The sequence below is a fragment of the Leucoraja erinacea genome, chromosome 40, assembly GCF_028641065.1.
Source record: "Leucoraja erinacea ecotype New England chromosome 40, Leri_hhj_1, whole genome shotgun sequence".
Lineage (NCBI taxonomy): Eukaryota > Metazoa > Chordata > Chondrichthyes > Rajiformes > Rajidae > Leucoraja > Leucoraja erinaceus.
Genome location: NC_073416.1, coordinates 782,060 through 852,500, shown reverse-complemented (window position 1 = coordinate 852,500; position 70,441 = coordinate 782,060). Strand labels below are relative to the sequence as shown.

At 47.9% G+C, this 70,441-nt stretch overlaps 1 protein-coding gene and 1 long non-coding RNA gene across 3 annotated transcripts; both read right to left on the bottom strand.

Annotated features, from left to right (window-relative positions):
- Positions 1 to 10,828: 10,828 nt before the first annotated feature.
- On the bottom strand, positions 10,829 to 24,796 carry LOC129714644 (fidgetin-like). Its single transcript, XM_055664363.1, has 2 exons — positions 24,772 to 24,796; positions 10,829 to 18,415 (listed from the first exon to the last, which is right to left on the bottom strand). The coding sequence occupies exons 1-2, from the start codon at positions 24,794 to 24,796 to the stop codon at positions 16,284 to 16,286; spliced, it is 2,157 nt and encodes a 718-aa protein (XP_055520338.1). The 3' UTR covers positions 10,829 to 16,283.
- Positions 24,797 to 26,901: 2,105 nt separating this feature from the next.
- On the bottom strand, positions 26,902 to 49,795 carry LOC129714729 (uncharacterized). Of its 2 annotated transcripts, none has more exons than XR_008726387.1 (4): positions 48,703 to 49,795; positions 30,129 to 30,232; positions 28,315 to 28,475; positions 26,902 to 27,337 (listed from the first exon to the last, which is right to left on the bottom strand). It is a non-coding gene; the product is annotated as an uncharacterized LOC129714729 (long non-coding RNA). The 2 variants fall into 2 exon arrangements; XR_008726386.1 differs by having other exon boundaries at positions 28,315 to 28,478; positions 48,703 to 49,793.
- Between the last annotated feature and the right edge of the window lie 20,646 nt (positions 49,796 to 70,441).

Below are 70,441 nucleotides of genomic sequence, written 5' to 3'. Positions count from 1 at the left end.
GCCGTGTCAAGCCGGGCAAAACTACAAGGCTTTTTGGTGTCCCGGGGGGGCTTTCTGGGGCTCTGCCCCCTCCCCCCCCCCCCCCCCCCCTGAGTCACCCTGTTCATTTCCCCTCCATTGTACACTCATCTCCCATCACCCTTTTCATTTTAACCCCCTCTTTCCCCTCCCACCTATTTTTCTCCCTCTGACTTTACATTTCATTCCTCCTCTCGTCCACTTAACTGACGCTCCTTTTCACCTCCAGCCTTTGTTACTTGCTTCCTCCCGCCGTATGACTGTCAATCCCCTCCCCTCACCTGTATCCACCCATCACATGCCTGGCTTTGGGTATACTGGAAAATGACCCCCACCCTCCCGTCTCCACTGGCCAGTGATGTGATGGACGCGTGGGGTCTGGACCGATCGCTGATGTAGATGGCAAACAGTAACGGGGCCCAGCATCGAACCCTGAGGCACGCCACTAGTCACAGGGTAATACTTAATGTGTATAAGCATTTATTCTCTGAAAGGCAATGCAATGGAGGGAATCTGCAAACTGAATGCAATGTAGTGAATGAAGTACAACTAGAGAGCAGTGCTGAACCACCATACCTCTTTGGTGACCCTTGGACTATCCTTGATCGGCTTTACCTTGCACTAAACATTACTCCCTTATCATGTATCTGTACACTGTAAACGGCTCGATTGTAATCATGTCTTTCCGCTGACTGGTTAGCACGCAACAAAAGCTCTTCACACGTGACACTAAACCAATCCGCCAAACCAATCGGTAACATGAATCTTTATACTTATTAATAAATGTTGGATTTTATATTTGATTATTTTAATAAATACTTACCCAATAACCTCCGAGCCTCTGTGGGTCAGATTATTTTGCCTATTCACAAAATATTATTCTTTGATTTGAATTTATGTATTGCAGAATTATTATTTTTGTTTGACTGCATTTGAATAAACATTGCACACTTATTAGACAGACCAACGGATCAGATCAAATGTGCCGGAAGGAACTGCAGAGACTGGTTTACACTGAAGATGGACACAAAGTGCTGGAGTAACTCAACGGGACAGGCAGCGTCTCTGGAGAGAAGGAATGGGTGACGTTTCGGGTCGAGACTCTTTTAGTTTAGAGATACAGCACGGAAACAGGCCGCACCGACCAGCGATCCCTGCACACTAACATTATCCCACACACACTAGGGACAATTTACACTTACACCAAGCCAATTAACCTACAGTCAACCGACCACCCTGCCAACTAGCACCGTCCCACACACACACTGGGGACAATTTACATTTTACAGAAGCCAATTAGCCTACAAACCTGTACGTCATTGGAGTGCGGGAGGAAACTGGAACACCCGGTGAAAACCCACGCAGGTCATAGATAGAAACATAGAAAATAGGTGCAGGAGGAGGCCATTTGGCCCTTCGAGCATGCACCGCCATTCAATATGATCATGGCTGATCAGATTCAATTTTAATTTTAATTGTCATTGTCTGTGTACAGTACAGAGACAACGAAATGCATCGATCATCCAACTCAGTATCCCGTACCTGCCTTCTCTCCATACCCCCCTGATCCCTTTAGCCACAAGGGCCACATCTAACTCCCTCTTAAATATAGCCACTGAACTGGCCTCAACTACCCTCTGTGGCAGAGAGTTCCAGAGATTCACCACTCTCTGTGTGAAAAATGTTTTTCTCATCTCGGTTCTAAAGGATTTCCCCTTTATCCTTGAACTGTGACCCCTAGTTCTGGACTTCCCCAACATCAGGAACAATCTTCCTGCATCTAGCCTGTCCAACCCCTTAAGAATTTTGTAAGTTTCTATAAGATCCCCCCCCCTCAATCTTCTAAATTCTAGCGTGTACAAGCCGAGTCTATCCAGTCTTTCTTCATATGAAAGTCCTGACATCCCAGGAATCAGTCTGGTGAACCGTCTCTGTACTCCCTCTATGGCAAGAATGTCTTTCCTCAGATTAGGAGACCAAAACTGTACACAATACTCCAGGAGAATGTACAAACTTCGTACATACAGCACCGTGGTCAGGATGGAACCCGGGTCTCTGGTGCTGTGAGGCAGCGACTCTACTGCCGTGCCTCCGTGCTGACTAAAATCAGAAAGGGCAGCATCTTTTCATTCAACATTCTGAAGGACTCGGTCGAAGGACGGATGAAGTGTCTTGCTTTTATTTGTAGGTTGATAGAAGTTAATGGGAAAGTGCTTGGGTTTAATGGCTGTCCAGTTCCTGCTACCACATTGGCAATTGATCCATGAGAATATAACCCAGTGAACACAGTGGGCCATGTATTGTCCACCTTTCCTTCAACTCCTGAGGGAAATGATTACATGAGGCTTGAGTAACACTAAACCCAGGCCCAATGTCACCTCTCCAAAGGACAGCAATACTCACCTGGCGATAAACACAGGGTTAAAATCAACCGATTTGCATAATCATTAGGTCACTGATTCCTGGAATAAGCATAAAATTCAATTATTCATGAAAAAATACGAGGAAGCCATGAGCCATAAACCTGCCAACAAAAAGTAATTACATAATCGACCAAATCATCATAATCATATTTTATTAGCCAAGTATGTTTTGCACCATACGAGGAATTTGATTTGCCATACGGTCCAACAACAATAAGCAACAAGACACACAAAATGCATTTTAACATAAACATCCACCACAGTGACTCCTCCACATTCCTCACTGTGACGGAAGGTGGAAAAAAGTTCAATCTCTTCCCTTCTTTCCTCTCCCGCGGTCGGGGGTCTTGAGCCTGCCGTTGCCGGGACGATCTTGGCTACTGTAGCTGGTGGTCGGGCCCTCCGCGTCGAGACGATCAAGCTCCCGCATCAGGGGGGATCTCAGATCGCCCGGCACGGGGGAGCTGAGATCGCCCCGATGCCCAATCTCCTGCGGCTTGGAGCTTCCCGTCATCGGTCTCTACCCGAGACTGCGAGCTCCTCGATGTTCGAATCCGCAGGCCGCGGTTAGAGTCGATCCCAGGCAAGGGATCGCAGGCTCCGATGGTAAGTCCACACCCCGCGGTGGGGCTCCAAATCAGTCCCGAGCGAGGCCTCCAGCTCCATGATGTTAGGCCGCAGAGCAACCGGAGATACGATCCGGAAAACAATCGCATCTCCGGCAAGGTAAGAAAGAGATTGAAACAAAGTTTTGGGTCGAGACCCTTCTTCAGACTGAAAATCTGAAGGGTGTCGACCCGAAACGTCACCCATCCCTTCTCTCCAGAATTGCTGCCAGTCCCGCTGAGTTACTCCAGCAGTTTGGGTCTAAATGTGAACTGATGATCACTTGATTTATTGACCTAGATTGGAGATAGCACAAGTGCTTAGCACATCACTCGTCTCTTTGCAAACTTCTGGGTAGTTACGAGGGGATAAAAACACTACCGCGGGCATGCATTTTTGGCGAGAGGCATCAGAACTGACCACACTTGGGAAGTAGCATTTTGACTCGTCCCAACAGTAACTCCCAACAGGATGTGAAACTCGTTCTGCTAACAGCAAGGTTCGGTTTGTCAGATGTCATTGCGTTGGTGTCAACTCCAAATGAGCAGCTCAATCCAACACATCACATCCCAAGGAGACATACAAGGCTCGGGAGCCCAGACCCGAAACATTGTCTGTCCGTTCCCATCCACAGAAGCTGCCTGGTCCATCAAGCTCCTCCAGAACTTTCATCATTGAGAAACATTTGATTAGTACGGGTCAGCTCGACATAGACTACAAGACCTACACCAAACCCAAACCAATTAGGAGCAGACGAGGGCATTCGATCCAATTTGTGATCCCAGCTACACAAGACAGATGTGTACAGCAATTCGTTCTTCCCCCGCACATACAATTAAAGCACGGAATAATCGCCACCCTACTATAGTTACCCAACCAGATGCAACTAAATTTAAAGTAGCTCTTTCTTCCCAATAACCCTTTCTGGCTTAAGCCCTCCCTTCACCACCTCCAGTTTAGATTCCATTTGGAATATTTTGGAGGACCAAGAAACCAAGAACCAAGAACGGGTGTCAGGGGTTACGGGGAGAAGGCAGGAGAATGGGGTGAGGGGGGAGAGATAGATCAGCCATGATTAAATGGCGGGCGGAGTAGACTCGATGGGCCGAATGGCCTAATTCTGCTCCTATCACCTTATGAAACACACCCGCAAACCTACTGCAAGGACACCAATTGATTCTTTAAGGGGACTGTCCCACTTTCACAACCTTTTTTACTCGTGGACATTTTTCATCATGCTGGGAAAAACGCCCCGACCTACTTGATGCCACGAGTACCTACGACTAGGTACTCTTCCCCATAGTTCTTCAGGAGTTCTTCCCCACATCCATCAGGCTGTTGAACTAAACTCAAACAAAACTGAACATTAATAGCCCATTATCTGTTTATTTGCACTTTATCAGTTTATTTATTGATGTGTGTGTATATATTTATACAATGGTATATGGACACACTGATCTGTTCTGTATTCATGCCGTCTATATTCTTGTGCTGAAGCAAAGCAAGAATTTCATTGTCCCATCTGGGCCACGTTTTGGTGAGGTCGGCTGTATGATTTTACCAGGTTGCATGCAACGCAAAGCATTTGGATCTATGGAAGAAATGGACAGACAATGTCCATTTGGCAGGGCAGGGTAGGGTGATCATTTTATCTTTCACCTGATTATCTTGCCAGCTATTGGGAACAGCTCCATCCAAGACCACAAGAAATCGCAGCGAATTGTGGACAGTTGCAGCCCAGACCATCACACACACACACACACACAAACTAACCCCTCTTCCATCAACTCCATCTACACCTCACGCTGCCTCGGCAAGGCCAGCAGCATGATCAAGGACCAGTCTCACCCCCCCGGCCACTCCCTCTTCTCCCCTCTCCCATCAGGCAAGAGGTACAGAAGTGCAAAAACAAACGCACACACACACCTCCAGATTCAGGGACAGTTTCTTCCCAGGCAACTGAACCGTCCTCTCACCAACTAGAGAGCGGTCCTGACCTCCCATCTACCTCAGTGGAGACCCTCGGACTGAATCGGACTTTATCGGACTTCAATATTATATCTTTGCACTAAATGTTGTGCCCTTTATCCTCTTATCTGTGCCCTGCGGACATCTTGTTTGTATTTCAACCCTATTTTCTCTGACGCAGACGGAAGCTTCTGTTTGCACTTCAGCACATGTGACAATATTAAACAAATAGCCAGACTAAGAGTGATTGAAGATAAGAGAGTCGGATTTCCAGCCGATCGCTTGCCTTTCATAACTGGAGCACCACAGGATAAAATGAACTGACACAGCACACAGCTCAGAGAGTGAGTTTCATCTGTGCAGCATAATGTTAACACACAGCGCACTTTGCCGAATGAACAATCACAAATAATTGATTTATTAAACAGAATGGGTAATAGAAAATGTAACAACACAAATGACTGGATTTTGAGAAGAATTTAAAATGGTGGCAACGCCTCTCGTTCAACTGCAAGAATCATTTTGCATTATTTCTATTGTTTCTAATTTAGAGGGAGAGTCTAACAAAAACGTAACACCTATGCTAGATAGAGTCACAGAGTGATACAGTGTGGAAACAGGCCCTTCGGCCCAACTTGCCCACACACCGGCCAACCATACCCAGTTACGCCAGTCCCACCTGCCCATGTTTGGTCCACATCCTTCCAAACCTGTCCTATCCATGTACCTGTCTAACTGTTTCTTGAGATAGTCCCAGCCTCAACTACCTCCTCTGGCAGCTCATTCCATACACCCACCACCCTCTGTGTGAAAAAGTTACCCCTCAGATTCCTATTAAATCGTGACCCTATGTCAGATATACTAGAAGAGACAGATGCTTCAATTAAACAAAAACACTTACATAGAAACATAGAAATTAGGTGCAGGAGTAGGCCATTCGGCCCTTCGAGCCTGCACCGCCATTCAATATGATCATGGCTGATCATCCAACTCAGTATCCCGTACCTGCCTTCTCTCCATACCCCCTGATCCCCTTAGCCACAAGGGCCACATCTAACTCCCTCTTAAATATAGCCAATGAACTGGCCTCGACTACCCTCTGTGGCAGAGAGTTCCACAGATTCACCACTCTCTGTGTGAAAAAAGTTCTTCTCATCTCGGTTTTAAAGGATTTCCCCCTTATCCTTAAACTGTGACCCCTTGTCCTGGACTTCCCCAACATCGGGAGCAATCTTCCTGCATCTAGCCTGTCCAACCCCTTAAGAATTTTGTAAGTTTCTATAAGATCCCCTCTCAATCTCCTAAATTCTAGAGAGTATAAACCAAGTCTATCCAGTCTTTCTTCATAAGACAGTCCTGACATCCCAGGAATCAGTCTGGTGAACCTTCTCTGCACTCCCTCTATGGCAATAATGTCCTTCCTCAGATTTGGAGACCAAAACTGTACGCAATACTCCAGGTGTGATCTCACCAAGACCCTGTACAACTGCAGTAGAACCTCCCTGCTCCTATACTCAAATCCTTTTGCTATGAACTTATTGAAGTTTAGATGGGGCGTCACGGTGGAGTTGCTGCCTCACAGCGCCAGAGACCCAGGTTCGATCCTGACTATGGGTGCTGTCTGTACGGAGTTTGCACGTCCTCCCGTGACCATGTGAGTTTACTCGAACATTCCAAAGACGTGTTAGTTTGTAGGTTAATTTGGCTTCTGTAAAAATTGTCCCTAGTGTGTAGGATGGAACTACTGTACATGTGAACATTGGTAGGCGTGGACCCGGTATGCTGAAGGGCCTGTTTCAACACTGTATCTCTAAAACTAAACTAAACTAAAATCCCTCTGCTGACTAACCTTCAGAGAAGCAGTGGCATTGGGAATTCATACCTTAGTTTAGTTTAGAGATACAGCGCGGAAACAGGCCCTGTGGCCCGCCGAATTGCAGAGGGTGGTGAAAATTGCCCAACGCATCACATAGAAACATAGAAATTAGGTGCAGGAGTAGGCCATTCAGCCCTTGGAGCCTGCACCGCCATTCAATATGATCATGGCTGATCATCCAACTCAGTATCCCGTACCTGCCTTCTCTCCATACCCCCTGATCCCCTTAGCCACAAGGGCCACATCTAACTCCCTCTTAAATATAGCCAATGAACTGGCCTCAACTACCCTCTGTGGCAGAGAGTTCCAGAGATTCACCACTCTCTGTGTGAAAAAAGTTCTTCTCATCTCACCGGTTCCACGCTCCCCTCCATTGAGTCTGTCCAAAGCAAGCGCTGTCTGCGGAGGGCGCTCAGCATCGCCAAGGACTGCTCTCACCCCAACCATGGACTGTTTACCCTCCTACCATCCGGGAGGCGCTACAGGTCTCTCCGTTGCCGAACCAGCAGGTCGAGGAACAGCTTCTTTCCGGCGGCTGTCACTCTACTCAACAACGTACCTCGGTGACTGCCAATCACCACCCCCCCCCCCCTGGACACTTATTATTATTTATTCAAATCGTTTGCTATGTCGCTCTTCCAGGGAGATGCTAAATGCATTTTGTTGTCTCTGTACTGTACACTGACAATGACAATTAAAATTGAATCTGAATCTGAATCTATATCTATGCCAACTCACACACCAACACTATCCCACACACTGGGGACTGTTTACCAACAAATGCACATGTACGTCTTTGGAATGTGGGTGGAAACCAGAGCAACCGGAGAAAACCCACGCGGGTCACGGGGAGAACGTGCAAACTCCACACAGACAGCAACTCCACCGTGTCCTGTCATTGGCGTTGCAGCTTCGTGAACAAAAATAGTCACACTACAATTTGTATGCACCAACAATTTTATGCAACTTTAACAGTTAAACGTTAGCTTCAAGGGCTTATTTGGTGGAGTAAAATCCCATGTTTTTCTTAATGTTCTTTGAACGCTTTGGTGGGCCAGCCATGAATATTGGAAGCAGCGTCTCACGTTAGTGAAGTTCTCTCCTTAAAACTGAACAATGCTACCATCTGGTGGCACGAAATGTGAACTGCTGCTTGTGAACGGGCCATTTCACAACCCAGTGAAGTTATAACTGATCTAAATTATTCTACAGAAAAAGAATTGATGTGTGTTGGTCATCATATCAGCTAACAGATTGTCAAAAAATGCAATAAAAAGGGACACAGAGTGCTGGAGTAACTCAGCGGGTCAGGCAGCATCTGTGGAGAACATGGATAGGTGACGTTTCACAGAGTGCTGGAGTAACTCAGCGGGTCAGGCAGCATCTATGGAGCTAAGGAAATAGGCAACATTTCGGGCCGAAACCCGTAAGGGTTTCGACCCGAAACGTTGCCTATTTCCAGAAGGATTTCGGCCCGAAACGTTGCCTATTTCCTTAGCTCCATAGATGCTGCTGCACCATAACTGAGTGGGTCAGGCAGCATCTGTGGAGAACATGGATAGGTGACGTTTCACAGAGTGCTGGAGTAACTCAGCGGGTCAGGCAGCATCTGTGGAGAACATGGATAGGTGACGTTTCACAGAGTGCTGGAGTAACTCAGCGGGTCAGGCAGCATCTGTGGAGAACATGGATAGGTGACGTTTCACAGAGTGCTGGAGTAACTCAGCGGGTCAGGCGGCATCTGTGGAGAACATGGATAGGTGACGTTTCACAGAGTGCTGGAGTAACTCAGCGGGTCAGGCAGCATCTGTGGAGAACATGGATAGGTGACGTTTCACAGAGTGCTGGAGTAACTCAGCGGGTCAGGCAGCATCTGTGGAGAACATGGATAGGTGACGTTTCACACAGTGCTGGAGTAACTCAGCGGGTCAGGCAGCATCTGTGGAGAACATGGATAGGTGACGTTTCACAGAGTGCTGGAGTAACTCAGCGGGTCAGGCAGCATCTCTGGAGAACTTGGATAGGTGATGTTTTGGGTCGGGACCTTTCTTTGATTGAAGGGGGGGGGAATAAAGCTGGAAGAGGGGAGGTGCAGGACAAAACCGAGCAGGTTGATACAAGTGAGGAGCTTTTTTCTCATTCAGATGGTTGGACAAAAGTCAGAGATGAAATGACAGAGGGTGTGAGAGGATCTCTTGTGATTCCCACATCACACCACCATTTTGTGCCTTGCTGTCTGTCATTAGGTCACCCACTATGTCCTAGAGTGATACAGTGTGGAAACAGGCCCTTCGGCCCATCTTGCCCACACCGGCCAACAATGTCCCATCTACACTAGTCCCACCTGCCGTGACCATGTGAGTTAACTCCAACATTCCAAAAACATATGGGCGCGTTTGGCCCATATCCCTCCAAACCCGTCCTATCCATGCACCAAAGATAGACACAACATGCTGGAGTAACTCAGCGGGGACAGGCAGCATCTCTGGAGAGAAGGAAGGAATGGGTGACGTTTTGGGTCGAGACCCTTCTTCAGACTGGTTAGGGATAAGGGAAACGAGAGATATGGAAGGTGATGTAGAGAGATAAAGAACAATGAATGAAAGATATGCAAAAAAGTAACTGTGATAAAGAGGCCATTGTTAGGTGTTTGCTGGGTGAGAACTAGAAGCTGGTGCCCAAGCGAAATATGAGATGCTGTTCCTCCAATTTGTGTTTAGCCTCACTCTGACAATGGAGGAGGCCTAGGACAGAAAGGTCAGTGTGGGAATGGGAAGGAGAATTAAAATGTTTGGCAACCGGGAGATCAGGTTGGTTCAGGTGGGCTGAGCGAAGGTGTTCAGCGAAACGATCGCCCAGTCTACGTTTGGTCTCGCCGATGTATAAGAGTCCACATCTTGAACAAGGGATACAGTAGATGAGGTTGGAGGAGTACAAGTGAACCTCTGCCTAACCTGAAAGGACTGTCGGGGTCCCTGGACAGAGTCGAGGGAGGAGGTATAGAGACAGGTGTCGCAGCTTCTGCGGTTGCCGGGGAAGATACCTGGGGAAGGGGTGGTTGGGGTGGGAAGGGACGAGTTAACCAGGGAAGTTGCGGAGGGAACGGTCTCTGCGTTGGAGGTGGCGGAGATTTTGGAAGATTATGTGTTGTATCAATGTTGATCAATAGTTTATGCAACGTCAGTCAATAATCTATTTCCTGTGATGGAGACTGTGAGATCGAGAAAGGGGAAGGATGTGTCGGGCACGGTGGCGCAGCGGTAGAGTTGCTGCCTTACAGCGAATGCAGCGCCGGAGACCCGGGTTCGATCCCGACTACGGGCGCTGTCTGTACGGAGTTTGCACGTTCTCCCCGTGACCTGCGTGGGTTTTCTCCGGGTGCTCCGGTTTCCTCCCACACTCCAAAGAATGACAGATTTGGAGGTTAATTGGCTTGCTAAATGTAAAAAATTGTCCCTAGTGGGTGTAGGATAGTGTTAATATCCGGGGATCGCTGGTCGGTATGGACCCAGTGGGCCGAATGGCCTGTTTCCACGTTGTATCTCTAAACTAAACTTGAGTGCAAGATGAAAATTAGTTGTGAAGTTAATGAAGTCCATGAGTTCTGCATGGGCGCAGGATGTAGCACGGATGCAGTCTTCAATGTAGCAGAGATAGAGTTCGGGGATAGGGCCAGTGTACGCCTGGAACAGGGATCGTTCGACGTACCCTACAAAGCGACAGGCATAGCTGGGGCCCATGCGGGTGCCCATAGCTACGCCTTGGACTTGGAGGGAGTGGGAGGAGTCAAATTATTGAGAGGGAGGACCAGCTCCGCTAAGCGGAGTAGAGTGTTAGTAGAAGGAAATTGGATGGTTGGGCGGTCGAGGAAGAATGTGGAGTTTCCCCTCATCATTTGGCCCGTGACCCACACTGTCTAATTAAAGAAAGACACACATTCAATTTAACATCTTTTTTTAATATCGTGTAACAATGCTTTGAAATACATCCATGTTCTTTCAAGTTGACCATGACAGGTTGAGAACTTCAAAAAAGTTAATAAGGCAAACATTCAAAAGACATGACATAAATATTTCATATAGAAAGCATTGCATTGAGGTAGAAATTGTTATGAGTAATGATAAAGCATAGAACAAAAAGACGGCTTTTGGAAGTCGTACCATTTGGACAACTAGTCCTTTATCCTCATGTATACATTCAGTTCACCAATGAAGACCTAACATGTTGCTAATTGTCTCCTTGCAGCTAATACCATCTAATCCAGGCAACATTCTGGCAAGCCTCTTCTGCACCCTATCCAAGGCCTCCACACCGTTCCTGTAATGGAGGCGACCAGAGCTGCAGGTATTGCCTAAACCGTTTCAAGGTTTCAAGTTTATTGTCACATGTATCAATTGAGGTACTGTACAATGATATTGGAGTTGCCATACTAAGTGAAAAGCAACAAGACACACAACCACGTGAAAGTTAACATGAACATCCACCACAGTGGATTCCACATTCCTCACTGTGGTAGAAGGTTATAAAGTTCATTCTTCGTCCTCTTGTTCACCCACGGTCAGGGCGGTCAAACCATCTGCAGTCGGGTGATCAAAGCCCCCCCCCCCGCAGCTGATGAACGAAGCCCCCGTCGGGGTGATTGAAACTGCCGCGTCGGGGCGGTTGAAACTCTCTCCGCGGCACGGAGCTCCCGAATCGGCCTCTTCTTACCAGAGACCGCGGGCTTCACGGTGTTAAAGTCCACAGGCCCCGCGGTTGGCGACGGGATCGCAAGCTCCGCGATGTTAATGTCACGCAGACTCCCGCGGCTTGGAGCGCCCGTCGGTCTCCAGGAAAGGCCGCCAACTCCACGATGTTAGGCCGCAGTGCGCGCGGACGGAGATATGACACGGGAAAAAAATCGCATCTCCGTCGAGGTAAGAGATTGAAAAAAAGTTACCCCCCCCAAACCCCCCCCACACACATAAAACAAACCAAGGAACACTAAAACATACTTTTTAACACATGCTAAAAATAACAAAAAGAAGAAAGGACAGACAGACTGTTGGCGAGGCAGTAGGCATTGTCTAAAGTTTAAGATCTTTCATCACACACCAGCATGCAGTATGATTAAAAAAAACAACCTATTTAGTTCAAGACGTTGCATCACGGCCTGGTTCAGCAACTCGGACGCCCAGGAGCAAAGGAGACTGCAAATAGTGGTGACCACTGCCCAGTCCATCACATCGTGGGTACTGACCTTCCCACCATCGAAGGGATCTACAGGAGTCGCTGCCTCAAAAAGGCAGCCAGCATCATCAGAGACCCACACCACCCTGGCCACGCTCTCATTCCACCCCTGCCATCGGGAAGAAGGTACAGGAGCCTGAAAACTGTAACATCCAGGTTCAGGAATAGCTACTTCCCCACAGCCATCAGGCTATTAAACACAACAACCACCATATAACCATATAACAATTACAGCACGGAAACAGACCATCTCGGCCCTACAAGTCCGTGCCGAACAACTTTTTTTCCCCTTAGTCCCACCTGCCTGCACTCATACCATAACCCTCCATTCCCTTCTCATCCATATGCTTATCCAATTTATTTTTAAATAAACTACATAGACTTGGGGACATTATTTATCTTTGCACTATTATTGCTTGTTTATTAAATATTGTTTGGAGCTTATTTGGAGGTTGCAGTGTTTAGTAGTCTCATGATAAAAATATATATATACACTGAACTTTTGTTGTTGATTATTATGGTGTTTACAGTGTTCTCTGGGTACACATTTGTTGTACTGCCGCAAGTAAAAATGTCATTGTTCCACTTTGGGACATTTGACCATAAAACACTCTTGATGGGCCTGTCAAACTTGCCGATTTTTTTTAGGCAACTGCCGGCGACTGTCATCGTCGTTGCAGGTCGCCGAAAAACCAGCGGCAACCTTCGTCATCCTGGCGACAACCTCCAACAGCACGCACGTCAGGAGAAGTCAAGCTACGCTCAATGGCGTCAAACCCACTGGCGGTGAAGAATTTTCACCGGGTTGAAAATTTAGCGGCGACCAGGAGACTACGCTACTGAGGAGACTACGCCCGACATCCACCAGTGAACATGTGGAGACAAACTAGTCGCCCAAAAAAAAAAAAACAAAATCACCTAAGTGGGACAGGCCCAAGACTCTTGACAATTTCTAACAGTAGAGGCATTTTGTTTTATACAGTGTCATCAGCCCACATCACTCAGTGATTCAGTGTTGGGATTGTATATGACTCTACCAAACAGTTTCATGAACGATGCCTTTTCGTTAATGTTTAGTTCACAGATCACAGCAGTCAACCGAGATGCAGCGATAAATACACCCAGGTGCCAGGAATTGGGAGAAAACACAAGTTCATTGTGGTAAATTGTGAAATAGTCATTTCATCGCACAGATACTTTCCTTGTTTACCCTTTGAACCAATCAAAGAAACATTATTATTGCAGACAGGGAACTTCTTGAAGGCAAATTAAACATGGAAAAATTGGTGCAGGAATAGACCATTCGGCCCCCCATGGCCGAATGGGCCGAATGGCCTATTCATGCACCAATTTTTCCATGTTTAATTTGCCTTCAAGAAGTTCCCTGTGAGGAGGATGCTAGGAGGCTGCAAGGTGACTTGGATAGGTCAAACGTGAGAACCTTAGGTAGAGACCTGTTGTTTAAGAAGGAACTGCAGATGCTGGAACAATCAAAGGTGGACAAAAATGCTGGAGAAACTCAGCGGGACAGGCAGCATCTATCGAGCGAAGGAATGGGTGACGTTTCGGGTCGAGACCCTTCTTCGTCAGCTTAATTCAGTTTAGTTGAGCATAGCTTAGTTTAGTTTAGTTATATTGGTTGGTGCAGACTCAGTGGGCCAAAGAGACAGCTGGTCGGCATGGACTCGGTGGGCCGAAGGGCCTATTTCCATGCTGTATCTCTAAACTAAAAAATAAAAGCTACGGCGTGAAAACAAGCTGAGCCCATGCCGACACTAGTTCTATCCCACATACACTGGGAACAATTTTCAGAAGCCAATTAACCTGGAAACCTGCACGTCTTTGGAATGTGGGATGAAACCGGAGCACCTGGAGAAAACCCACGCAGGTCATGGGGAGAAGGTACAAACTCCGTACAGACAGCGCCCGTGGTCAGGATGGAACCCGGGTCCCTGGCGCTGTGAGGCAGCAACTCTACCGCTGCGCCACCGTGTGTGCCCATGTTAGCGGAGTACAAATGGAAACTCGTGGGCAGTTCCATCAATCACGGAGCGCTCTCGGAAATACTGAAGGAATGAACAGCCTTTGAGCCAACCGTTGCCAAAGTTTGACAGTGGGTGTCCAAACAAACATGCCTTAAAGGGCAAGGCATTAAAGAGGTACTACAAGCCAAATACATGTAAAAGGAGAGAAAAAAAATTCAACGTTAATCCATTTATATGTTGCAATTATAATACAGTTCTTTGTCATAAATCAAAAAAACTTCAATGCATTCAAAGTCAAATACCAAAGCAACTTGGATTTTTAAGTAAATTATAAGTGTATTAATATTCGTTCACTAACTAACTAAGCCTTTTAAGGTTACTCAGACACGGCTAAAAATGGCCTGTGATATCTGCCCTCGTACAGAATTACTAGTCCACATTATATACATGCCCAATATGCTATATTAAAGCCCGGAGATGATGATGTACACTTTGTTTCATTTTTCAAATTTGATCGCGTCATTTAATTTCACAGATAACCTCCGATAATTCATCCAGGTCGGCATTTTCATTTCAGAGCCTAGATAACAAACGCTGGTACATCTTGCACTCTGACAAGAGGAGCCCCATTGTATCATCAACTGGCCGTAGACCTCCTAGCAAGGGGTCTCTGGATAGTGCAATGAAAAAGGCAAGGCTGGTGTTTCTTCCAAGAGACAGCAATGTTAATCAAAAAACCTTACATCTGCCACAGCAGAGATCAGGCCTACATGGTTTCAGCTCGTCTCGATCAGCTTACAGCTAACTTATATTCAACCTGTTCCACATAGTTCATTATATTCCTTTGAAGTTAGTAATCACAGGTTTCCCGAGCACGTGAAGAAAAGATATTATCAAACAACTCAAGAGAGTGAGAAACAACGTCTACTCATTGGCGCAGCGGTAGAGTCGCTGCCTCACGGCGCCAGAGACCCGGGTTCCATCCCGACTACGGGTGCTGTCTGTACGGAGTTTGCACGTTCTCCCCGTGACCTGCATGGGTTTTCTCCGGTTTTCCTCCAACATGCTAAAGACGTGCGGGTTTGTAGGTTAATTGGCTTCCGCAAAATTGTCTCTCGAGTGTGGGATAGAATTAGTGTACGGCGTGATCGTTGGTCGGCGTGGACTCGATGGGCTGAAGGGCCCATTTCCACGCTGTATCTCTAAACTAAACTAAAAGCCTGCTCCTCACCTCAGCTGAGATGAAACACTTACTGATTGATTGATCGAATGGAATACAGCATGGAAATACACTGTATACCTTCATATTTTTTATAATATAGTCCCTTTTTGAAATGATCATTCCCAGAAACATTATCTTCTCAAGGCCACACTGCATTAGCTCTGGAGTCATCTTCAGCAATGATCTCACCAGATGTCAAACATGTGATCATTTTCACTGTGCTTAAGAAGGAACTGCAGATGCTGGAAAATCGATGGTGGACAAAAATGCTGGAGAAGCTCAGCGGGTGAGGCAGCATCTATGGAGCGAAGGAATAGGCGACGTTTCAGGTCGTGACCTTTCTTCACTGTGCTTCTTAGTTTCTGTGGTCTCAGCATTTAGTTTAGAGACACAGCGTGGAAACAGGCCCTTCGGCCCATCGAGTCTGTGCCGACCCGTTCACACCAGTTCCGTGTTATCCCACTTTCCCATCCACTCCCTACACACGAGGGGGCAATTTACAGAGGGGGCCGATCAACCTACAAACCCGCACGACTTTGGGATGTGGGAGGAAACCGGAGCACCCGGAGAAAACCCACACGGTCACAGGGAGAACGTGCAAACTCCACACAGACAGACAACCCCAAAAGCCACGATCAAACCGGGGTCTCTGGTGCTGTGAAGAAGGTTATAGATTATAGAATACAACTGTGGCAATAAATAGCAAAGCAATCCTGAGGGAAATGTAATGATCTCATGAGGTTGATTTGGGATGAGTTGAATCGTTTTGATTCAGGAATACTCCAAGTCTCTCGACAGCAACTAACCTCGGAAATGTTACGTCTATCTGCAGAAATGGCGTCCACTGATTCTCTGCCATTTGCCCTTGGTGGGAACGGACAGGAGACGTTCGATGCAACTTCTTTGCTCATTGTCCTGCCCGTTCGCCCCCTCTGCAAGCGTCCACGACCGTTGTGTCAGACGCACGACCCAAACAACTTGCTCCACTCCGTGTACAGCTTCAGATCCTTCGGCGAAACGCTGGGGGGGATTTTGCAAAAAGCGTCTTCAAAGTCCTTGTAGGTGGCGGGCTTCGAGTGCGACGCCGCGCCATCCCCTCGGCCCAGGGCAACCTCTCGGCAGAGCAGCATTAGGTCACTCCCCGAATATCCCTCGGTGTTCTGAACAACCAAGCTAATTTCCCCCTCACTCAGGCAATGGTCCTGTTGAGCCAACGTGTAGAGTAGAATCTGCCGCCTCGCTCTGCCATCGGGTGGGGAGATATAGAGCCGCTTTATAAAGTATCGATGAATGGTCTCCTCGATGTCGCCCGGGTGCCTGGTGCCGCCGATGACGATAATGTGGTCACTGCTCGAGTTCACCACGCCCTCCACATGGGACAGTAACTTGGCCTTGATGGAGTTGAGGTGAAGGCTTTCTTCGCCCACAGGAGTGGAGAGCATGAGGTCGAGTTCGTTGATGAAGATGACGGATGGCTGGCGAGAGCGGGCTATGAGGAACATGGCCTGCAGGATCATCTCCCCGTCGCCCTTCCACTTGGAGACGAAGGACGAGCCGCTGACCTTGAGGAAGGTGGCCCCCAGGTGGGTGGCAATGCACCTTGTGAGCATCGTCTTGCCTCCGCCGCTGGGTCCGAAGAGCAAGATGCTTTTGGGCACTGTGCCGGCCCGGTTGTAAGCTCCGGGCCGCAGCAAGGGCCACAGAACCTGCTCTTCGATCAGCGCCTTTGCTGCCTCCAGCCCGGCGATATCACCCCACTGCACGGGGGGGCTGCAGTCCACTATTTCGTTGGTGACCAGGCTGAGCAGTTGGGAGTCCAGGCCCCTCAGTTGCTCCTCCAGGTGATCGCTCGCCGTGACCGTCTCCACCCTCTGAGGCTGCAGCCGGTAGCCCAGAACGTGGCCCTGCCCGCCGGTCGCTTCCCCGCCCAGCAACGCGGGCGCGAACGCCTCGCTGGAGCCCGGCGGATGCGCCAACTGCCCGCCGTTGTACGCCCCTTTCCTCTCGCGGTCTCGGCACTTGTAGGCCGGGTCGCCCACCACGTGCTGCTTCCTCCCCTTGAACCCGTCACCGCTCCCGGCGAAGCCGCCGCCATGACACGCGCCGCCCGGCGTCTGGTAGGAGTCGGCGGCCACGCGCGGTTCCCCGTAACCGTATCTGCTCACGTCCTCTTTCGGATTCACGTCGAAGGCTTTCCTCTTCGACCCGTTGGGGACAGGAGACAAGGGGCCCGTGCTCAAGCTGTGGCTTTGGTAGCCGTACCTGGGGACTATCGGCGGGCGGGACGCGGGAGGAAGGTGACGGGGAGCTGGGATGCCCAAGGATGGAAGGTGGACTCCCGAGTAGCCGGGCCCGATGCTTGACTGGGAATGGTAGTGGTTGGATGGGTAGTTGTACAGTGAGTTCACGCCCGCTAAAGTCGAATTGTAAGATGGGCCGATGGTGGTCATGGAATGGACTGGCTGCAGAAGACTTGAACCGTTCAAAGACGAGGTGAGGGGAGAGGAAACCGCCGCCGCCGTCGCTTGGCTGCAGTAGTCGGAGGGTAGGTACGTGGCACCGTAACCCGGTGAACATTCCTGAGAAGTTCCGATGGGCACAAGGCAGGACTGGATGCGTGGGGTAGGCCCAGTACCACCCGCGTTGCTTGGGTAGCAAGCTTCAGCCACCATCCCAACACTGCCATTTACTGGCGGGAGGGCGGAACTGCTTCTTGCTTTATTGCCAGCGAGCCCATTGTCCATCGCGTTGGCTGCAAAGGTGCCAGGCTCACGGAGGGCCATTTGCCAGGCATCGCTTTCGGTCTTTGCCTCGCTCGTCGGCCCAAGGGGGGCGTCCGCGTACGCACCCAGCTCCGGCCTCTCGTACGCAGGGCTCGCAAACCCAGAGTACTTCTCCGCGTACTTCTTGAGCAGATTGGAGGCGGTCAGGGCGGAAATGTCGTCGTTCGCCCACTCGTAGCGGGGGTGCTGCTGAACGAGGGGTCCGTCTTCGGTTTTGTGTGCGAGAGAGGACATTGTCAATGAGATGTCGAGATTCTGCTCTGGCCCCTGGACATGCTCTGGACTCCAACGTATCTTCAACAGGCCTGAAAGGCAACAGCACACATTGTGAACGACATCTTCAAAGGCCACTCAATGAATATGACTTCCCGGAAAATCAAATAAGAATTTAGTTACATATTTGTCCGAACATCTTTTACAAGGATGTTGCAAGGACTCCAGGGCCTGATTTAAAGTAGCCTGAGACTCTATTCCTTGGAGCGGAAGAGAATGAGGGGTGATCTTATAGAGGTGTATAATATCATGAGGGCGGAATAGATAGGGTGATGAAGTCTTTTACCCAGAGTAGGGGAATCTAAAATCAGACGACATGAGTTTAAGGTCAGAGGGGAAAGATTTAATACGAACCTGATGGGCAATGTTTTTCACACAGAGGGTGGTGGGTGTATGGAGCGAGCTGCCGGAGGAGGTAGTTGAGGCTGAGACTCTGGCGTTTAGAAGGATGAGAGGATATCTTATTGAAACGTATAGGATTGTTAAGGGTTTGGACAAGCTAGAGGCAGGAAACATGTTCCCGATGTTGGGGGAGTCCAGAACCAGGGGCCACACAGTTTAAGAATAAGGGGTAAGACATTTAGAATGGAGACGAGGAAACACTTTTTCCCACAGAGAGTCATAAGCCTGTGGAATTCCCTGCCTCAGAGGGCGGTGGAGGCAGGTTCTCTGGATACTTTCAAGAGAGAGCTAGATAGGGCACTTAAAGTAGCGGAGTCAGGGGATATGGGGAAGAAGGCAGGAACGGGGTACTGATTGTGGATGATCAGCCATGATCACATTGAATGGCGGTGCTGGCTCGAAGGGCCGAATGGCCTACTCTTGCACCTATTGTCTATTGTCTATCCCAACGTTTAAGAAACAGTTAGACAGGTACATGGATAGGACAGGTTTGGAGGGATATGGGCCAAAGGCAGGCAGGTGGGACTAGGTGTAGCTGGGACATGTTGGTCAGTGTGGGAAGTTGGGCCGAAGAGACTCTATCACTCATAACTACATGAATTGACCTGCACAACCATACTCCCGCAGTTAATGCTCTTTGAAGGCCCTTTTCCTCGCTCCCAATTTGCAGTGGCCGATTCACAGAGAGTTAAGTTGCAAAGAGCAGAGAATTCCCAGCTGATTGCAGTTAGTGGAAGGTCAGGTCATGGACTTTACAGTAAGCACGGAATCTGCTATCATGCTGGATATTTAGAGTAAGGCAGTTCTCATATTGGACAATATACCAGTCCAAGGTTCAAATTGATTTATTTCCTAAGCAAACATGTAGGCGGAGGAGATTAGTTCAACATGGCATTATGTTCAGCATGGGCGCTATGCTGTTCTCTACATTAAAGGGCTCAGGACCACTTACAGTATCTAACAGTAGGGCGGGGGTGGAAGATTCTGTCTGAGCCACACGCGTGTGATAAACTCATCTTCCAAATCTCAGTTATGTTTCACAGAGTGCTGGAGTAACTCAGTGGGTCAGGCAGCATCTGTGGAGAACATGGATAGGTGACGTTTCACAGAGTGCTGGAGTAACTCAGTGGGTCAGGCAGCATCTGTGGAGAACATGGATAGGTGACGTTTCACAGAGTGCTGGAGTAACTCAGCGGGTCAGGCAGCATCTGTGGAGAACATGGATTGGTGACGTTTCACAGAGTGCTGGAGTAACTCAGCGGGTCAGGCAGCATCTGTGGAGAACATGGATAGGTGGCGTTTCACAGAGTGCTGGAGTAACTCAGCGGGTCAGGCAGCATCTGTGGAGAACATGGATAGGTGACGTTTCACAGAGTGCTGGAGTAACTCAGCGGGTCAGGCAGCATCTGTGGAGAACATGGATAGGTGACGTTTCACCTCAGATCAGTCTGAAGAAAGGTCCCGGCCTAAAACGTCACCTATCCATGTTCTCCAGAGATGCTGCCTGACCTGCTGAATTACTCCAGCACTTTGAGACGATTTAATCTAACTATTGTTCGACGATGTGAACAGTTGGAGGACTGTGACTCGTTAAGACAGCCAATTAAGTTTAGAATTAAAATAAGGAAACCGAGAATTGAAACCGAGCCAAAGTTTAAATTTGGGTCATTTAGCAGCCTATTTTAATACCTTTCCCGGTGATGTTTTGTTTTTTAAATTCAGTTACTTTCTAATTTTGCATTTGAAAATGTTCCCTGTTACTGTGAAAGCGCTCACGAATATTTAGTTGTGCGAACAGCTGTCTTCGGCGATTTTTTTTGTTTTGAGAATACTGTATATATGCTGTAGTGTGAAAATGCTTTAAAGGTGATATCAGGAGTGACATCAGGAGACATAACACAGACACTAGCAACATCTAGTGGATTGACTGTGAACTATCGCACGCAGGCCTCCATTTGTCATTGACACTAGGAAGTGCAGATGCTGGTTGACAAAAAAAATGACACAAAGTGCTGGAGTAACTAAACGGGTCAGGCAGAGTCTCTGGAGAAAATGGATGTGTCCACATCGCTGTGTCGGTGGAGTAGGCCGCTGGAGGCCCTGCAGCAGCCTGGGGCTCAATTGGATCGGGCGCCGCTCCAGGAGGCCGAGTGTGTGGATCGGACACGGTGGAGGACATCGACAACATCGCCGGGCCAGGCCGACCCTGCAACTCCGACCCAGAGCTGCCGCCATGACAACGGGCCTTTATGGTCATTAAGATCATGCATTTTTAAGAAATAGGAACTCCAAGGATACAAGATGGCTCCGGATAGTTTAGTTTAGTTTTGTTTAGAGAGACAGGCCCTTCGGCCCAGCGAGTCCACGCCGACCAGCGATCCCCGCACACTAACACGATCCTACACACACTGGGGACAATTTACACTTACACCAAGCCAATTAACCTGCAAACCTGCACGTCTTTGGAGTGTGGGAGGAAAGTGAAATCCCGGAGAAAACCCACGCAGGTCACGGGGAGAGAACGTGCAAACTCCGCACAGACAGCACCCGTAGTCAGGATGGAACGCAGGCCTCTGGCACTGTGAGGCAGCGACTCTAGCGCTGCGGCAGCGTGCTGGCCCACGTGATGAATCTTGTATACTTCCTTTGCGTGTAATCGACTATTCTTACACGCTTGTACTTAAGTGTGATTGTGTCTATGAATAGTAAGATTTTTACTGAACTGTATGCAAAATAGCAATTTCACTGTGCCAAGATACATGTGACCATAAAGTGAGGAGACGTTTTGGGTCGGGACCCTTCTTCAGACTGATTGTATTTGGGGGGAGGGAGACCATCCTCTTCTTGCTTTCTCCTTGCTGCTACAATCCTCTTTGAGTCCCCACCATCTCCTCTGCAATCTGTCAGAGGAAGGGTTCCGATCTGAAACGTCACCTATCCATGTTCTCCACAGATGCTGCCTGATCCGCTGAGTTACTCCAGCACTCTGTGAAACGTCACCTATCCATGTTCTCCACAGATGCTGCCTGACCCACTGAGTTATGGTGCAGCAGCATCTATGGAGCTAAGGAAATAGGCAACGTTTTGGGCCGAAATCCTTCTGGAAATAGGCAACGTTTCGGGCCAAAACCCGTAAGGGTTTTGGCCCGAAATGTTCCCTATTTCCTTAGCTCCATAGATGCTGCCTGACCCGCTGAGTTACTCCAGCACTCTGTGAAACGTCACCTATCCATGTTCTCCACAGATGCTGCCTGACCCGCTGAGTTACGCCAGCACTCTGTGAAACGTCACCTATCCATGTTCTCCACAGATGTTGCCTGACCCGCTGAGTTACTCCAGCACTCTGTGAAACGTCACCTATCCATGTTCTCCACAGATGCTGCCTGACCCGCTGAGTTACTCCAGCACTCTGTGAAACGTCACCTATCCATGTTCTCCACAGATGTTGCCCTGGCCCGCTGAGTTACTCCAGCACTCTGTGAAACCTATCCATGTTCTCCACAGATGCTGCCTGACCCGCTGAGTTACTCCAGCACTCTGTGAAACGTCACCTATCCATGTTCTCCACAGATGCTGCCTGACCTGGCATGTTGCGTGTCTTTTTTCCTACTTTGATGTACGCACTTCCCTCTCATTGACAAAATCAGAAAAATAATCGACATCAGCAGAAAACGAAATCGAGTAATCGTAAAGGTGGAACTTGCATTTATATAGCGTCGTGCATGAGCAGGGGACGTCGCAGAGATTTTTGCGGCCAATGCGGTGCTTTTGGAGCGTTGCTATGCTGGAAATGCAGCGGCCATTTTGCGCGCAGCGAGCCGCCCCCGACAACAGCAATGCAATAAGCCGAGCAGGGATTGGACGGTTCAGACAGTTTATTGTTTCCCTGGGGATTCTTCCTGCTTCACGAACAGCCTGAAAAATACTTAGTGAGGTCTTCATGAAAACACGTGCATAATTAAACAGCGGCCAGCAATGGCGGAGAAAAAAAGCAGGTAAAAGATAATCGAACACTGTATTTTAAGTTTGATGTCTCTCCTTCTGCATTGTCCGATTTCATTCTCTCCAAGACTCAATTTCTAAGTCTCACTTTCCAATTGCGAGCAAATTTATTACCCAATTTCCCTTCGTCGCCATCGCACCAGCTATTATTACACCGTTAATGTCCCTCATTCATCACATAGGTCATCGTTCCTGCTTACATCTTCTAACCTTCTTCCAGCACGTTCCTTCCTTATAAATATTACTTGCACATTTGGAGTATGGGGAAACGCAATTTCAATCCAATTTATTTGAATTGACAATAAAGTTTACTTTGAACTTTGAACTTGAACTAACATGTTCACAAGGTCATAAGTCATACGAGGGGAATTAGGCCATTCCGCCCATCGAGTCTACTCCGCCATCCGACCATGGCTGATCTATCTCTCCCTCTCAACCCTCTTGCCTTCTCCCCATAACCCCTGACATCCACACTTATCAACAATCTGTCAATATCCGCCTTAAAAATATCTATTTACGCCCTCCACAGCCGTCTGTGGCAATGAATTCCACAGATTCACCGCCCTCTGGCTAAAGAAATTCCTCCTCATCTCCTTTCTAAAGGAACGTCCTTTAATTTCTGAGGCTGTGCCCTCTGGTCCGAGACTCTCCCACCAGTGGAAACATCTTCTCCACATCCACTCTATCCAGGCCTTTCACTATTCTATACATTTCAATGAGGTTCCCCCCTCATCCTTCTAAACTCCAGTGAGTACAGGCCCAGTGCTGTCAAATGCTCATCATAGGTTAACCCACTCATTCCTGGGATAATTCTTGTCAACCTCCTCTGGACCCTCTCCAGAGCCAGCACATCCTTCCTCAGATATGGGGCCCAAAACGGCTCACAATACTCCAAATGCGGCCTGACCAGCGCCTTATAGAGCCTCAGCATTATAGAGCTCACATTGCAATTGCCTTCCTTTCTCCCGATTCCACCCGAAAAACCTGGCAAGTTTGTTTGCACCTCCGATTTCCAAATCGTCTTGCCATTTAGACAATAGACTTTTGCCTTTATTCCTACTACCAAAGTGCATGACCACACATTTTGCTACACTGTATTCGATCTGCCACTTCTCTGCCCATTCTCCCAACCTATCCAAGTCCTTCTGCAGTCTGAAGATAAGACACAAAATGCTGGAGGAACTCCAACGGGTCAGACGTCATCTCTGGAGAAAAGGGATCGGTGATGTTTCGGGTCGGGACCCTTCTTCAGAGACCTTCTGCAGAGAAACTCAGCTGGGTGCAGCAGCATCTATGGAGCGAAGGAAATAGGCAACGTTTCGGACCGAAACCCTTCTTCAGACCCAAAATCCTGAAGGAATTAGGCAACGTTTCGGCCCGAAACCCTTCTTCAGACCTGAAATCCTGAAGGAAATAGGCAACGTTTCGGGCTGAAACCCTTCCGGGTTTCGGCCCGAAACGTTGCCTATTTCCTTCGCTCCATAGATGCTGCTGCACCCGCTGAGTTTCTCCAGCATTTTTGTCTACCTTCGATTTTCCAGCATCTGCAGTTCCTTCTTAAACACCTTCTGCAGAGACCCTGCTGTCTCCACACAACCTGCCCCTCCACCTATTTTCGTATAACCTGTAAACTTGGCCACAAAGCCTTCAATCCCCTCGTCCAAATCATTAATAAACAATGTGAAGAGTAGCGGCCCCAGCACCGAGCCCTAGTCACTGGCAGCCAAACAGAAAAAGCCCCCTTTATTGCCACCTGCCATCCAGCCAACCTGCTGACCATGCTAGCATCTGCACTTTGATACCATGGCCTCTCACAACTCTTTACACAGCTTCTTCGTTTAACATGGGGACTACCTCAGGGTGACGCAAGCCATCTAACCCCGAGTTGAGGTTCTTCACCCATGTGCTCTCGACAGGGAAAATGCGCCTATTTTCACCTCCGCACCTGTGCATCAGCTTGAGAAAGATCATTTGTGTTCATTACCTCTGGACGGTGGCATTTCCCCCATCTTCCCCTCTACTTTATAAACTCATCCAAATCCAAGCTCCACCCCCCAAGTCTTTGTGCATCCCCACTTTGATTCAATTAATGTACTTTAAAGACTTACCCCACCGATCAATCCTTCCTTGCATCTTCTCCTTTGGGACCACGTTGATCTTGATCCAGTTAAATATCTCTGGATGCTTCAAAGGCGTTCCACGTTGAGGTCTCACGGTTCGATTATTGCCATAGCAGGGGGGGGATTCACCCTAGAGCGCCATGACTTTGACTGATGCGCTGGAGCCTCCGAGCTCCGGCATGCGGCTACCCTGCCAGGCATCCAGCCCCGTGTTCGCAGTAATGGAGGCGATTGCAACAGAGGAGCTATTTGGGTTGCGGGAGGAAATAATGCAAAGGCAGAAGGGCCGCGGTTGCTTCCAGTTCCGCCGTAAATGACCCGCGACGGAGAACAACGCAGGAGGTGCCAGGCTGCTTTAGCCACGGGAGGAACTGCAGATGCTGGTTTAAACCAAAGACAGACACAAAGTGCCGGAGTAACTCAGCGGGACAGGCAGCACCTCTGGAGAGAAGGAATGGGTGACGTTTTGAGTCGAAACTCAGGGGAAAGGGAAACGAGAGATATAGAACAAATGGATGAAAGATATGCAAAAAATGTAATAATGATAAAGGAAACAGTGATATGAATATTGATATCTCTAACTGCAAGTAACCCCTGCATTCCCTCTCTCTCCACCCCTCCCCCACCCAAGTCGCACCAGCTTTTAGTTCTCACCCAGCAAACAGCTAACAATGGCCTCTTTCCTTTATCATTGTTACTTTTTTGCATATCTTTCCTCCGTCTGTTCTATCTCTCTACATCATCGTCTATATCTCTCGTTTGCCTCTCCCCCGACTCTCAGTCTGAAGAAGAGTCTCGACCCGAAACGTCACCCATTCCTTCTCTCCAGAGATGCTGCCTGTCGCGCTGAGTTACTCCAGATTTTTGCGTCTATCTTAAGCCAAGAGGACCTGCAGGAAAGGTGAGCCATGCCTATTGCACTGCCAACTGTAATGGCCACACCATTAATATTTGGAGTGTGTTGTAGGGACGGGGAGAACAGTAAAAGTGAGGAACATTGTAACCCCAATTTGCAAGATGGTGGTGATTGCATGCGTCATATTATTTCATTCAGTTATAGGTTAGTTTGGAGAGACAGCATGGAAACAGGCCCTTCTGCTCCCCGCACACTAATACTATCCTACACACACACACACACACACTAGGGACAATTTACACACTTGTACTAAGCCAATTAACCTACAAACCTGTGTGGTCTTTGGAGCGTGGGAGGAACGTTTCTGATCAGCCATGATCATATTGATCAGCCATGATCATATTGAATGGCGGTGCAGGCTCGAAGGACCAAATGGCCTACTCCTGCACCTAATTTCTATGTTTTGTGGAATGGTCTTGACGAAACGATTAAACAAAGTATGAATAGAATGCAATTTTAAAAAATGTACAAAAGATCTTTGAAAAGTACAGTAATGAGGAAGGAGAATGTAAATCTCACAGATGCTTGTTCTTTTTCTTATTTTTTTCTTAATAGCTTGATTGGAGTAGCTTTATTTGAATTGTCTGTTTAGTTTATTTTATTGAATTTTGCATTTGTTAATGGCGATGATGTCCTGGTTGTGTTGCCCCTGGGCCTGGCCAAGCTGGCCCTCTGCAAGTCACAGGGCCAGGCAGAAGAGGGCTCTGCTGTATTTTGTATTATGGACGTGGGCTTGTCCGCATCCTTGTGTGTATTTTTGTAAATGGTTGATTAAAATTATTTTTGGTTAACAAAAAAAAAGAGTTGCGCGCAGATATCCCACAGCCTGCAGCAGGAAAATGTCCAGGTGACTTTGATCGGTGGACAGCAGAAAGCGTAGTATCGTCGTTCATGATGGGCAAATGACCTCTTCCTCTCCCGTGCTTTGGTCTCGTTGAGACGGGGACCTTGGTTGCAGACACGTTCTCATTGTACGCTACATTTAACGCCACGCCGTTAATCTGTGTTACAATTTGATGCAAAATGGCTCTCGGTTGTAAAGTTGAAGGGTCCTGCTGAAATATGGGAGGGAATGGAAGGTACGTGTGGTTCTTTGTGAGCTCGGAGTGGAACAAAAGGGCGGCATGGTTTGCGCAGCGGGTAGAGCTGCTGCCTCACAGCGCCAGAGATTCCGAGTTCGATCCTGGCCGCGGGAGCTCTCATTTGAAACTCACTGGATCTTGCACAAGGTTGCAAGCAGGCTGTTCATCCCGTGGCAGATGAGGAATATTGCTCGCAAGAGTCAGCTGGAAACTGCGCCTTCAATGCAACTTAGCGGCTTTGCGCGTCACAGCGGCCATGAAAGGGAAGGACAAGCGAGACACTGGGCAGTGGCAACAGATTTCTCTTACCCCCTCCATTCTGTCAGGCAGGCGTGGGTGGATTACACGAGTTGTCCTCCAGCAGGGAGACAAAAGCTTGCATCCTCCGAGCCCTCTCGCACCTTCCACCTCAGTTTGTTTGTTCTGTGCAGTCTTGTTTATGGAAACAAAGGACAAGCATTGACATGTAGCAAAACTGCAGAGGGAAATGCAGTGACAGACACGCTCTCGTTGTTACCATGCACTTTCATGTGTTACAATTTCATGCAAAATGGCTCTCAGTTGTAAACTTGAAGCTTAGAAACATAGACATAGAAACATAGACAATAGGTGCAGGAGTAGACCATTCGGCCCTTCAAGCCTGCACCGCCATTCAATATGATCATGGCTGATCATCCAACTCAGTATCCCATCCCTGCCTTCTCTCCATACCCCCTGATCCCTTTAGCCACAAGGGCCACATCTAACTCCCTCTTAAATATAGCCAATGAACTGTGTGGCCTCAACTACCTTCTGTGGCAGAGAATTCCACAGATTCACCACTCTCTGTGTGTGAAAAAAAAATGTTTTTCTCATCTCAGTCCAAAAAGACTTCCCTCTTATCCTTAAACTGTGTGACCCCTAGTTCTGGACTTCCCCAACATCGGGAACAATCTTCCTGCATCTAGCCTGTCCAACCCCTTAAGAATTTTGTAAGTTTCTATACGATCCCCCTCTCAATCTTCTAAATTCTAGAGAGTATAAACCAAGTCTATCCAGTCTTTCTTCATATGAAAGTCCTGACATCCCAGGAATCAGTCTGGTGAACCTTCTCTGTACTCCCTCTATGGCAATAATGTCCTTCCTCAGATTAGGAGACCAAAACTGTACGCAATACTCCAGGTGTGGTCTCACCAAGACCCTGTACAACTGCAGTAGAACCTCCCTGCTCCTATACTCAAATCCTCTATGGCAAGAATGTCTTTCCTCAGAAGCTTGCAAAAGGGTCTTGCTGAAATATGGGGAGGAATGCGATGCTTTGTGAGCTTGGAGTGGATAATAAGGGCGGGATAGTGGCACAGCGGGTAGAGCTGCTGCCTCACCGTGCCATAGTGGTGCAGTGTGAACATTTTTTACTGGGATATTCTTACCTTGCCTGGTTTCTTAAAGTTTGTAGTATCCTTCCACAAGTGTAGCTAGGTGTCCAAGTGGCTGAACACAGTGCTCAGTGCAACCTCCATCTTCCGCCAGCCATCTCTGGCTTGTGAGCATATTCAAATTCCAAACAGCTCTACTTTCTTTGCTCACACTCCTGCTGTGGCATTAAAGACATCCATTAGTTAAACTCAGCCCGTTTACACAAAGGTATCTTTGTAGCTTGACATTACGCGCATCTTCGCAAGGAAATGCAGACGCCGGTTAACACAAAAAAACACACAGAGGGTGCTGGAGTAACTCAGCAACGTTTCGGTCCGAAACCCGTAAGGGTTTCAGCATCTGCCTATGGAGAAGGATGGCCCGATACGTGACGTTTCCTTAGCAGAGATGCTGGAGTAACTCAGGGTCGGCAGCATCAGGCAGAGACATCTATGGAGATACAGGAAATAGGCAACGTTTCGGGCCGAAACCCATAAGGGTTTCGGCCCGAAACGTTGCCTATTTCCAGAAGGATTTCGGCCTGAAACGTTGCCTATTTCCTTAGCTCCATAGATGCTGCTGCACCATAAATGAGTGGGTCAGGCAGCATCTGTGGAGAACACGGATAGGTGACGTTTCACAGAGTGCTGGAGTAACTCAGCGGGTCAGGCAGCATCTGTGGAGAACATGGATAGGTGACGTTTCACAGAGTGCTGGAGTAACTCAGCGGGTCAGGCAGCATCTGTGGAGAACATGGATAGGTGACGTTTCACAGAGTGCTGGAGTAACTCAGCGGGTCAGGCAGCATCTGTGGAGAACACGGATAGGTGATGTTTCACAGAGTGCTGGAGTAACTCAGCGGGTCAGGCAGCATCTGTGGAGAACATGGATAGGTGACGTTTCACAGAGTGCTGGAGTAACTCAGCGGGTCAGGCAGCATCTGTGGAGAACATGGATAGGTGACGTTTCGCAGAGTGCTGGAGTAACTCAGCGGGACAGGCAGCATCTCTGGAGAGAGGGAATGGGTAACGTTTCAGGTCGAGACCCTTCAGCATTACCTATTCCTTAGAAACATAGAAAATAGGTGCAGGAGGAGGCCATTCGGACAATTTACTGAAGCCAATTAACCTACAAATCTGTACGTCTTTGGAATGTGGAAGGAAACCGGAGCTCCTGGAGAAGGTGACCTGTTTGCTTTGTTGTCACCTTCTCCTAGTTAAGAGTGATCTATTCTACATTTTCCTTGAACCTCATCTCTTTTGATGTCTCGTTTTCACACCTTACCCTTCCTTATCTCTGTGTCTCTCCCCCAAGTCTGAAGAAGGGTCTCGATCCTAAACGTCACCCATTCCTTCTCTCATAGAAACATAGAAAATAGGTGCAGGAGTAGAGGCCATTCGGCCCTTCGAGCCTGCACCGCCATTCAATATGATCATGGCTGATCATCCAACTCAGTATCCTGTACCTGCCTTCTCTCCATACCCCCTGGTCCCTTTAGCCACAAGGGCCACATCTAACTCCCTCTTAAATATAGCCAATGAACTGTGGCCTCAACTACCTACAGAGATGCCGCCTGTCCCACAGAGTTACTCCAGCATTTTGTGTTTGTCCTTTGAAGCAATGATCAGCTTTAGTTGAATGTAAGTGAGAGAGAAAATGAACTCAATGGAAAGGCTTCTTCCCCATGCAACGAGCCAACAGTCAGCTGTGCAAACTCTGGGTTTGATGCGCAAGACCACTTTGCCATCGGCGTTCTTGTTCCACTACTCTTGATCAACACAGTTGATTCTACCTTCAAACCCATCTGCTAAGGGACATAAATAATCACCTGTAGAAACACGAGAGGTCCTCCAGTGATCCAGGATTCTATGGAAACCATCAGACAGGTGGATGTCTTTCTTCCAAATAGGTACTTCATGTCTTCCAGATCATCTAACAGGCAAGATGTGGGAATGCACAGTAAATAGACAATAGACAATAGGTGCAGGAGTAGGCCATTCAGCCCATCGTTGGCTGATCATCCACTATCTAGCTCTCTCTTGAAAACATCCAGACAGCCTCCACCGCCCTCCGAGGCAGCGAATTCCACAGACTCACCACTCTCTGTGAGAAAAAGTGTTTCCTCGTCTCCGTTCTAAATGGCTTACTCCTTATTCTTAAACTGTGTGTGTATGCGTGTGTGGCCCCTGGTTCTGGAGTCCCCCAACATCGAGAACATGTTGTTTAAGAAGGAAATGCAGATGCTGGAAAATCGAAGGTAGACAAAAAAAGCTGGAGAAACTCAGCGGGTGCAGCAGCAGCATCTATGGAGCGAAGGAAATAGGCAACGTTTCGGGACGAAACCCTTCTTCAGACCCGAAATCCTGAAGGAAATAGGCAACGTTTCGGGACCCTTCTTCAACACCTTCTGCAGAGAAACTCCGAAATCCTGAAGGAAATAGGCAACGTTTCGGGACGAAACCCTTCTTCAGACCCGAAATCCTGAAGGAAATAGGCAACGTTTCGGGACGAAACCCTTCCGGGTTTCGGCCCGAAACGTTACCTATTTCCTTCGCTCCATAGATGCTGCTGCACCCGCTGAGTTTCTCCAGCTTTTTTGTGTACCATCGGGAACATGCTTCCTCTCTCTAGCATGTCCAAACCCTTAACAATCTTATATGTTTCAATGAGATAACCTCTCATCCTTTTAAACTCTAGAGTGTACAAGCCCAGCTGCTCCATTCTCTCAGCATAAGGTAGGGGAAGGATGAAGTCCCACAAATCCCATTTACATCAATGGTGGAGAAAGTCAAAAACTCTCATAATGTTATACACTTCTATCAGGTCCCCCCTCAACCTCTGACATTCCAGAAAAAAACAATCCAAGTCTGTCCAGCCTCTCCCTGTAGCTGAAACCCTCTAATCCCGGCAGCGTTCTGGTAAACCACCTCTGCACCCTCTCCAAAGCCCCTACATCCTCCCTGTAATGGGGGTGACCATGCACTGCTAATAAGAGGAAATTAAGTCCAGCCCCACTTCCAAGTTGGGAAGGGATGGCAAACTCAGCCCCAAAGCAGCGTAAATCAAACGTGACCACAGGAAGCAAGTCCCCGCTCATGTTGCTTTAGGAACGCGGGTCAAACGGGGCCTGCCTGCTCGAAAGGTGAACACTGAGCTCCCTGTGTTGCTGGAATCTGCTCAGTGCACAAGTTTTTTTTTTAATTTTTTTTTTTTATTTTATTTTTATTAGAAGTACGGTAAATTACAATACTACACAACACATATATCTTAATACATTTTTTGTACCGCTTCATTTTTTTTTGAGCTTTAAGAAAAAGGTAGAAGTAAGGAAAGTAAAGAAAGTGCAAGAGAGTCGTGCAGTGCAAGAGTGTTGGGAAAAGAAAGCCCCTTAGGAAAGAAGTTAGAGAAGGAAGTAAAGTGAGAAAATAGACCCTAGAAAAGAAAGAGAGAGAAAATAGAAACAATCGCTCTATTATAACATTAAACTCCGCAGAAAGGGGACTACCAACCAAGTCTGTTTTGTTATTTTACCTCCCGTTACCAGGTCCTGATACCACTTATTTATATATTTGTTTTTTTTTTTTTTAAATTACTATTGCACCTCATACTTGTAATAGGTCCAGAAACATAGACCACGTCTTTTGGAATTGGTCTGCTTTACCTGCTAGGAGGAATCTCATCTCTTCCAGATGTAATGTTTCAAACATATTTGATATCCACATATTTATTGTTGGTGTCGGCGCATTTTTCCAGAAAGTGCACAAGTTGAATACACATCACAACGGGAGGAGGACTTGGGACTTGCATGGGCCACAGTATTTCTCGTAGCAATGGGGTCCCGCTGTGCAGTGTCGAGAGGGAGGTGGCCCGCCGAGATCGAAGGGGGGGGGGGACTTGGCGGCGGGGGGGGGGGGGGCACCAATATCAATGGAGGGGGGGGCCGGGAGGGGGGGGCGCATAGAATGAAAGGGGGGGCACTTGCTGCGGCAGGCGGAACATAGGACGGTTCTGTGGACTGTTATAACTCTGTGTACTGCCCAGGTGAGGTTTGCTGTATGATTTTATTGGGCTGGTTGCAAAACAAAGCATTTCACTGTACCTCGGTGCATGTGATGTATTCAAGAGAGAGAGCTAGGTTTAGCTCTCAGAGCTAACGGAGTCAGGGGATATGGGGAGAAGGCAGGAAAGGGGAACTGATTGTGGACGATCAGCCACGATCATATTGAATGTGAGGCGGCAACTCTACCGCTGCGCCACTGTGCCGCCTGTTAGTCATAATCGCATTCCTAAGAAACCTCATGTCGTTGAAAATTATGATATAAAAACAACAGTGCCAATCGGGAAAAGGGGGTTGGGGCGAGAGAGATTTTGACTTGTAATAACAAAGTTCTTCCTCCTGCTAGATTTTCAAAAGTCTGTTTAATGGCTTTAAGTTTATTTTTGTTACTTCAATCGAATGATACTAAAGTTTAATAGAGTATCATTGCAGAAATGTGGCCAGAAAAGATCGTGCAGCGGCCGAGCTCTGGCTGTACCGCATCCTGCGCAAAGCCGCCCGCACGCCTTCTGTGAACGTGTTTAAGAACGAACTGCAGATGCTGGAAAAATCGAAAAATGCTGAAGAAGCTCAGCGGGTGTGACACTCAAGAATTGCATGAGGCTGCCTCACCCACTGAGTTTCTCCGGCATTTTTGTCTACCTTCTGTGAACACGTGGTTTGAGTCCTGCCATCCCGGGCGGGTTGGGGGCGGGATCCATGTGTACACGTGATAGATGTGGCCCGCCATCTGCTCACAGACATGCGTCCCGGCCCCTATACAGAACAAGGTTGCCCACCCCTGGGTTAAGTGAAAAGTCAAAATTTTAAAGTTTTAAACGTGAATAACTTGTAAAATATACCATCAACCTGAACAAAACTGGTTACAACACACCGCAGGACAATGGTGAGTAAGGTGGTCCAAAAATTGTAGCACTATCATGTACCGTTTTGCCATAATTCAGGCCATGAATCTCCGGTTTCCTCCCACACTCCAAAGACGTGCAGGTTTGTAGGTTAATTGGCTTGGTATAAGTGTAACTAGTGTGTGTAGGATAGTGTTAAGGGCCTGTCCCACTTGGCTATTTTTTTGGCGACTGCCGGCGTCATTGACTGATGTATCAGGTAATCGAAAAATACGCGCCGTGACGCGGCATGATGACGTATGACTCGTGGTGTTTTTTCAAGTGTCGCAACATTTTTTTTGTCACCGCTGGATTGTGAAATGTTCAAAATCTTTTGGCGACACTGATATGCCGCCGGCAGTCGCCGAAGAAAATCGCCAAGTGGGACGCCAGGCCCTTACGTGTGCGGGGATCGCCGGTTGGCGTGGACCAGGTGAGTCGAAGAGCCTGTTTCCACGCAGTATCTCTGTACTGAAACGAAATCTGAGGAAAGACATTCTTGCCATAGAGGAAGTACAGAGAAGGTTCACCAGACTGATTCCTGGGATGTCAGGACTTTCATATGAAGAAAGACTGGACAGACTCGGCTTGTACTCGCTAGAATTTAGAAGACTGAGGGGGGATCTTATAGAAACTTACAAAATTCTTAAGGGTAGGACAGGCTAGATGCAGGAAGATTGTTCCCGATGTTGGGGGAAGTCCAGAACAAGGGGTCACACAGTTTAAGGATAAGGGGGAAATCTTTTAGGACCGAGATGAGGAAAACATTTTTTTTCACACACAGAGAGTGGTGAATCTCTGGAATTCTCTGCCACAGAAGGTAGTTGAGGCCACAGTTCATTTCTATATTTAAGAGGGAGTTAGATTTGGCCCTTGTGGTTGAAGGGATCAGGGGGTATGGAGAGAAGGCAGGGATGGGATACTGAGTTGGATGATCAGCCATGATCATATTGAATGGCGGTGCAGGCTCGAAGGGCCGAATGGCCTCTACTCCTGCACCTATTTTCTATGTTTCTATGTTTCTATGAAATCAATATTCATACCTCTGGGGTGACTGCCAATCACCACCCCCCCCCCGGACACTTATTATTATTTATTCAAATCATTTGCTATGTCGCTCTTCCAGGGAGATGCTAAATGCATTTTGTTGTCTCTGTACTGTACACTGACAATGACAATTAAAATTGAATCTGAATCTGAATCTGAATCTAAGCTGCCCAAGCGAAATATGAGGTGGTGAGCTCAAATATTTGACTGCTTCTCAAAAAATTGGCAAAAGTCAGAGTAACACTATCACTCTCCATGCAGGGGATTCTGTGCGAAACCTGAGATTTTTCTGATCAGGTTTCAGACGAACATCTATCAGTAATCAGCTTTCCATGCATATCACCCCGTTTTTGACTAATCTGATCCAGCCCTTTGACGAGCAATGGCCATTAGTTGCACATGTTATTATCAGGTTACATTTCAAGTTTGTTTCATTCAAGATGAAGAAGGTTCACGTTTGCTGACCTGCCGAACCCCCCACACCAGTGTGGGTAGGAACTGCAGGTGCTGGTTTAAACTGAAGATGGACACAAAGTGCTGGAGTAACTCAGCGGGACAGGCAGCATCTCTGGAGAGAAGGAACGGGTGACGTTTCGGGTCGAGACCCTTCTTCAGAAGCAGGGCCTCCACCCGAAACGTCACCCAAACCTTTCCATCTAGTGGCACAGTTGGCAGAACCACTGCCTCACAGCGCCAGAGACACGCGTTCGATCCAAACCCCCTAGTGTTAATGTGTGGTGATCGCTGGTCGGTCAGCACTCGATGGGCTGAAGGGCCTGTTTCCACGCTGTGTCTCTACACTAAACTAAGCTTGTATGCTTGAACAGAATTGGCTGTAAAACCCTCCAGGAATACCGACCAGTGGAGAACATGGATAGGTGACGTTTCACAGAGTGCTGGAGTAACTCAGCGGGTCAGGCAGCATCTGTGGAGAACATGGATAGGTGACGTTTCACAGAGTGCTGGAGTAACTCAGCGGGTCAGGCAGCATCTGTGGAGAACAGGCAACGGATAGGGGAAACGTTTCACATTTCCAGAAGGATTTCGGCCCGAAACGTGCTGGAGTAAGCTCAGCGGAGTCAGGCAGCATCTGTGGAGAACATGGATAGGTGACGTTTCACAGAGTGCTGGAGTAACTCAGCAGCGGGGAGAACAGGCAGCATCTGTGGAGAACATGGATAGGTGACGTTTCACAGAGTGCTGGAGTAACTCAGTGGGTCAGGCAGCATCTATGGAGCTAAGGAAATAGGCAACGTTTCGGGCCGAAACCCATAAGGGTTTCGGCCCGAAACGTTGCCTATTTCCAGAAGGATTTCGGCCCGAAACGTTGCCTATTTCCTTAGCTCCATAGATGCTGCTGCACCAAAACTGAGTGGGTCCACTCCGACCAACGCTCACCCCATTAACTAGCACTATCCTACACACTAGGGGCAATTATTTTTTTTGCTGAAGCCAATTAACCTACAAATCTGCACGTCTCTTAAAAAATGTGTGGGAGGAAACCGGAGCGCCCGGAAAAAACCCACGCAGGTCAACGTGCAAACTCCGTACAGACAGCACCCGGAGTCAGGATGGAACCCGGGTCTCTGGCGCTGTGAGGCAGCAACTCTACCGCTGCGCCACCGTGCCGCCCATGTTCATCCTGGTGCTCTGGGTCTGTAGGTGTGCGGGGATCACTGGCCGGCATGGATACGGTGGGCCGAAGGGCCTGTTTCCGCGCTGTATCTCTAAAGTCTAGAGGGTGAGAGAAGGTGAGAGAAAGCGCGAGAGAAAGCACGAGAGAGAGAGAGATTGATGGGTGGAATCTGATACCTCTTTTAGACATTCAGCAGAGCCATCACAGGTCCTGCTACTCTGCTGCATAATTCCAAGACAATGTTATTCATGCATCTTTCCTGTCTGCACCTCACTGCATTACCCCAGGCCTCCAACTGGTTTCTCGATATTATTATAATTGGACCCAGTTCATCGTTCACAGATTCAGAAAGTAGACACAAAGTGCTGGAGTAACTCAGCAGGACAGACAGGCAGCATCGCTGGGGAGAAGGAATGGGTGACGTTTCGGGTCAAGACCCTTCTACAGATTCGGTGCTGGGAATCTTCATTCCAGCAACGCTCATTCTAACGAATGGCAAATCGGTCGCAACGGGAGGCGGAAGTGGAGAGAATGGAGATCTCGGCCTGACTTTAGCAGCGTTAAGCCGCAGTGAAGCTCTCCCACAGAGCAGCATGGCCCATGAACACTCTTGGCTAATTGAGAAGCAATTAGTATCGCTTGGGTTGGACTGAATCTTTGGTCTGTAATATGCTTGATTCAGGACTGTCATCTCGACACTGCTGCTGTGTCTGAACCATGAAACTCAAGGCTATGTGTTCTTTCATTTAGTTTAGAAATACAGCACGGAAACAGGCCCTTCGGCCCACCGGGTCCGTGCCGACAGGCGATCCCTGCACATTAACACTACCACACACACACACTAGGGACAGTTTTGACATTTACCTCTGGAGACTTTGCGTCCCCACCCAAGGTTTCCGTGCGGTTCCCGGAGGTTTTTGTCAGTCTCCCCACCTGCTTCCACTACCTGCAACCTCCGGGAACCGCACGGAAACCCTGGGTGGGGCGCAAAGTCTCCAGAGGTTTCCGTTCAGGTTTCCTAAGTGGGACAGGGGTATAAATACAAATTGGAGGAACAGCATCTCATATTTCACTTGGGCAGCTTACAGCCCAGTGGTATGAATATTGATTTCTCTAACTTCAAGTAACCCCGGCATTCCCTCTCTCCATCCCTCCTGTACCCAAGTCGCACCAGCTTCTTGTTCTCACCCAGCAAACAGCTAACAATGGCCCGTTTACTTTATCATCGTTACTTTTTTGCATATCTTTCCTCCATTTGTTCTATATCTCTCCACATCACCATCTATATCCCTCGTTTCCCTTATCACTGACTCTCAGTCTGAAGAAACGTCTCGACCCGAAACATCACTTATTCTTTCTCCCAAGAGAAGCTGCCCGTCCCACTGAGTTACTCCAGCATTTTGTGTCTATCTTTGGTTTAAACCAGCATCTGCAGTTCCTTCCCGCACATGATCGCTGCCTGCTCGTGTGTCTTTCTGAATTCTTCTTAAACCATCACTATCTTATCTGAATCTCCCAACACTCTGTGTAAAAAGTACCTGTCCCACATATCTCCATTAAACTTTCCCCCTCTAACCTTAACCCTACACCCTCTAGTTTATAACCTTTCCAAAATGAAGGCTCTCTCTGTCCAAGCGACCCACTCGTGGATGCGTTATTGCTGCGGCTTTTGTGGCCATTCGTGGTCTCCTCGTCGGAGGTCTTTAAAGACATACTGTAGATCATAACGTTTTAACAGTCACGGAACTAACCACAAAATCAACCCTGATTAAAACCAAATGCTGCAAGAGACAGTTTAACAACCAGCACAGCAAGAATAAACAGTGTACAACCATTTATCAAATGTCCAAAACAATTTACAATGCAACGCTCAAATAACAACTTGTCAGAGAAAATGCAGAGGACAGTTTACCATAAATATGAGTTACTTCTCAAAAATATGATCAGTATTTGGGACTGTACAAATTTCCTGCCTCAAACTCACATTTAAATCCGAAGAAGGGTTTTGTCCCGAAACGTTGCCCATTTCCTTCGCTCCATAGATGTGGCCTCACCCGCTGAGTTTCTCCAGCGTTTTTGTCTACCGTTAAATTTGGATATGAAGGTTTGTTCTTTCTCAGTGGATCGACGGTTCAGTCACGGTTTATTGTCACATGTACTTAGCTAAGAGATACAGCGTGGAAAAAGGCCCTTTGGCCCACGCCGACCCCGTACACTTGTTCTATCCTACACACTAGGGACAATTTACTGAAGCCAATTCACGCAGGTCACGGGGAGAACGTGCAAACTCCGTATAGACAGCACCCGTAGCCGGGATTGTACCCGGGTCTCTGGCGCTGTGAGGCGGCATAATCTTCAATACGTCTTTGAAGACCTCCGAAGAGGAGACCACGAATGGTCACAAAAGCCGCAACGAAGTTGGCAGCAATAATGCATCCACGAGTGGGTCGGATAGAGAGAGCCTTCATTTTGGAAAGGTTATAAACTAGAGGGTGTAGGGTTAAGGTGAGAGGGGACAAGTATTTTTACACTCCACCACTATGCCACCCTTGGGTACAGTGAAATTCCATTGTTTTCACACAGTTCAGTAAAAATCTTACTGTTTGTCGACAGGAACTTACTTCAGATCCTGGTGAACTTCTACCGCTGCACCATCGAGAGCATCCTTACTAACTGCATCACAGTATGGTATGGCAACTGCTCTGTCTCCGACCGGAAGGCATTGCAGAGGGTGGTGAAAATTGCCCAACGCATCACCGGTTCCTCGCTCCCCTCCATTGAGTCTGGCCAAAGCAAGCGCTGTCTGCGGAGGGCGCTCAGCATCGCCAAGGACTGCTCTCATCCCAACCATGGACTGTTTACCCTCCTACCATCCGGGAGGCGCTACAGGTCTCTCCGTTGCCGAACCAGCAGGTCGAGGAACAGCTTCTTTCCGGCGGCTGTCACTCTACTCAACAACGTACCTCGGTGACTGCCAATCACCACCCCCCCCCCCCCCCCCCCCCCCCCGGACACTTATTATTATTTATTCAAATCGTTTGCTATGTCGCTCTTCAAGGGAGATGCTAAATGCATTTCGTTGTCTCTGTACTGTACACTGACAATGACAATTAAAATTGAATCTGAATCTGAATCTGAATCAGTACAAGAGTGTGTAAGAAGGAACTGCAGATGCTGGTTTAAACAAAACGCTGGAGTAACTCAGCGGGGACAGGCAGCATCTCTGGGGAAAAGGAATGGGTGACGTTTCGGGTAGAGACCCTTCTTCAGAAGTACAAGAGTGTCGGAAATGTTAACCGAACCCAGGCAGACTGGACAAGATATAATTCCGAGAATGGCAATGGAGGCTTGGTGCAAATGATATCACGTCCCTTGAAGATTTAGTGTTGGGAAGAGGTTAGAATGGAGCTGGCGCCCATTAGGCCGGCCTGTTCAGTAACGCACACATGTGGCCACCGCATTTATAGATCGCAAAGTACTTTACAGAAACTCGCTGCGACACAACGAGTTAAGCACTTAAGCTAATTTCCAAAATATATTACCACCATGGAAAAACATAGCTGAGTGACACCAGACTAATTTGCAAAATCTGTTACTTATCAGGAGTAGATTTTTGTGGAAATTTCTGACAAGGATACTTATATTAGGTGAGTTTTCAATAGGAAATAGCAGAACATGTGGAAAGCATTTGTTATTTTAATATAGCCATTTCCCTGGCAACAAAGCTGCATATTAACTTATCTTTAAAAGCCTCAGTTGTATTCATTTCCTTATAACCATGTTTCATCACCATTATACAATTACTTAGAGATAATAACCAGTGTCATTTAATTATTTATCGTTCTTGTCAGATTAACATAAATTCAGAACTTTAAAAAAAATGGATTTAAAGAGTCTCAAACTTTTACGACTTTAACACAAAGTGCTGGAGGAACTGAGCAGGTCAGGCAACAGGGCACAGTGCTGGGCCCACTGCTGTTTGTCATCTACATCAATGATCAGGATGAGAATGTGCAGGTGAAGTCTGAAGAAGGATGCCAATCCTAAACGTCACCTATCCATGTTCTCCACAGATGCTGCCTGACCCGCTGAGTTATTCCAGCACTCTGTGAAACGTCACCTATCCATCTTCTCCACAGATGCTGCCTGACCCGCTGAGTTACTCCAGCACTCTGTGAAACGTCACCTATCCATCTTCTCCACAGATGCTGCCTGACCCGCTGAGTTACTCCAGCACTCTGTGAAACGTCACCTATCCATGTTCTCCACAGATGCTGCCTGACCCACTCAGTTATGGTGCAGCAGCATCTATGGAGCTAAGGAAATAGGCAACGTTTTGGGCCGAAATCCTTCTGGAAATAGGCAACGTTTTGGGCCGAAACGTTGCCTATTTCCTTAGCTCCACAGATGCTACCTGACCCGCTGAGTTACTCCAGCACTCTGTGAAACGTCACCTATCCATGTTCTCCACAGATGCTGCCTGACCCGCTGAGTTACTCCAGCACTCTGTGAAACGTCACCTATCCATGTTCTCCACAGATGCTGCCTGACCCGCTGAGTTACTCCAGCACTCTGTGTCCTTTCACTGTATTCTTCTTCTTGCGTATGGCGTGCACAGCCTAAAGTTGTAGGACAACTTGGTCTATTTGAACTGTGTGTTTGTGCACGTCAGGTTGATTGCATTAGTCGAAACAGGGTGGACCACGTTGCAATCTCCCATCCTTTCACTGTGAAAGTGTTCCTGTTCTCATAATCTGGTATACTGCTTATTCCAATTAAATCCCTCAGCGCTAGGCAGCAAACTGAGGGAAGGGAATTGGAATAGTGTTTGCATTACATCAAGTGTAGTAATTTATGCTCTCTGTATTTCAGTAACCCCTTTGAAAGAGTAGTAAGGCTTGTTTGTGGTGGGAAAAGCCTCCCTTGGTAAGCTATAAAAGTGTTAAACCTTGTCTGACTGAGCAATTTAGTAAGTGTTCACCATGCATTCTGCAGGCAGGCACTGTAAAATCACCCTCAACTCCTCAAGAAACACAGGGATATCACACAGAGGCTTTATGGGTCAATAGAAAAATTATTACTACTTTAATTGCATCAATTAACTCAAATTGTGATGATTTCTCTTGTGGAACAGGCACCTGCTGTTACTTAAATGCTCTTAAATATTCAAAGCATTCAAGAAGGAACTGCAGATGCTGGAAAATCGAAGGTAGACAAAAGTGCTGGAGAAACTCAGCGGGTGCAGCAGCATCTATGGAGCGAAGGAGATAGGCAACGTTTCGGGCCGAAACCCTTCTTCAGACTTCTGTCTAAAACTAAAAGAAACTGACATGATGACAGTAGATGCTTGAATGTTGAACAAAAGACAAAGTGCTGGAGGAACATTCAGTTTACAAACTCCAAAACAAAAGGCACCAACTCTCCAATTATTAGAGTATAAATGTGTATAAGTGGCCAAAGACATCCTGCCTTAAACATGTAAAGGACATTTTTAAGTCATCGAGGTTTGCTTAAACTGGGACCCAGCATGAACTTCATTGTTCCCATGCTGGCACTTTGCCTTTCAACAGCCCAATTAGCACGAGTTACATGTATCGATGTACGACATCGTTGTACATGAATGCCTCTTAAGCAGCCAGTAAGAGTTCAAAACACATCATCATCTCCCAGTCTGTATCCAGGACAAAAATTAACACTCGCTGGCCCAGACAACTGAGGCTCCTTTTAATTGGGCAGCGCAGTGGCTGAGCGGTAGAGTTGCCGCCTCACAGCACCAGAGACCCTGGTTCAATCCTGACTACAGGTGCTGTCTGTACGGAGTTTGCATGTTCTCCCCGTGACCGCGTGGGTTTTCTCCGGGTGCTCCGGTTTCCTCCCACACTCCAAAGAAGTGCGGGTTTGCAGGTTAATTGGCTTGCTAAAATTATAAATTGTCCCTAATGTGTGTGTGTGTTGTGTGTGGGATGGTGTTAGTGTGCGGGGATCGCTGGCCGGCACAGACTCGGTGGGCCGAAGGGCTTCGAAGTCCGAAGTCAGCCAGCGCCGCGATGGCGAGTCCACGGGCTCTGCCACCAGAGCCTCGAGGTCGATTCCAGTTGGAGGCCGCCAGCTCCACGATATTAGGCCTCAGCGCAGACGGAGGCGGAGATACGACAAAGAAAAGGTCGCATCCCCATTGAAGGAAGAGATTTTGTTTTAAGTTTCCCCCACCCCCCCCACATTTACACAACTAAAAATAAACTAAAACATACATCTAACAAGACAAAAGAAAACATAAAAAGGAAAAGACAGACGGACTGGTTGGAGAACTGGGAAGGGGGGGTGGGGGGATGGAGAGAAGGGGAAAGCAAGGGCTATTTGAAGTTAGAGAAGTCAATGTTCATACCGCTGGGGTGTAAACTACCCAAGTGAAATATGAGGTGCTGCTCCTCCAATTTGCGCTGGGCCTCACTCTGACAATGGAGGAGGCCCAGGACGGAAAGGTCAGTGTGGGGAATGGGAGGGGAGTTAAAGTTTTTGGCAACCGGGAGATCAGGTGTGTGTAGGCGGACTGTGCGGAGGTGTTCAGCGAAACGATCGTTGATTCTGGGCATGGCCTCGCCGATATACAGGAGTCCTTCCTTATCTCTGTGTCTCCCTCTCCCCCGACTCTCAGTCTGAAGAAGGGTCTCGACCCCAAAACGTTGCCCATTCCTCCTCATCTTTTCATTTCACTGCACATCCCGTATGTGGATGTGGCGAATAAACTTGACTTGACTCTCCAGAGATACTTACTGCCTGTCCCTGGAGTATTGCGTACAGTTTTGGTCTCCAAATCTGAGGAAGGACATTATTGCCATAGAGGGAGTGCAGAGACGGTTCACCAGACTGATTCCTGGGATGTCAGGACTGTCTTATGAAGAAAGACTGGATAGACTTGGTTTATACTCTCTAGAATTTAGAAGATTGAGAGGGGATCTTATAGAAACTTACAAAATTCTTAAGGGGTTGGACAGGCTAGATGCAGGAAGATTGTTCCCGATGTAAGGGAAGTCCAGGACAAGGGGTCACAGCTTAAGGATAAAGGGGAAATCCTTTAAAACCGAGATGAGAAGAACTTTTTTCACACAGAGAGTGGTGAATCTCTGGAACTCTCTGCCACAGAGGGTAGTTGAGGCCAGTTCATTGGCTATATTTAAGAGGGTTAGATGTGATGTGGCTAAGGGGATCAGGGGGTATGGAGAGAAGGCAGGTACGGGATACTGAGTTGGATGATCAGCCATGATCATATTGAATGGCGAATGGTGCAGGCTCGAAGGGCCGAATGGCCTACTCCTGCACCTAATTTCTATGTTTCTATGTCCCGCTGAGTTACTCCAGCACGTTGTGTCTATCTGCGATGAGAGGATTGCTACTTAACAACGCAATGGGCCCGTTCCCGATTTCAGAGTGCTGATAGACCGGAGCACAAGCAGTATTTTGCTCGGGAAGAATGCAGCTTTTATTCAGCCTTGTCACACGAGTGAGTGTTTGCTGAATTAATCGCACACATCAAAGGTTAACAGTTTACACCAAGTCCTGCAAGCGACCTCTTGACGACACGAACCGTTTAACCTCCGCCAAGAATGACTGCTCCACATCCAAAGATGTGTCAGGTCATTATAGTTAAGATAAAGCATTGAAAAGCAAGCACTTCTATTCCCAGTGTTTAAGAAGGAACTGTGCAGATGCTGGAGAATCGAAGGTTACACAAAAAAGCTGGAGAAACTCAGCGGGTGCAGCAGCATCTATGGAGCGAAGGAAATAGGCAACGTTTCGGCCCGAAACCCTTCTGGAAATAGGCAACGTTTCGGGCCGAAACCCGGAAGGGTTTCGACCCGAAACGTTACCTATTTCCTTAGCTCCATAGATGCTGCTGCACCCGCTGAGTTACTCCAGCTTTTTTGTGTAACCTTCACTTCTATTCCCACATGGGGTCAAGTCATATACTTCTCTTATCAATGCCAACGTACTCTTGGATCAGATCCTGCCACTTTCTAATGTTGCCCAAACCATTCACACAACAGCCGTTTCTTGCCATAGAGGGAGTACAGAGAAGGTTCACCAGACTGATTCCTGTGATGCCAGGACTTTCATATGAAGAAAGACTGGATAGACTCGGCTTGCACTCGCTAGAATTTAGAAGATTGAGGGGGGATCTTATAGAAACTTACAAAATTCCTAAGGGGTTGGACAGGCTAGATGCAGGAAGATTGTTCCCGATGTTGGGGAAGTCCAGAACAAGGGGCCAAACACAGTTTAAGGATAAGGGGGAAATCTTTTAGGACCGAGATGAGAAAAACATTTTTTTTCACACACAGAGAGTGGTGAATCTCTGGAATTCTCTGCCACAGAAGGTAGTTGAAGCCACAGGAAGAAGAAGGGTTTCGGCCCGAAACGTTGCCTATTTCCTTCGCTCCATAGATGCTGCTGCACCCGCTGAGTTTCTCCAGCTTTTTTGTGTAACCTTCGATTCTCCAGCATCTGCAGTTCCCTCTTAAACATAGTTGAGGCCACAGTTCATTGGCTATATTAAAGAGGGAGTTAGATGTGGCCCTTGTGGCTAAAGGGATCAGGGGGTAATGGAGAGAAGGCAGGTACAGGATACTGAGTTGGATGATCAGCCGTGATCATATTGAATGGTGAACGGTGCAGACTCGAAGGGCCAAATGGCCTACTCCTGCACCTATTGTCTATGTTTCACTAGACGAGCAGTCCTTCTTGTCTCCAACTCAGCCACGATTTACCAATCACACAGAGACGATGGCTAGAGCAAGTACTAAAGACAGACACAAAAAGTTCAGATTGAAGACAGAAGATATTACATGTTGGGACACTTCTTCAGATGGTTAAATGAGAAAGGGCCCAGCAAGAGATCAAATGAGCTGTTCGCCTCAGGATTCCTTTTCCTTTTTACAGAAGTTTTCATTTAATGAAATGATCCGTCAAGCCCAGTTCGACAAGTGATTCTTCCCCTGGGCCGGGGTCCGTGTAGCTCTGCGGCTAATTAAGTGCCAAGTTAATAGAGACAGCTTGTTACCCCCGAGATTCCATCTCGCCCCATCGAAATTAACGCAACTTATCAACATCAAACAGGGGGAAAGAAGGATGGATTTACTGATCAAGGCCTTCTAACATGAAGGCCAGGAAGTAATAGCCACAGTCCCAGGACTTTGCAGGAAGTTTGCTGATTGCAAATAAGGAACCCCTAGCCTGTTATTTCCCAATCAACACCCCCAGTGTGTGGCATCTCTCAATGGGACAGCTTGATTGGATGTCCTGTTGTCTTCCATTTCCGAGAAATGCACTGCAGTTCAGAAGTTCAGAAGTTCTAAGAGCAGAATGAGGCCACTCAGCCCATCAAGTCTACTCCACCATTCAAACGTGGCTGATCTACCTCTCCCTCTCAACACCATTCTCCCCGTAAACCCTGACACCCGTACTAATCAAGAATCTGTCAATCTCCGCCTTAAAAATAACCATTGACTTGGCCTCCACAGCCGTCTGTGGCAATGAATTCCACAGATTCACCACCCTCTGACTAAAGAAATTCCTCCTCATCTCTTATCTATATAAAGTTTCCAAGATTATCTAAAGGTACATCCTTTTATTCTGAGGCTGTGCCCTCTGGTTCCCAAACTCTACCACTAGAGTCATAGAGTTCTACAGCGTGAAAACAGGCCGGCACAACTTGCCCACACCGACCAACAGAGTGCTGGAGTAACTCAGCGGGTCAGGCAGCATCTGTGGAGAACATGGATAGGTGACGTTTCACAGAGTGCTGGAGTAACTCAGCTGGTCAGGCAGCATCTGAGGGGAACATCTATAGGTGCCGATACACAGAGTGCTGGAGTAACTCAGCGGGTCAGGCAGCATCTGGGGAGAACATGGATAGGTGACGTTTCACAGAGTGCTGGAGCAACTCAGCGGGTCAGGCAGCATCTGTGGGGAAACATGGATAGGTGACGTTCAACAGAGTGCTGGAGTAACTCAGCGGGTCAGGCAGCATCTGTGGAGAACATGGATAGGTGACGTTTCACAGAGTGCTGGAGTAACTCAGCGGGTCAGGCAGCATCTGTGGAGAACATGGATAGATGACGTTTCACAGAGTGCTGGAGTAACTCAGCGGGTCAGGCAGCATCTGTTTAGGGAACAGATCAGGGCGTTTAGCGCAGTGGGGCGGCATGGTGGTGCAGCAGTAGAATTGCTACCTTTCAGCGCCAGAGACCCATGTTTGATCCTGACTAAAGGTGCTGTCTGTGTGGAGTGTGCACGTTCTCCCCGTGGGTTTTCTCCGGGTGCTCCGGTTTCCTCGAAACGTCACCCATGCCTTCTCTCCAAAGATGCTGCCTGTCCCGCTGAGTTACTCCAGCGATTTGCGTCTATCTTCGGTTTAAATCAGCGTCTGCAGTTCCTCCCTGAACATTAACATTCCCAACCTGGTGTAGATTTGAAACTGCAGTCGGAGTAGTGAGTGTGTTACTCATTACCCCAGGACCCATCTCCTGAGCAGAGAGGGCAAAGCAGAACGAGAGCGGCAAAAGTTGCTGATCCTGATCAGTGTGGTGACCCCTGAAGGCTGTGTGGTGTCAGGCAGGGGCCAAGCTCGAGCCTAGCAGCGTTGCTTGCTCACAGCCACTGCTGGACACAGAGGGAAGAGTGCTGGGTCAGTTGCCATGCAGCAGAGAGAGGCCAGAACAAAAAAAAACATCACAAAGCACAACCAGAAACCAGGAGCCAACCCCAGTAAAAAAAAAGACACAAATTGCTGGAGTAACTCAACGGGACAGGTCATAAGGGATAGGAGAAGAATTAGGCCATTCAGCCCATCGAGTCTACTCCGCCATTCAATCATGGCTGATCTATCTCTAGGAGAGATCCCTAACCCATTCTCCTGCCTTTGCCCCATAACCTCTGACACCCGTACTAATCAAGAATCTATCTATCTATCTATCTATCTATCTATCTATCTATATCTATCTATCTATCTATCTATCTATCTATCTATCTATCTATCTATCTATCTATCTATCTATCTATCTTTCTGTCTGAAGAAGGGTTTTGTCCCGAAACGTTGCCTATTTCCTTTGCTCCATAGATGCTGCTGCACCCGCTGAGTTTCTCCAGCATTTTTGTCTACCATCTATCTATCTCTGCTTTAAAATCCTTGGTCCCCACAGCCGCCTGTGGCAAAGAATTCCACAGATTCACCACCCTCTGACTCAAGAATGACAGGCAGCATCTCCGGATAGAAGGAACGGGTGACGTTTCGGGTCGAGACCCTACTTCATGCTGAATCAGGGGAGAGGCAGACACGGAGATAAGGAAGAGTAAGGTGTGAAAACCAGACAAAGGGGGTGGAGATCAAGGAACATGCAGAATAGATCATTGTTAGCTGGGAGAAGGTGACCACAACGCAAACAGAGATAAAATGTAAACGAGGACAGTCAGACTACTTCGGAGAACTGGGAAGGAGGGGGGGGGGGGGGGGGGGGGGGGGGGGGGGGGGGGGGGGTGATGGAGAGAGAGGGAAGGTAAGGGTTACATCTCTGGAGAAACATTTCTAGATAATATTTCAGGTCTGAAGAAGGGGTCCCGACCCAAAACGTCACCTGAGGAAATTCACAGCTCTCTCTAAACTTGCCAGTTTGCCAAAACGCTGACTGTTCCTTCCCAACCCTTCCATGATCTAGCCGAGTGGAAGACACGTTCGTTCCCCCGCACCCCACAATCAGTCTGGAGAAGGGTCCCGACCCGAAACGTCACCTATCCATGTTCTCCACAGATGCTGCCTGACCCGCTGAGTTACTCCAGCACTCTGTGAAACGTCACCTATCCGTGTTCTCCACAGATGCTGCCTGACCCGCTGAGTTACTCCAGCACTCTGTGAAACGTCACCTATCCATGTTCTCCACAGATGCTGCCTGACCCGCTGAGTTACTCCAGCACTCTGTGAAACGTCACCTATCCATGTTCTCCACAGATGCTGCCTGACCCACTCAGTTATGGTGCAGCAGCATCTATGGAGCTAAGGAAATAGGCAACGTTTCGGGCCGAAATCCTTCTGGAAATAGGCAACGTTTCGGGCCGAAACCCTTACGGGTTTCGGCCCGAAACGTTGCCTATTTCCTTAGCTCCACAGATGCTGCCTGACCCGCTGAGTTACTCCAGCACTCTCTGAAACGTCACCTATCCATGTTCTCCACAGATGCTGCCTGACCCGCTGAGTTACTCCAGCACTCTGTGAAACGTCACCTATCCATGTTCTTCAAAAACAATTCCCTTTCCAAAGTAACTACTGGGAAAACCCAATTCACCAGCGAGTTGACAATGTATTAGAACTAATGACCGCTGAAACAACGTCCTCACAGTGGTGAAAGTTCTCCCACTGACTAGTTCTCGCACCACACTAACGGAGGAAAAAATTCCCCGAAACATGTCACACTTGTTACAACGTCTCCACACGCACTGCCCCGGGATTAATATACAGAATGCAAACATTAAAACAAAACAAACTTGACCCCACCAGCATTACTTTTTTTTTTTAAAGTTGCAATAATATTACATGCAAAATAGAGTTTTTAAGTCTTTCCAAATTTTTCATCCTGAAATTCTGTAATTCGTTATTTAAAAACAAAATCTTATCGCCACGTTTAATTCTGTCCGTCCATTGCCGCTACTAATACAAAGAGTGTCACAACTTTATCCAGAGGCGAGAATAGTTCATGCATTTACAGATCTTCCTGTTTACCCTGAGTACCTGAGTCTTCAAAAGTTCTTCCTTGTCATCATTCCCATCATTCCAGCCTGACGAGGAAATCAAACTCACGGCAGTAAGTGGGAAGCTTCTTTTCCTGAAGTCATTCCAAGTTTGGGATTGAGTTGGACTCCTGCCCACAATGGGGAAAACAAGATCCAAACTCTCACTCAGTCAGAAGCAAGGCGTTGAATCAATCAGTGGCGTGCTGGATTGAGAGCAGTCTCTTGTGTTGTGTGGGCCAACATACACTCTCTTAAAGGGGCAGGACCAGTGCAAGGGAACTTCGCCTCATTTGAGGTGGAGCGCAGACAAATGATAGGAAGGAAACGAGGAGTCATATTCTTAGATGTTGGATGTTTCAGAGCTGATTGGGAATTTGCATCTGCAGAAGTTAATTAATGTTAAGCACATGGGCAATGTTTATAGTGCTGCTGGAATCTGTAAAGGAAACCAGGAACTGCTTGGAGATTTATTAAAAGCATTTAATGTCACCTCTTTACTGTTCTGTCCAGGGGGATGTCTTCTGTCACTCCCTCGTTTGGGGTTCTCGGGATTCACTGCAATTAGTGCCAGTGCAAGGAGTCGTGAGCACCAGGTTACACAGCTTGATGCATGCAACCGGGCTCGTAAATAAAGGACAGCACCATTAGCCACAGGATGTCCCCTCATAGGAGTCTGTGGAATTTCAGAAAATATTCAACCAGTCATGGTGACCTCATTATCCGGGAGCTGGTGAGTTATGTGGGTCAGGTCACAAATGGAACCTCTCTGCACCCTCTGGACTCCATTAAGATATATTTCACTCTCCTCACTCCCCCCAAATTTGAAAACCGTTTGCACGAAACATTATGTTTCCTGTGATCCACCAGCCTCTGGCGATAATTAGATAGATGAAGGAAGATTTCACTTTGGACTTTAGAGGTACAGCACAGAAACAGGCCCTTCAGCCCACCGAGTCCGCACTGACCAGCGATCCAACACTAACACTATCCTGGAAACACTAGAAACATATAAACATAGACAATAGGTGCAGGAGTAGAGGCCATTCGGCCCTTCGAGCCTGCACCATTCGCCATTCAATATGATCATGGCTGATCATCCAACTCAGTATCCTGTACCTGCCTTCTCTCCCTACCCCCTGATCCCTTTAGCCACAAGGGCCACGTCTAACTCCCTCTTAAATACAGCCAATGAACTGTGTGGCCTCAACTACCTTCTGTGGCAGAGAATTCCACAGATTCACCACTCCCTGTGTGTGAAAAATGTTTTTCTCTTCAATTTACAATTTCACCGAAGCCAATTAACCTACAAACCTGCACGGCTTTGGAGTGTGGGAGGAAACCGGAGCGCCCGCAGGCTTGTAAGGCAGAAACTCCACCGCTGCGCCACCGTGACCGCCCATCTCAACCCTCTTGTTCCCCGTACTGCGTGCATTCAAGTTCGGTGGACGCAGCCCAGACCATCACACACACACACACAACCAACCTCCCTTCCATCGCCTCCATCTACACCTCACGCTGCCTCGGCAAGGCCAGCAGCATCATCAAGGACCAGTCTCACCCCCCGGCCACTCCCTCTTCTCCCCTCTCCCATCGGGCAAGAGGTACAGAAGTGTGAAAACAAACGCACACACACCTCCAGATTCAGGGACAGTTTCTTCCCAGCTGTTATCGGGCATCTGAACCATCCTACCACAGCCAGAGAGCGGTCCTGAACTACTATCTACCTCATTGTGGAGACCCTCGGACTATTTTTGATTGGACTTTACTGGGCTTTACCTTGCACTAAACGTTATTCCCTTATCCTATATCTGTACACCGTAAATGGCTCGATTGTAATCACGTATTGTCTTTCCGCTGACTGGTTAGCACGCAACAGAAGCTTTTCACTGTACCTCAGTACACGTTTTTTTGCCGATTTTGCAGATTCCAACCCTCCAGTAGTACTTGGAAAGAATAGGGTGAATGTACAGTCTTTTACCCAGTACGAATGTCGATGAGGCTGCATTTTGGAGTACTGTGTTCAGTTTTGGAGGACAGATGCCATTAATATGCAAAGAAATCCCTGGTAGTGAAGATTTACGGGAATGTTACCAGGACCTGTGTGCCTGAGCTTTAGGGAGAGGTTTGGTCAGCTCGGACTCTATTCCTTGGAGCACAGGAGGCTGAGGTATGACTTATAGAGGTGTATACGATCATGAGGGGACAGATAGGGTGAATATATAGCATATTTTTCCAAGAGTAGGGGAATCAATAATTGGAGGGCATAGGTTTAAGGTGAGAGGGGCAAGATTTAATAGGAGTCTGAGGGGCAACTTTCCTACAGAGAAGGGGATGAGTGTATGGAACGAGCTGCCGGAGGAGGTAGTTGGGGCTGATATGATAACAACGTCTAAAAGACAGTTGGACAGGGTACATGGATAGGACAGGTTTGGAGGGATATGGGCCAAACGCAGGCAGGTGGGACTAGTGTAGATGGGGCAACTTGGTCGGCATGGATAATTTGGGCCAAAGGGCCTGTTTCCATGCTGTATCACTCTATGACTCGATGAATACCATTTCAGTTCTGCCTTTACCAATATTTCAGAGAATTAGTGCAGCACTGTGGCTCAGCGGGAGAGTTGCTGCCTCACCAGCGCCAGAGACCCGGGTTCCATCTGGGTGCTGTCTGTACGGAGTTTGCACGTTCTCCCCGTGACCTGCGTGGGTTTTCTCCGGGTGCTCCGGTTTCCTCCCACACTCCAAAGACGTGCGGGTTTGCAGGTTAATTGGCTTGGTAAAATTGTAAATTGTCCCTCTAGTGTGTGTAGGATGGTGTTAGTGTGCGGGGATCGCTGGCCGGCACGGACTCGGTGGGCCGAGGGGCCTGTTTCCGCGCTGTATCTCTATAACTAAACTAAACTAATTAATGACGTGCTCTTGGACTTAATTCATGTGCTAGTGACAACTCAGGCCTGTGTCTCTCATTTGATCTTCCTTGTTCAAATGCTCGGTACGTACAGAAACCTGCTCTTAATTGACATAAAATGTACATTGTTGATTGCTACAGGCCATATTCCCAAGCCGTCTACAAATTTAAGATTATTCCATTAATAACCCCCTGGTCAAGCACTTAACACAGGTCACAGACCTTGTGGGAAGAATGAATCTTTGAAGCAAATGCAAATAAAAACTCCCATTAATTGCTCGACATCCTCTCATGCTCACACCCTTTGGAGTTTATTGCTCTCTTTGCATTTTCAACGTCTCCAATGCTTTTGTCTTCAAATCCATTCTGGTAAATCATCCCTAGCTAGTATGTATCAAGCTTTGACGAAATGTCCTACCTGACTTGTCAGTTTTCAGTTTATTTTTCCCCCATTTCATGGAGTAGAATGTTCCAGGACTATTCCTTCCCTCCAGAGATGCCGCCCGTCCCGCTGAGTTACTCCAGCATTTTGTGTCAACCTTCGATTTTAAACCAGCATCTGCAGTTCCTTCCCACACACTCACCATCCTCTCCATCGCCTCCATCTACACCTCACGCTGCCTCGGCAAGGCCAGCAGCATCATCAAGGACTAGTCTCACCCCCCGGCCACTCCCTCTTCTCCCCTCTCCCATCGGGCAAGAGGTACAGAAGTGTGAAAACAAACGCACACACACCTCCAGATTCAGGGACAGTTTCTTCCCGGCTGTTATCAGGCAACTGAACCATCCTACCACAACCAGAGAGCAGTGCTGAACTATTATCTACCTCATTGGAGACCCTCGGACTATCCTTGAACGGACTTTACTGGCTTTACCTTGCACTAAACGTTATTCCCTTATCATGTATCTGTACACTGTAAACGGATCGATTGTAATCATGTACAGTCTTTCCGCTGACTGGTTAGCACGCAACAAAAAGCTTTTCACTGCACCTCGGTGAGACTGGTCCTTGATGATGCTGCTGGCCTTGCCGAGGCAGCGTGAGGTGTAGATGGAGGCGATGGAAGGGAGGGAGGTTTGTGTGTGTGTGCATCTATTGATCGATGTCAGCAATGTAAGTGACTACATTCTTGCCGTTGATTAAGTGGGCCTACAAGCTGCAGTAGGATCCTGGGCTTCCCGATGACTATGATGTTATACTTGATGCAACCAGCACCACTCAGAGTTATACTGCTCTAGAGTACGGACAGAACAGGCTATAAGAATGCCCATGAAGCCTCAGTAACTAGGCCGAGCCTCTTAGACAAAGGCTTTGTTGATTTGTAGCTCCAGCAGTGCGTTGAGGATTATTTCATGGCTTGAGTGGAAGATCTGGAAAACAAAGGAGGACCCCCCCGCGGGATACCGGGTACTTTGTAACTTTCTGAGCACCCTTTACATGGTGACTATTTGCATACCTTGGGTTAGGGTTAGGCAAGCAATGAATTTCACTGTGCCTAATAGCAGCCGATGGCAGCAGATAGAAAACACTATCAAGTCGAGGGAAGAGCGAGGTACCGGAGGCTCCTTCATCTGTCGACCACCCTTTCCTTTCCCTGAAGGGAACGTCTCCTGTGTGTTCCTCTCTGGAGATGTAACGAGAATGCTGAGCTCCTCATGCCAAGCCCCTCTTGGCCTGGCCAAGGTGCATTGAAAGCCACACAGCTTGTGAATATTCATACTGATTGAAAAATAAGCATAAGTCTGAGCTTATAGAGAGAGGTTGAGCAGGCTGGGACTCTACTCCTTGGAGCGCAGGAGGATGAGGGGTGATCCTATAGAGGTGCACAAATTCATGAAAGGAATAGATTAATGAGAAGCATCTGTGGAGAACATGGATAGGTGACGTTTCACAGAGTGCTGGAGTAACTCAGCGGGTCAGGCAGCATCTGTGGAGAACATGGATAGGTGACGTTTCACAGAGTGCTGGAGTAACTCAGCGGGTCAGGCAGCATCTATGGAGCTAAGGAAATAGGCAACGTTTCGGGCCGAAACCCATAAGGGGGTTCGGCCTAAAACGTTGCCTATTTCCAGAAGGATTTCGGCCCGAAACGTTGTCTATTTCCTTAGCTCCATAGATGCTGCTGCACCATAACTGAGTGGGTCAGGCAGCATCTGTGGAGAATCATGGATAGGTGACGTTTCACAGAGTGCTGGAGTAACTCAGCGGGTCAGGCAGCATCTGTGGAGAACATGGATAGGTGACGTTTCACAGAGTGCTGGAGTAACCCAGCGGGTCAGGCAGCATCTGTGGAGAACATGGATAGGTGACGTTTCACAGAGTGCTGGAGTAACCCAGCGGGTCAGGCAGCATCTGTAGAGAACATGGATAGGTGACGTTTCGGGTCGAGACCCTTCGAATGTAATTTGGTTGCCTTCAGTATGATTTCTTCGATCGCTTCTACCACAAGACATGATGCGATGATGCTCTCTGGCAATATCTTACACTGTATTTCCGGCAGGATTAGTTGCTGGATAAGGTAACGCAAACATGAAAAGCAAGATTATTGATGAAAAGCACCCTTGGGTAATGTAAAAGGCTGTTTTCTCCTCTCCATGTGAAACAAAAGTTTGCTCGACAAGGCAACAGCAATAAAGGCAAGCGACCCCTTTTGCGTGACATTTTGCAAAGGAGTGACTTACAGCTTAAAAGGTTTGAATCCTTTTGAAGACCGAAAGGTAGAAGGGTTGTCCTCGGAATAGTTACCACCTGGCTTCGATGCGGGAAATGGAGATTTGTAGAGTTTTGGCCTTTTGGCTTTCACCTCTTAGTGCACTGAGCATGGACTGCATATATCATTAGTTGCCGATAGTAAAATTGGACAAAGTGATATTAGGAACAGAATTGTGCAAGCAAACCGCACCTGTGTTATTCCCAACGGAACGTTATCCGGTTTAGCACAGGTGCAAGACAGTCACCCACCAACAGTCAGAACCTTTTTCCAAGAGTGGAAACGTCCAACACTAGAGGGCGTAGCTATAAGGTGAGAGGGGAGAAAGTGTGGGGCCGGTTTTTTTTACACAGAGGTAGACAAAAATGCTGGAGAAACTCAGCGGGTGCAGCAGCATCTATGGAGGGATGGGGAGAAGAAAGGAAAAAGGAAGAGGAGGAGCCCAAGGGCTGAGGGAGAGCTGAGAGGGGGAAGAGGCAGCAAAGGCTACCGGAAATTGGTGAATTCAATGTTCATGCCACTAGGGTGCAGACTGCCCAAGCGGAATATGAGGTGCTGCTCCTCCAATTTCCGGTGGTGCTCACTCTAGCCATGGAGGAGGCCCAGGACAGAGAGGTCAGATTGGGAATGGGAGGGGGATTTGAAGTGCTGAGCCACCGGGAGATCAGGTTGGTTAATGCGGACCGAGCGGAGGTGTTTACCCAGAGTACAGGCGTTCCACGACTTACATCAACGTTACGTTACCCAAATCAGATTTGATGCCAGCCAGAATCACCATCCCCATCTCCTGCCCAAAATATCCCACTGAGAGTGTTAACGGCTTCAGCGGCAGCCGACACGTTCTGTGGCGCTCATTCTTTTTATTTTTTAATTTTTTAATTTTTATTTTATTAGAAGTAAGTACAATAATATGGTACCGTACATACCTAGTATATATAGACATGTTACATTTCATGTACAGCTTCTTCTTATTATTAATTTTTTAACAGTAAAAAGGGGACAGAAAAAGAATAGAAAAGAAATCCAACTCAGTATCCTGTACCTGCCTTCTCTCCATACCCCCTGATCCCTTTAGCCACAAGGGCCACATCTAACTCCCTCTTAAATATAGCCAATGAACTGTGTGGCCTCAACTACCTTCTGTGGCAGAGAGTTCCACAGATTCACCACTCTCTGTGTGTGAAAAATGATTTTCTCATCTCGTCTCATCTCGTCTCGTCTCGTCTCATCTCGTCTCATCTCATCTCGTCTCGTCTCGTCTCATCTCATCTCATTTCTACGTTTGTGTTGCACCATATGCTTGTAAGAAGTCGACAAATGGAGACCAAATCCTTAAGAATTGGTCTACTTTGTCTGTTAGGTGGAATTGCATTTCTTCAAGATGTCGGATTTCCGACATGTTTGAAATCCACATTTTAAGCGTTGGCATCCATGTATTTTTCCAAAATATAAGTATACGGACTGGACTTCAGGACTGTCTTATGAAGAAAGACTGGATAGACTTGGTTTATACTCTCTAGAATTTAGGAGAGTGAGAGGGGATCTTATAGAAACTTACAAAATTCTTAAGGGGTTGGACAGGCTAGATGCAGGAAGATTGCTCCCGATGTTGGGGAAGTCCAGGACAAGGGGTCACAGCTTAAGGATAAGGGGGAAATCCTTTAAAACCGAGATGAGAAGAACTTTTTTCACACAGAGAGTGGTGAATCTCTGGAACTCTCTGCAGCAGAGGGTAGTCGAGACCACAGTTCATTGGCTATATTTAAGAGGGAATTAGATGTGGCCCTTGTGGCTAAGGGGATCAGGGGGTATGGAGAGAAGGCAGGTACGGGATACTGAGTTGGATGATCAGCCATGATCATATTGAATGGTGAATGGTGCAGGCTCGAAGGGCCAAATGGCCTCTACTCCTGCACCTAATTTCTATGTTTCTATAGGTTTTTTGGCCGTTATTAAACGGCTCATTCTTCTGGGTAAGCACCACCGTTGCCGGCTTGTATCTGATGTAAACCTGAGTCAGCGTACAGCGCTGTGTGGATCCACAAACTGTCTCGGTTGCACCAGGGGCTGAGAACAGATTTCTTGACGTAAATGGCCTCTTGCATAAATCGGGGAGTGTCTGTAATGGGTGCCTGGAACGTGGCGGTGGTGGGGGCAGATACGATAGTGGCATTTACGAGGCTTTTAGACAGGACTTGTAGGGCCGAGATGGCCTGTTTCCGTGCTGTAATTGTTATATGGTTATATTTATGGTCTGAGTGCAGGAAGATGGGACTAGGGGAAAATAATTTGTTCGGCACGGACTTGTAGGGTCGAGATGGCCTGTTTCCGTGCTGTAATTGTTATATGGTTCTATGGTTATATGAATGGAGGGATATGGATCATGTGTAGGCGGCGGAGATAAGTTTAACTTGGTATCACGGTCGGCACTGACATTGTGGGCTGAAGGGCCTGGTCCTTTGCTGTCCTCTTCTTTGGTCTATGATCTCGGCTCGAGACGACTGATTGTCCACTGATCAGCAAAAGTTGCGGCTCCCGCTCTCAAGGAAACGTGTGCGTGGGAACCAGCTTGCACAAGTTACAAGCCGAGTGCTTTCCTGCGTGTGTCCTGATGCCTGTGTTTCGACATATCTGGTCGGTGGAACACTCTGATAAACCCTTATTCCAAAGCACTTCAGCCAGAAATTGGATCCCCCTGCTTGTCAGTGTGCTGAGGTACATTGAGCCACTATTACAGCAGAGTGCACCAGTGCTCGTTGATTGATATATTTCATCCTGACAGCTTGATGTGTTGTGGATCTGGCCATTTTAATCAGCACCTTTATCCTAGTGCCACTTCCCAGCCCTTTGGGCTCATTAGGGTCACTTATTCTGCAGAAGAGAGCTATATACTATAATCCTCGTTTGCAGAACCCTTACAACAAATGCATTTGTCTTTTAACAAAAGTAAAAAAATCCACCGTCCTCGGCTTGGATTTTTCATGAAGATTTCCTGTTTGTTTATGAATCGTGAGATGTTCACTACTAATGCCCCTGTGTCCCACTTAGGAAACCTGAACGGAAACCCCATGGAGACTTTGCGCCCCACCCAAGGTTTCCGTGCGGTTCCAGGAGGTTGCAGGTGGTTGCCGGAGGTTGCAGGTAGTGGAAGCAGGTAGGGAGACTGACAAAAACCTCCGGGAACCGCATGGAAACCTTGGGTGGGGCGCAAAGTCTCCAGAGGTTTCCGTTCAGGTTTCCTATGTGGGACAGGGTCTGTGTTTCAAGACGGCACACGATGGCGCAGCGGGCAGAGCCGTTGCCTCACAGCGCCAGAGTCCCGGGTTCGATCCTGACCTCGGGTGCTGCCTGTCTGTGTGTGTGTGTGTGCATGTGTGGAGTTCTCACCTTTTCCCCTTGACCTGCGTGGGTTTCCTCCGGGTGTTCCGGATTCCTCCCACATCCCAAAGACGTGCGGGTGTGTGGGTTGATCTGCCCTCTGTAAATTGCTCCCCTAGTGTGTAGGGAGTGGATGAGAGAGTGGGATAACACAGAACTAGTGTGTGAACGGGTGATCGCTGGTCGGCAGGGACTCGGTGGGCCGAAGGGCCTGTTTCCATGCTGTACCTCCAAAACTAAACTCAACGATCTAAGCGGATAAGAAGATACCGGTTTTGCTCCCAGTCAGTGTAGCGTATTCTGAAGACAGACACAAAATGCTGGAGTAACTCAGCGGGTCAGACACCATCTCTGGAGAAAAGCAATAGCAGGTGACTTTTCGGGTCGAGACCTTCCTCAGGCCTGAGATGTCACCTATTCTGTGCATGGCCTCGCCCATATATAGGAGTACTTTCTTATCTCTCAGACTCCCTGACTCTCAGTCTGAAGAAGGGTCTCGACCCGAAACGTCACCCACTCCTCTCCAGAGATGCTGCCCGGCCCGCTGAGTTACTCCAGCATTGTGTGTCTATCTTCGACATAAACCAGGATCTGCAGTTCCTTCCTACACATCGAGTATCCTGATTTCACTTGTGTCTGTTGAACCAGCACACCTTGAAGAGACTAGTGGAGCATGTTAACAAAGCAAAGACAGATTGATGCAGCTGGGAGACATAAAGAGGTAACACACTTGGTTTGATCTTTGCCAAGTAAATAGTTACTATCCCTGGTGTAGCATTACAGTGGGATACTCTGCAGAAACAAGGGCCTAGACATTAATTCAAACATTTGAAAATAAATGGGGCTGGGCTGTTGGGAATTAGTTTAACCCAGAGCAGAGTTCAGTGTACAAATCTGATGTCTTCATGCAGTGTGAATACATTTCGCCTTCCCAGCCAGGCTGCAACCAACTAATCCATGTCTAACACTCAACATCCGAACAGCGGCACAGTAGCGCAGTGGTAGAGCCGGGTTCTTTCCTCACCTCGGGTGCTGTTTGTGTGGAGTTTGCACGTTCTCCCCGTGACCGCGTGTGTTTCCTCCGGTTTCCTCCCACATCCCAGAGTCGTGCGGCTTTGCAGGTTATTCGGCCCACTGTAAATTGCCCCCCTAGTGTGTAGGGAGTGGATGAGAGAGTGGGATCACAGGGCTAGTGTGTGAACTGCTAGTATGGTCAGTGTGGACTTGGTGGGCCCAGGGTCCTGCCGAAGGGCCTGTTTCTCAAAACCAAACCAAATTAAATTAGAGGAGACGCAAGATACTGCAGATGCTGGAATATTGAGCAAAACATGATGCGCTGGAAGAACTCAAAGGGTCAGGCAGCATCTGTGGAGGGAAATGGACAGGCGAGGTTTTGGGGTGGGACCTTTCTTCAGACGGATGGAGTAGGAAGGAGAAAGCTGGAGAAGAGCGACGGGGGCAGGACAAAGCCTGGTGAGTGATAGCTGGATACAGGTGAGAGGAGGGGGAGGTTGCTTGGCAGATGGGCGGAGTAAATGACAAAGGCTGCTGGTGAAAAGGAGACGAAAGGTTGGGATAGTGGGAGACATTGGGGGGGGGGGAGGGGGGGAGGGGGGGGGGGGTGGCATTTCACAATAGACAGTATCCCATCTGAACAGCATCGAAAATTGCATCGAGCTTTCGTCCTCAAGGTGCAGATGAGAGACTCAAGTGCCAGCAAGAGAGCGCACAATAAAACAAGGCCTCAATGTCAGGATAGAGTTATGGACACTGATGTGATTTTGAACCTGTGAGCGAGGGAGATAATCTAATCAACATCTTGTTAAGAGAAAGAAGAAAGGGAACCTGAAATACTATTTTAAAATAAAAATCAGGAGTGGGATGAGGGAACGCCGGTTCAAACTAGTAAACGCTTACTTTAGGATTGATGTCAGGAAGATTCTTTGCGTGAAGAAAGATTAATGTGCGGATCAACTTCCATAGAGCAGGGTGAGGGCAAAATGTCCTGGCTCATTTCAAAAGAGTACAGTAATTAGTGCAGCCTTTGGCACGGTGGCGCAGCGGTAGAGTTGCTGCCGTGCAGCGCCGGAGACCCGGGTTCCATCCTGACCACGGGTGCTGTCTATACGGAGTTTGCACGTTCTCCCCGTGACCTGCGTGGGTTTCTTCCGGAGTCTCCAATTTCCTCCCACACAACAAAGACGTGCGGGTTTGCAGGTTAATTGTCCCTAGTGGTGTGTGTGTGTGTGTAGGATAGTGTTAGCGTGCGGGGATCGCTGGTCGGCGCGGACTCGGTGGGCCGAAGGGCCTGTTTCCGCGCTATATCTCCAAACTAAACAAAACGAATAACTAAAACTTCTGCATTTATAAATTAAGGTGGGACATTATTTATCCATAATTCTCCATTTGGATTTATTTATCCATAATTCTCATGATAATTTGTTTTTCTGAAGGCAGAAGAACAAATTTTTGTAGTTAGGTAGTTTATTGGCTCCCACATTGCACAGTAGACATCTCTCCGTAGTTTTAACACTATATTCTGCACTCTGTGGCTACCTGCTGTACTGTTTAGTTCAGAGATGCAGCATGGAAAAAGGCCCTTCAGCCCACCAAAGCCACGCCGACCATTCATCTCCCCTTCACACGAGTTCTGTTCTCCCGTTTGCACATACGTTCCTTACACACTAGGGGCAACTTACCGTGGCCAATTTACAGAGGTGGCGAATCTGTGGACCTCATTTCCACAGATGGGTGAGGAGGCCAAGACACTGGGTATTGTTAAAATGGAGATTGATGGGTTCTTGATTAGTACGTGTGCAAAAGGCTATGGGGAGAAGGCAGGAGAATGGTGTGAGGAGGAGAGATATATCAGCTATGATTGAATGTCGGAGTAGACTCGATGGACCGAATGGCCTCATTCTGCTCCTAGAACTTCTGAACACGAACGTCTTTTGGAGTGTGGGAGGAAACCGGAGCACCCGGAGAAAACCCACGCAGGTCACGGGGAGAACGTGCAAACTCCGTACATTCAACACCTGTAGTCAGGATGGGACCCGGGTCTCTGGCGCCGTGAGGCAGCAACTCTACCGCTGCGCCACCGTGCCACCCATTATATGGACTCCTTGTTTTTAGAAACATAGAAACATAGAAATTAGGTGCAGGAGCAGGCCATTCGGCCCTTCGAGCCTGCACCGCCATTCAATATGATCATGGCTGATCATCCAACTCAGTATCCCGTACCTGCCTTCTCTCCATACCCCCTGATCCCCTTAGCCACAAGGGCCACATCTAACTCCCTCTTAAATATAGCCAATGAACTGGCCTCAACTACCCTCTGTGGCAGAGAGTTCCAGAGATTCACCACTCTCTGTGTGAAAAAAGTTCTTCTCATCTCGGTTTTAAAAGGATTTCCCCCCTTACCCTTAAGCTGTGACTCCTTGTCCTGGACTTCCCTAACATCGGGAACAATCTTCCTGCATCTAGCCTGTCCAACCCCTTAAGAATTTTGTAAGTTTCTATAAGATCCCCTCTCAATCTTCTAAATTCTAGAGAGTATAAACCAAGTAACAATTTTCTCTTGTTTCCGTATGTTATTCACGAAATCTTTCCAGAAGCCTGATTAACAAACCTTAAACCTTTGAGTTAGAGGAGTAATGAAGAAGTCTCGATTCTTTGTGCAGGGGTAAAATCAAACTTACTCAGCTGGAACAAAAGAACCCCCTTTCGAATCCCTTACCCCATAGATCATTCCTCTGATCTTTAACGTGGTTATTTAGCCCATAAAGACTTCATTTGTCCAGTTTTAAAAGGCTTGTAAATCGCAAGGCAACCTTTTCCCTCGTTCCAATTTGATATTTGAAAAAACATGCTCAATAGCTTCAAGTAATTAAACGTCTCATAACAGTCTTGCCTCAAAATAAAACAGGATATATCAACTGGAGGTCAATCCAAGTTAGGTCCATTCCATCAAAAGGACTTTGTTGAAGAAGTGGCAGGGTAAGGATTTATATTTGGGGGGGTGGGGTAGGGGAGGGGGAGGGGGAACTGGGAACTGTGTGGGGTGGTAACATGATCAGTTCATGTCTCGTGTAGAGAACTTAGTGTGGTAAAGGAAAGGAATGTATACGCTGAATCCACTCCGATAGTCTCCGACATTTTCAGAAAGATTCATATTTTTAATGTTTAAGAAGGAACTGTGCAGATGCTGGAGAATCGAAGGTACACAAAAAAGCTGGAGAAACTCAGCGGGTGCAGCAGCATCTATGGAGCGAAGGAAATAGGTGACGTTTCGGGACGAAACCCGGAAGGGTTTCGGCCCGAAACGTTGCCTATTTCCTTCAGGATTTCGGGTCTGAAGAAGGGTTTCGGCCCGAAACGTTGCCTATTTCCTTCAGAATTTTGGGTCTGAAGAAGGATTTCGGCCCGAAACGTTGCCTATTTCCTTCGCTCCACATAGATGCTGCTGCACCCGCTGAGTTTCTCCAGCTTTTTTGTGTACCTTCATATTTTTAATATTTGATTGGAATTTCCCAATTTCCAGTTTCTTTGAACCAAAACTGACACCGTACCTGAACAAGCCGGTGAATAAATTATCGTTTTTAAAAAGCAGCCACTTTCCAACTCAAAAACCATTTGCCCGAGCAAACCGTTTAGTTTAGTTTAGCTCAGAGATGCAGAGTGTAAACAGGCCCTTCAGCCCACCGAGCCTATCGCTGACCCACTGTGACAACCTTTCATTTGCAGATTCATTTGCAGATGAATAAAAACTCACAAGATGGAAGGCCCATTGTCTAGCGAGTTTCTTTGTGCATGGTTGGTTCTTGGGGTCTAAGTCCATCGGTCCCTGAAAGTGGCAAAGAAGGCGTACGGGATCAAAGTTGGACTTTGTGAATGTTGTAAAAACCGCCATTATAGTAAGCTTGGTCAGGGCATTGAGTATAAGAGGCAGGAAGTCATGATGCAGCTTTATAGCACTTTGGTCAGGCTGCATTTGGAGTATTACGTGCAGTTCTGGTCGCCCCCATTACAGGAAGCATGTGGGGGCTTTGGAGAGGGTGCAGAGGAGGTTTACCCTAACGATACCTGGATTACAGGGTATTAATTACAAGGAGCAGTTGGGCAGACTGGGATTGTTTTCTCTGGAATGCCGGAGGTTGCGGAAAAACCGGATAAAAGCTTATAAAATGATGAGAGGCGTAGATAGAGTGGACAGTCAGAGCCTTCTTCCCTGGATGGAAATATCGAATATTTCGGAGGGAAAAGAAGTCCCAAGAGGAAAAACTTCTTCACCACGAGAGTTGTGAATCTGTGGAATTCTCTGCCTCAGAAGAGTTAGATTTAGCTCTTGGGGCTAACGGAATCAAGGGATATGGGGAGAAAGCAGGAACGGGGTACTGGTTTTAGATGATCAGCCATGATCATATGGAAGTGGTGGTGCTGGCTTGAAGGGCCGAATGGCCAACTCCTGCACCCATTTTCTATGTTTCTATGTTTCTATGTTTCCACCCACCACTCAAACGTAGGGAGGAGCTGTGGGCGGCTATTATCAAATATGTTCTGTCGAGTGCCATCAAGGCACTAAAGAGGCTGGTGTCAGGAACATCTTCTTGGCACGTTCCATTTGCTCACCTCCCTTTGTCTCTCAGTCAGTCTCTGGAGTGCAAAGATTTACGCCATTTATGTCAATGTAGCAACATAAAACTGCACTCCCAGACAAAGGCATTCAAATGGGAAGTACAAAAGAGTCAGCACATTACTCCCTGTCACCACTCTGCATTCTTCAAATAGTTAGTCTCAGTTCAGTTTAGTTTGGAGATACAGCGCAGAAACAGGCCCTTCGGCCCACCGAGTCCGCGCCGACCAGCGATCCCCGCACACTAACACAAGCCCACACACACCAGGGACAATTTACACGTGTACCGAGTATACAAACCCAAGCCAATGAACCTACAAACCTGCACGATGATCATATGTGGACAATTGTGGCTTTGATCAATCATGTAACCTTTGTTGGTCACGGTTTGCAGAAGCATAAAAACGTGGAAAATAGGTGGCGGAGTAGGCCATTCGGCCTTTCCAGCCAGCACCGCCATTCAATATGATCATGGCTGATCATCCACAATCAGTACTCCCGTTCCTGCTTTCTCCCCATATTCCCTGATTCCGTTAGCCCTAAGAGCTAAATCTAACTCTCTCTTGAAAACATCCAGTGAATTGGCCTCCACTGCCTTCTGTGGCAGAGAATTCCACAGATTCACAACTCTCTGGGTGAAAAAGTTTTTCCTCATCTCAGTCCTAAATGGTCGACCCCTTATTCTTAAACTGTGTGTGTGGCCCCTGGTTCTGGACTCCCCCAACATGAGAAACATTTTTCCTGCATCTAACCTGTCCAATCCCTTAAGAATTTTATATGTTTCTATTTAAGAACCCCTCTCATCCTTCTAAATTCCAGTGAATACAAGCCCAGTCAACGCATTCTGTACAAACTTAAAAATCGTTCCAGTAAAGAAAGTGTTTTTGCTGCAGTTAGATGATTTAGATCTAATGGACACATTGGAAATCTGTTTTCAATGTCCTGGTCAGATTGTGTTACACATTGCCCATGCTTGATCAGTCCTAGGACTATGAAGACAAATGTACTGTGTGAGATGATATGGCCCAGATCTTGCCACGCATGTCACAACTAAGTTAGGCAATTGTCCTATGCATACCTTATCCTTGAGGGTTTACTTACAGCAGCAGAGGCCAAGTCATGGAGTCTTTTTGTACAGTGGAGATTGACAGGGTCTTGATCAGTATAGTTTAGTTTAGAGATACAGAGTGGAAACAGGCCCTTCGGCCCACCAAGTCTGCCAGCGATCCGTGCACACTAACACTATCCTACACACACTCGGGACAAGTTACTTTTATACCAGACCAATTCACCTACAAGCCTGGCTGCCTGCATGTCTTTAGAGTGTGGGAGGAAACCGGAGCACCCGGATGAAAACCCACGCAGGTCACGGGGAGAACGTGCAAACTCCGTACAGACAGCAGTGGTAGTCAGGATGGAACCCGGGTCACTGGCGCTGTGAGGCAGCAACTCTACCGCTGCGCCACCGTGCCACCCAAAACCGTAATTCCCACACAGGTGCCTGGGTTAAAAAACAGGAATCCTAAGGGTGGCATGGTGGCACAGCGGTAGAGTTGCTGCCTCACAGCGCTTGCAGTAGCAGAGACCCAGGTTCGATCCCGACCACGGGCGCTGTCTGTACGGAGTTTGCACGTTCTTCCCGTGACCTGCGCGGGCTTTCTCCGAGATCTTCAGTTTCCTCCCACACTCCAAAGACGTGCGGGTTTGTGGGGTCTCTGGCACTGTGAGGCAACAACACTGTGCCCTACCCCTTAATGAGTAGCATCTACATAGTCTCAGCATCACTAGGGAGAGACCTCACTTAGTGGCACCAAGTATTATTTATACAGGGAACTGCACCTCCAACATGTTCAACAGTCAACATATAATGAGTACCATATCCCAAAGCCATGATGCAGTACAAATCAAATGCACACTCTGAAAGCTGCCAAGAAAATTCATTACTTAGTGGATTTGTGTTCTTTAATGCATTGACTCCATGGCATTTGGAAAATTACAAAGCTTTTATAAGTTTTAGCTGCTCAACAAGTTCACAGCCAGCCGGCCACATGCCTACAGACCCAGTGCCTGCAAACCATCAACAACCTGACATCAAATAACATCATCATTTCTCAGCCGTAATGAAATGTTACACAGATACACCTTGGTGTCCTTGTAGCTTCATTCAGTACCAGGTCAGGCAGCATCTCTGGAGAACAAGGATAGCTTGGTTGAATTGAGAGGGGCACAGCGTGGAAACATAGAAACATAGACAATAGGTGCAGGAGTAGAGGCCCTTCGGCCCTTCAAGCCTGCACCATTCGCCATTCAATATGATCATGGCTGATCATCCAACTCAGTATCCCGTACCTGCCTTCTCTCCATACCCCCTGATCCCCTTAGCCACAAGGGCCACATCTAACTCCCTCTTAAATATAGCCAATGAACTGGCCTCAACTACCTTCTGTGACAGAGAGTTCCAGAGATTCACCACTCTCTGTGTGTTAAAAAAGTTCTTCTCATCTCAGTTTTAAAGGATTTCCCCCTTATCCTTAAGCTGTGACCCCTTGTCCTTGAAACAGGCCCTTCAGCCCACCGAGCCCACCCTGATCATTAACCACACCTTCACATGTACTCCCCTCTACACCCTCAGTCCTCAAGCAGGCTCAGAATCCCAAATGACAATGTCTCCACAGATGCTGCTCGATGCACTGTGCCTCCAGCAGCTTACTCTTTGCTTCAGTTCCCAACATAGGCAGTCTCTTGGGCCTCTTTCTTTAGTTTAGTTTAGAGATACTAGTTCTATATTAGAAAATAGATGCAGTAGTAGGCCATTCGGCCCTTCGAGCCTGCACCATTCGCCATTCAATATGATCATGGCTGATCATCCAACTCAGTATCCCATCCCTGCCTTCTCTCCATACCCCCTGATCCCTTTAGCCACAAGGGCCATATCTAACTCCCTCTTAAATATAGCCAATGAACTGTGTGGCCTCAACTACCTTCTGTGGCAGAGAATTCCACAGATTCACCACCCTCCCACTTTCTCGTCCACTCCCTACACACGAGGGGGCAATTTACAGAGGGGCTGATTAACCTCCAAGCCCGCACGTCTTTGGGATATGGGAGGAAACCGGAGCACCCGGAGGAAACCCACCCGGTCACGGGGAGAACGTGCAAACTCCACACACACAGACAGCACCCGAGGTCAGCATCGAACCCGGGTCTCTGGCACTGAACTATCCATTTTCATCCACAGGACATGCAAACTCCACATAGACAGCATCGGATGTTGGGATCGAAGCACAGTCGCTGGAGCGGTGAGGCAGCGGCACTACCTGCTGCACCATATTTTCCATCAACAGTGAGGATGTCGGGGGCGTTGAGTGTAAGAGTCAGGTAGTCACGGAGCAGCTTTATCAGGCCGAGGTTTGGGGACATTAGCTAAAGGCAGAAATAGGCCAGACTTGGATTGTTTTCTCTGGAGCGTCGGAGGTTGAGGGGAGACCTGACAAAAGCATGTAAAACCATGAGAGGTGTAGATAGGGTAGACAGTCAAAACCTTTTCTTCAGGGTGGAAATGAGGCCATAGCTTTAAGGTGAGAGGGGGAAAGTTTAAAGGAGATGTGTGGGGCAGGTTTTTTTTACACAGAGGGTGGTGGGTGACTGGAACGTGCTGCCGGGGGTGGGGGTGGAGGAGCAGGTACCATAGTGACGTTTAAGAGGCTTTTAGATCGGCACGTGGATATGCAGCGAGTGTTGGGATAAGGATCACGTTCATAAGTGATAGGAGTAGAATTAGGCCATTCGGCCCATTAAATCTTCTCCGCCATACAATCATAGCTGATCTATCTCTCCCTCTCAATCCCATTCTCCTGCCTTCTCCCGATAACCCCTGACACCCGTACTAATCAGGAACCTATCAATCTCCGCCTTAAAAATATCCATTGACTTGTGGCCTCCACAGCCGTCTGTGGCAAAGAGTTCCACAGATTCACCACCCTCTGACTAAAGAAATTCCTCCTCCTCTCCTTTCTAAAGGTACATCCTTTAATTCTGAGGCTGTGCCCTCTGGTCCTAGACTCTCCCACCAGTGGAAACATCCTCTCCACATCCACTCTATCCAGGCCTTTCACTATTCGGTAAGTTTCAATGAGGTTTTGCCCCTCAACCTTCTAAACTCCAGCGAGCACAGGCCCAGTGCCGTCAAACGCTCATCATATGTTAACCCACTCATTCCTGGGACCACGGGACATTTTCTGCACTGGACTGTTCTATATTCCATGTTTACACACCGGAGACATGGAATCAGTCTTGGGGTTTCAAGGATATAATTCCACCAAATAATCCGATATTATGCAGCTCGTTCCAGATATTCGTCACCCTCCGTGTCAGAAAATGTAACCCTTACTCTCCCCCGCTCAGCGTCAAGATCGGCAGTTACGATAACAATCGGTGCTGCTTGGCATGATTCATTTCCAGGCACGTTGGGGAAATTAACAAATGTTAAAAACTAGGTGTTTTTCTAACTGAAATCAGGTGGTTCCCTCGGTGAAGTAGAGCAGCCCTCAATGGACACCTTCAAATGGCCTGGTCTTTTGACCCACCCCTTCAAGTACGTACCTCATTTGTTTCGGGATTTCCACTGCTAAAGCTCCAATGTTGACCTCACTGTGGAAGTTTACTCGTTGAAACCTGAAGATCGAATATCTGCGCTTCACAAGGAGAAAGTGAGATTTTCTTTTCAGAGACTTTTGGTGATAATTTGATTTAATGTTGACCAAATTTAGTTCACAGTTCTTGACAATGAGGCGATATGTGTACCATCATAAGTTGAAAACCGGGTAACAAATATCTACGACACGACACAGTTTAACGCAGCACAAAACATTTATGCAAAATTCTGCTTCCTCCTTTTTTTAGTTTGGTTTAGAGATTCAGCGCGGAAACAGGCCCTTCGGCCCAGCGAACTAACACTATCTGACACACACACTCGGGACAATTTAACATTTATACCAAGCCAATGAACCTACAAACCTGCACGTCTTTGGAGTGTTGGAGGAAACCGGAGCACCCGGAGAAAACCCACGCAGGTCACGGGGAGAGAACGTGCAAACTCCGTACAGACAGAGCCCGTAGTCAGGATGGAACCCGGGTCTCCGGCGCTGTGAGGCAGCAACTCTACCGCTGCGCGCTACCTCAGTGGAGCATAATCAAGGACCCGTCTCAACCTGGCCACTCCCTCTCCCCCCCCCCCCCCCCCCCCCCCCCCCCTCTCCCCCATGGGGCCTCAATTGGAGTCTAGTGTTCAGTTTTGGTCACCATGCAATTGGAAGGACGTTGTTAAGCTGGAAAGGATGCAGAGAAGATTTCAGAGGATGCTGCCAGGACTCGAGGGGCCTGAGATACAGGGAGAGGTTGAGTAGGCTAGTACTTAATTCCTTAAAGTGCAAGAGGATGAGGGGTGATCTTATAGAGGTGGATAAGATCATGTGGGGAATAGATCGGGTAGATGCATAGAGTCTTTCACCCAGGATAGGGGAAATCAAGAACCAGCCAACATGGTTTATTGTGAGAAGGGGAAGATTTATTAGGAATCTGAGGGGAAACTCAATGGCTGCCCCTTCCTTCTTTGTGTTTTAATTGTACGTGTTAAATATATGTTTTTACTGCTTACTTTAGCTTGTTTTATGTGTGTGGGGGGTGGGAGGTGGAGGTGGGAGTTGGGGAAAACTTTCTCTTACCTCGACGGAGATGTGATTTTTTTCCGTGTCGTATCTACGTCCGCACTGCAGCCTAACATTGAGGAGTTGGCGACCTTTGCTGGAGGCCGACTTCGGGAGCTCCAAGCACGGGAGCCTGCGGACTTAACATCACGGAGCCCGCGATCCCTTTGCCGGAGGCCGACTTCGGGAACTCCAGGCTGCGGGAGCTTCGGAGTGCGGGAGGAAACCCAGAGAAAACCTACGCAGTCACGGGGAGAACGTACAAACTCCATACGGACAACATCCGTGGTCAGGATCGAACCCGGGTCTCTGGCGCTGTGAGGCAGCAACCCTGCTGCCTGTATACATGTTTGCATGCGTGTATGCGTGTGTGCATGTGTGCGAGCGTCTGTTTGAACCCGTGCTTCCGTGTTAGTGTATGTTTACACGTGTTTGTCTTTGGAGTGTGGGAGGAAAGCGGAGCACCCGGAGAAAACCCACGCAGGTCACGGGGAGAGAACGTGCAAACTTCCTACTGACGGCACCCGCAGTCGGGATGGAACCCGGGTCTCTGGCGCTGTGAGGCAGCAACTCTACCGCTGCGCCTGCTTTCGAAACAGATATTTGCCTCAAACCCATGCGTCCAACTAGGCCGGACCTGGCAACTCTTGTGCTGACTGCACCAGTGCACCACAGGCAACAACGCCCACCCAAAACCGTCTCTTAAAACAAAACATGAAGGAACTAGCACTTATTGGGGGACTGTTTCTGGACTGTGATCTAATCTCAAGGTTCAGGACAGTCATAAAATCACTGCTAGTTTATGGCTGTGTCTGATCAATGTTATTGCAGCTTTGTAACTCATTCTGAGTGAGCCATTATTCAGCTTACCGTTCTACGTCCCCGCCCCCACCTCCCCCCCCCCACCCCCATCTCGCTGTCCCACTAAACCCCGGCTGAAGTTTCACGTCACACAGGCCTCCGATGAGCAGAAGCTCAGCTAAGGGGCACCTGAAATGCCACCATGCCGCCAGTTTATACCGGAAGAGGGCTCTGCCCGAGCCGGCTGCCCGCCCCTTTTCCCGGGGGTCGGTGTGTTAGAGAGGGAACGCGCGCTGTCCACGGGCGTCCTGGTGGATTTCCGGGACCGCTGGGCACCGCGGGGGGTGGAATACATCCTGGACAAGGATGGGGAAATATGATTTAATGTTCAATATTTAAGAATATTTGCTATATTTTGTATTATGGTGACGGGGTTGTTTGTATATTTTTGTACTGTACATTTTTGTAAATAGGTGATTTAAATTATTTTTTGTAAAAAAAAAGCAAAATAGCTTAGGATGCCACACGCCTGCATCCAAACATGCGGAAACATACACTAACATGAAAGCACGGGTTCAAACAGACGCTCGCACGCATGCACGCAC

Bases quoted from the DNA above. Each gene is read 5' to 3' on its own strand.
- LOC129714644 (XM_055664363.1), bottom strand. From the start codon at position 24,796: ATGGGGGAAATGCCACCGTCCAGAG. The intron at 18,416-24,771 runs GTAATGAACACA...GTTGCCTTTCAG, and splicing joins GGAAATGCCACCGTCCAGAG to GCCTGTTGAAGATACGTTGG.